Source organism: Euprymna scolopes, chromosome 30 (genome assembly GCF_053919585.1).
Source record: "Euprymna scolopes isolate OS-2025 chromosome 30, ASM5391958v1, whole genome shotgun sequence".
Classification (NCBI taxonomy): domain Eukaryota; kingdom Metazoa; phylum Mollusca; class Cephalopoda; order Sepiida; family Sepiolidae; genus Euprymna; species Euprymna scolopes.
Window position 1 is genome coordinate 74,845,760 of NC_136511.1, and position 72,089 is coordinate 74,917,848.

At 34.0% G+C, this 72,089-nt stretch overlaps 1 protein-coding gene across 1 annotated transcript; it reads right to left on the bottom strand.

The window, feature by feature from the left end:
- Positions 1–7,397: 7,397 nt before the first annotated feature.
- On the bottom strand, positions 7,398–46,291 carry LOC145254841 (uncharacterized). The gene is made up of 4 exons (XM_080113678.1): positions 44,577–46,291; positions 22,091–22,209; positions 14,962–15,099; positions 7,398–10,523 (listed from the first exon to the last, which is right to left on the bottom strand). Exons 2-4 carry the CDS (start codon positions 22,152–22,154, stop codon positions 10,288–10,290), a joined length of 438 nt encoding a protein of 145 aa, XP_079969804.1. The 5' UTR covers positions 22,155–22,209; positions 44,577–46,291; the 3' UTR covers positions 7,398–10,287.
- Positions 46,292–72,089: the final 25,798 nt, after the last annotated feature.

Sequence of the window (72,089 nt, forward strand, 5' to 3'; positions counted from 1 at the left end):
AAGAAACAGAGATGACTCAAAAGTACCAATTTTTCAAATCTGACCCATATAGGAACCGTTTTTCCGGATGAAAATCGATTAAAAATTTTCCACATGACTGAATACCTTATATACAAAATTTAAGTCGGTAGGTAAAAAAAATTCATTGTGTATATAGGTTGAGAAGTGACCTCACACGCATCTCACTTTTATAGATGTATAGATCGCAGTGTAATTATTTTAAATAATCATTTATATGCATTAATCTAGTTGTATAAAATAAAAGAGGATCATTTTCCCTCTGTGGACGTAGCGTAGGTTGACAACAACAGATGGCACAGAAAAATTTATTGTGTTTACACCATTAGTCATTATTTGCCTATAGAACGCATTTACACACATTATTTTGTAATATTAAAATATTACATTCATTCCGAGTAGCGCCATGTTCATCATCGTCATAACCTATGGAGATATTAGCTAGATGTTCATCCCCACTTCTACAAATCTTCTTACGCCCCCATTCAACACCGTGTGCAGTTATACTTTGGCCTATTTCCTGGATATTACCCGTCATTAACTGACTACACAAACGCATATTTTTACCACCTTCATCTACATAAATAATGATTTCTCCCGTCCATAAATCCTCCCCAGCTGATTGGCTGAAAAGTATACATTCTGCAATTCCCCTATTCGGTTATTCCACCACTAAACTAGCAGTTCGCAACAATAAAACACGCCGCCATTTCTGTACGTGCACAATATTCTGACGTTTCATTTATATAATTCAAGAAATTATTCCGCTTCAAAACTCTTATGCATTTTTTGTTTATTTGTGAAAATATAACACTCCAAAATAAACTAGATTATCTTTATCATAACACGTAACTTACATGTATCTTTTTCTTAATTGTGAGAACAGAATCCATTAACGCGTTACCACGCCATTAGGCGACCATACAAAATGAAACGATGGTTCCTGACGGAGCAAATACCAAATGCCCATGTTTTATTTTGGTTCTGAAAACCGACGTCCGTTATCAGCACAATTACCGTGTTCTATAACTCCTTTCACTTTTCTCAAGTTTTCTTTTTAAAATACAATACAAGAACTTAGTTTTATATAAAACTCTTAACTTGGAGGTTTATTTGTGACCAGATATTTTTCTTATTACAAAATATTGAATTACATTCATCTTTTGTTTGACGTTTACCACTAAACGAACATTTCGCATAAAGGTGACCACACAAAATGAAACTATGGTTCCTGACGAGACAAAAACTAAAAGCCTATGTTTTATTTGGGTTTAAAAATCGACGTTCGTTATCTGCATAAGTACAAAGTTCCAGTACTACTTGCCTTTTTCTCGATAATTGAGCTTTTTTTTTACAATAAAATACCAGAACCTTTATTTAAAACTCTAAACTTTGGGGTTTATTTTTAAACACATTTTACTGTAAGAATACAAGACATTTTTCTTATTACAAAATATTGAATTAGATTCATCACTTGTTTACCGATTACCACTTAACAAAAACTTCGCATAAAGGCGACTACACAAAATGAAACGATGGTTTCTGACGAGACAAAAATCAAAAGCCTATGTTTTATTTGCGTTTTTTAAAATGAAATACAGAAACTTACTTTTATTTCAAATTCTTAACTTTCAGGTTTATTTCTGAATACATTTTACTGCAATAATATCAGATACTTTTCTTATTCCAACTTATTTGCTTAGAGTCATCATTTGTTTATCATTTGTTCAATTGTGAACACTTTAAGTGCGGACTAAAACGAGTGATGCCCACATTGCGAAATACGCATTGACTACAAGGTTGTAAGCAGCGCGTTACGTTATTGCTCCGAAAACAATAAAAAAAAAATAATATTTAAACAAAATAACTTTGCGTTTTTCAATTGATTTTATTATATGTTTACATAGATACATCATATGTTTACTTGTGAAAACTTTCAGTGTAGACTTAAACGAAGGAGGCCTACATTGCGAAATAGTTTCTTTCTATGTCTTTCGAAATAATAACGTTATTATTGTTACACGGATCAATAAGTACCAGTCATTCTCATTGGTTCTGTTTAATTAATATATTATGCTGCAATATTTTAAGTTATAAATTCATTTATATTTTTACTAGAATATCTTGTCTTTTTCTCCTGAGTTTTAATAACTTTTCTAAGTTTAATCTTAACCATATAACTTTTCATGCTCATATTTTTCTATGTAATCCATGATTTTCCCAAGCTTTGCTTTATCATAACTTTTTCGTTCTGTGTTAAAAATCATCATTTATTTAATTGGTAGGCACGATGAATAGTGATTTATTTTTATGAAATATTTTTTTAAAAATATTATGTGAGAATATGTTTTTTTTTTTAGTATTTATATCAATATTTTACAAAGCAATAAATTTTATGTTTTCTATGAAGTTCAATTAATATTCCTATAAATCTCCATAAATAATGATTTTAAGGTAAAATCAACAGTAGAAGCAGCAAATACCATTCAAAGATATAAATATATATGCAAAAATTTAAAAAACAAGTGGAATTTTCAAATAAATATTTAGAACAAACAGAAAAAAATTAGTCTAAAGAATCCATTTTCTTAATTAAACCAGTTAAATATAAAAAAATTAAGTTCACAAGTATTTTTTATTTTAATGATTATTAAAATAACCTTTATCAGTTTAAATTTAGAATAATCGATCTAAAACCGCAGGAATTGTTACCTACACTGATGATTGCGTAAGCAGGAAACACTAGTGTATAGGTCTAAATTAATAATTATAATATAAATACATATGCGTATATAATTAAATTAAATAGTGTATATATATATATATATCAGGAATTGTTACATACACTGATAATTGCGTAAGCATGAAACACTAAAGTATGTACGTCTAAAATAATAATGATTATATAGATAAATAAATATATATATATATATATATAAAATTCATTAAAAACATATACATATATTTATTATTGACAGGAATTTTAAAACTACACTGATGATCGCGTAAGCATGAAGCACTAGGGTATGTAGGTCTAAATTAATAATCATTAGATAAATATGTATATTATTCAAACATCTCTATTTTATTGTTGTTAATTAACACAATCAAAATTCTGAAGTCTGAGCGTTTCATTATATTTATTTATAAATTATTTGTATATATAAAATATTTATTACAATAAAAGAATTAGAAATTAAAATTGTATCTTATTTATATTAATATATTAAATACCGTGTTTTTACGAAAAAAAACATTGAAAACTGGAGATAAAACGTCAGTGTGGAAAAAGTTGCTATGGTAACCAACATCCAATCAGAAGAAACTGTCTCTCACGTTCCATGCATATTTTGAGAACTTTTGAACACCAGTACTTTTTTTTTAATTCAATTTTCAGCCGAAACAAGGCACAGTGCCACTTTGAAGTAGGGGGATACTATCGGGGCCATAAGTTGCTGGGGTATTATGAAAGGAGATGAGTGGCAAAATGTCTGTTCACATTACACTTGAACTTCTGCATGTCAGTACAGTTAGGAAAGCAGAATCCCGGAAGCGAGTTCCAAAGGTTACCAGTTCTGGGGAAGAAACTATTGGAGTAGAAGATTTTCTTACACCTAGGGATCTCTACTGTAAAGGGATGGGATTTAGTTGCTTATCGGGTTTGTCGGTGGTGTTCACGTCGAGGGGGTACAAGTGATGGTAGTTCATCAGAGCATTCATCATTAAAGTACTTGTAGAACAGGCAGAGGGATGCAACATTTCGTCAATGAGACAGAGGCTGAAACCTAGATGGCAGTGCAGGACCTATCAGGTTGGCGACTCTTTTTTTTTTTTTTTTAACCCTGAGAGACAAGTAGCAGATGCACCAGCCCAAATGTGACAACAGTACTCTTTTATTATAACATGTGTTTTAATGAACGAACATTGAACATTTTTATTTCAAAGTATAGCTGAGAAGGTGATTACGAACTATAAAAATGGCTTGAAATTTGGTCGCAAAATGAGTAAGCTGTCAAGCTTTTAAGCGGTTCTAAATGAGTAAAACTAATACAACTATATATTCAAACACGATAATAATAGAGTGTTGATGTAAAAATATTTCATCAGCACTCTCTTATTTTCGTAAACATTTAAAGCTTCTAAGAACGTACAATTGATTAATGGATTTAATTAACATTTTAATTATAAATAATATAAAAATAATACCTTCCTTAACATTTTACCTGATAATTTTATTGACTGTATATTTTTATATTCACTTTTTTTTATTACATGGAAGTCACCACTTATCAAAGCCCGGAAGCCACTCGGAGATAATGGTTGTTGCGTCTACAGAAATCAATGGGATAGAATCGTAGTAATCGTTAGTATCGGAGATTTGATAAAGTGTCTTACTTAAGGGGGCTGTTTTTTCAGGAATTTGTTTAGATTGGACTTAAAGACATCACAGTTGTAGTCAGGTGGGAAATAGGCAGACGGAAGAGAGTTCCACTGGCGGGCACTTCTAAGAAAGAAGCTTTTTTCATGGAATCTACGTTTTGGTTTTGGCACAGTTAGAGAGTGGGAAAAATTATTGACAATGGTTTCAGCTAGACGGGTGTTTATCGTGAAAGATTGGCGCTCAGATGAGCACTTGCCATGGAAGTAACGATAAAACAAAGACATGCTTGCAACGTCTCTTCTGTGGGGGAGAGGCTGCAGGGAAGAGAAAAGGGCATCCCCACTAAGCCACGGAATTTATTTTGTACTCTGTCAAGGCAGGATAGGCTGTATTTTGCAGTTCCTGCCCAGATGTGGCAGCAGTACTCCATCCTTGGACGTACTTGGCTTTTATAGATATAGATTTGCATCAGCAGTGAGATATCTTCTGGAGCGGTAGAACGATCCTACAATTTTTCCAGCGACCTTGGCAACAGACTTGATGTACGTGTTCCATTTCAGGTCAGGAATAAAGGTCAATCCCAGAAGCTTATTAAAACATAGAGCCTCCCCTTTCAATTACATCAAAAAAAAAAAGAAAAAAAACGAACATATTTTAGTGTGGAGTTAGTCCCCTTTTCTTCTTGTTAAACTGATACTTTTACAAGCGGAGAAGGTTGGAGATTACATCAATTGAAACATTGTGGAGACAACATTTAGGTTGAGAAAAAATTTTCCGATTAATCCAAACAATACAAACAGGCATACCTCATCGTAAGAAAATTCAGAAATACAGGCTTTATGATAATGCAAGCAAAATTACTCGTCTACGTCAAATTTTGTAGATTATTTGTTAAATGTACTCTTGCGTTCTTGGCACGCACACGTTGTTCACTATAAAATAAAGAGTAAATCTACACATGTTAACATTGCAATAGAAAAATGCGAGCTTGAAAAGTAATACGGTTAAGCTTAAATATCGAAAAGAAAAGGACAAGCTATTTTAGTAAAAAGTATAATCAACTTATAACTTAAAATACTGCAGCATTAATAATTGATTATATAATGTTAAATTGAATTCTAAAAAAATTCTTAATGCTGCAATATTTTAAGTTATACATTTATTATATTTTTACTAGAATATCGTGTGCTTTTCTTTTCCGTGTTTAAGCTTAACCATATTACTTTTCATGGTCGCATTTTTCTATTGTAATCCATGATTTTTCCAGGCTTCTGGTAAATTCACCTGTGCTTTGTTTAATTTCAGTCTTGTTTTTTCCTCTACACACATATGTTAGTAGCAACACTAGTCGCTGGGGACGACGTGGTTGCTATGGAAACCAGTTATAAAAACGTCGCTCACCTCTTTAGGAATTTATACGATTTTGAACACCAGTAAATTCATCATAACTTTGTTTTACTGAACAAAATTTTTTTTTTACAATATATCTAAGAAGGTAATCGTTTCAATTGTAATAATTGTTTGAAATTTGGTCGAAAAATAAGTGAGCGTAGGAGCTGTAAAGCAGTTTTAAATGACTAAAACTGCCACTTAACAATATATTAAAACACTGTAGTGATTGAATGATAAAAATGGCGCGTGTTTTCTCAATGAAACGAAGCTTTTTACTTTCTTTTCATCTTAACACTGACCTTTTAAAATGACTTTTATAGTTTTTTCAGGTTTGCTGAAAACGAAGATCACATTTAAATTTGGCGCAGACAAGTATTTTTTCTGTATATTTAGACATTTTTTTCAATGTATTATTCAATAAATGTCAGTGGCGTTCGCCATTCTTCACGTAGGGAAGAAAGGGGTGTTTCGTAAAACGGATGCGTATTAGTACTTCTCAGTTGGGAAAAACATGGCCTTCTGTAAAAACATAATGGATTACATTGGATATTAATGGTCTTAATATCCAAAGAAACTTTTTCTGTGCCAAATTGAAATGTGATATTCGTTTTCAGCATACTCGAAAACCATTTAAAGTCGTCATTTTAAAGGTGAGTGTTGAGGTTGAATAAACTAAAAAAAAGTACCAAAATGATATAATTTTTCTTTGTTTGTGTACTCTTTTAAATAAAGACTACACCAGGCGTCTGTGTACTCTTTTAAATGAGGTCTATACCAGGCGTTTGTGTACTTTTTTTTAATAAAGACTACACCAGACGTTTGTGTACTCTTTTAAATAAGGACCACAACGGCGGTTGTGTACTCTTTTAAATAAAGACTACACCAGGCGTTTGTGTACTCTTTTAAATATAGACTGCAACAGGCGTTTGTGTACTCTTTTTAATAAGGACTACACCAGGCGTTTGTGTACTCTTTTAAATAAGGGCTACACCAGGCGTAGCGTGTGTCAAATGTACTAAGGATTGTTTACGTCGTATCAAGATTTGCTTACCATTCAATCTAAGGCTGTTTTGCATTCATAATTGCATTTGGTTGGACAAATCAAGCATAGACTGAAATTTATTAATACAAAATATGGTTCGATTGCAAAAAGAAATATGAATTTGATTAAAAATTCCATGGATAGTATTTTTCTTTGAGGGGGGGGGAGATCAACCTGTATAACATTTGTTTATCCACCTTTAAGTTAGACGAATGTTCAGGCGAGGATTTGAAAACCCAGCGCATAATTTGTAGTGTGCATTTTGCCCTATAAAAATGCCGGATCAGCTTCGTCAATATTCTCCGGTAGGGCTACCCCAGACGATTAGCAATAAACTAAACTCTTTTCATGTAGAAGATAAAACCTGAAAAAGTTGATTTCGTAGGACTGAACAGGACTATACAGAAGGACAGTTGGATTGAGTGCCAAGGACGTATCCTCGATTGGCTCGAACAGCAACTACTGAACCTGTAAAGTAAATATATATTTTTATTGAAAATTAATCTCTTTAACCAAATTTAATTTAGCCCCCCCCTCACACACACACACGAATAAAAGACAAAATTTATTTGAACTTTTGTTTTATACGTAAAAAAATATCTCGAAGCTTGCCATTTATGAATTGGATACGTGTACAGCTTTTGAACAGATAAAACTAATATTGCATTCAGCATTTTTCGGCTGTTGACCTAAACAGTCAGAGGATGGCAGATCGCTTATCCAATCAGAAGTCGAGAGAAGTCGACAACAAGTTTCCTTGTTAATTGTTTAAATCGTAAATTGGTGATTGTCAAGAATTTTCAACAGAGAAAAAAAATAAATGAATAAACGTGGTAAAATCAAACACAAATAACTGCTACCGAAGGCAATAAACGGAACTTAAGGTAAGGTAAGGTTAACCGTTCTCGTAAAAAAGAAAAAAAAATCATTTTCTTCGTGAAAAGATAAAATTATTTTTCATAAAAATAAATATGCAGTGAATGTTTTTCTTGCTCTAAATTATGTTACATTATGTTTTTTTTCTCTCCAGTTGTCACGCGCCGGATATAATTTGGATGCCAGTTCATTTTCAGGTTCTCATGTAGTTGTTTTCCCCTGTTTCTACTTTCCTTTTTTTCTAGCTCACATGTCCCTTTTCCGATTTTTTTTTTTTTTTTTGCAACAATGGACAGACATCAGTGGGCCTTTTTTTTGCAATGGACCGACATCAGTGGACCTTGTTTTTTTTTGTACCAATGCAGCCATTAACAATGCTTCCTAACGGTTTAATCTATTTTTAACTTATATAAATTACTAGACTACCCGTGACTCGTTGGGTCAGTATGTTATATTAGCTATGGAATTTATGTATGAGCGTGACCCTTGTGGCGCAAAGAAAATATTTTTTTTTTACATAACAGAAACATTTCTATGAAAGTATATTAAAATGAAAAAAGAATATAGATAGATTTCTATGAGTCGTTCTGTTTATTATAATTGATTATTTTTGAAAAACAATTACATTTACTGAATTATAAATGGTTGGCCATACTTATAGGTAAATGGGCACTGAACAAATACCATAATACTTATAGTTAAATTCAAATTTTGATATATCTGTTTTTCTTTTTTTACATCGTTCATTTCTGTATTACGTTTAAGTTATTTTAAACCCCACTCTTCCCATGTTAAATAATAATTTCGAAATGATAACGTTAATATTTACGCGTCCAAATTGTTATTTTTTTTTTTGCGTTTAAATTATCCAAATAAACAATTGTTAATACTGTTTTTTTTTACATCATTCATTTCTGTATTACGTTTAAGTTATTTTAAACCCCACTCTTCTCATGTTAAATAATAATTTCGAAATAATAACGTTAATATTTCAGTGCGCACGTCATGCGCGCATGCGCAACTGGACGTCGTAAACCGGAAAGTGGGTTACATACATCGTTACAAGATCATTTGAGTTATATCATTATATAGATTGCACAGTAAGAATAATTAAATTAGAATAAAATTCATTTTTCTCATTTCTAATTATTTAAGCAAGTAAAAATGTACTTTTTAATTGCTATATTAACTAAATTGACACCACCGAGACCAGAGTTAGACACACGGCCGGTTTTTAATATGGGGAAAAGCCTGCTCCCTAAAAAGGGGCACTCTGGATAGGAACAAAAATAAAAATCGTCTCAGTCATGAAGAATTTCTCCACCACTAACCGAGGACAGAAAAGGTGAAGTGTCGCATACGAACAGACACTACACTGTTCTCTCGATCCGAAGGCTTAGTTTATAATCTTATTCTAGCAAATTATCTAACAATTTAATAAACAAAAATATCGTAAAAACTAAATTTAATTTGAAAATACTATGAAAAAATATAACTTTTTAAATTTAGTAATTATATATAAAAAAAATAGAATTTTTATTTGATTAAATAATTCGAAATAAGAAAAACGAATGTTGCTTTAATTTAATAATTTTTACTGTGCGATAATTTATATCAGGTTAAAATAGGTTAACAAAACCTACATTGTAATTGTCTCCATTTTTTCCTTAGAGTTACCCCCATTTGCATTGGGTTAAAAAAAAAAACGCGTGAGTATCGATCCTCTGTTTCGTTAAACATTTTTTTCACTAATATTAACACTTAGTATTGGTCCTGGATATGAGCTTAAACTATACCCGATGATGAGGTCTCAGCTTGCGGGCTTTCGATAGTGTGGAACCACCCCTTAATTTTCATTGCTCCCAGGTCCACTCTAACCCGGAGTGGGAGTATCTGTTAGGGTCTCAACTATGGGTTGAATAGAAACCGACTTGAAAAAAAAAAATATATTCTATTAAAATTTTTTCTTCAAAATCACTGGATTCGGCATTAAATAACCTGAAAAGGGTTGATATGCCGCAAAACAAAAACGACCAACAACAATTAGTATAGATATCCAGAAAAATTGAGGCACAGGGAAGTCTTTAAAAACTATCTTAGTGACCCCTGAAGATTGAACCTTCTTCATGATCTACGAACTCACCCTCAAACCCACTGTTCGAATTCTTGTAATGAAGAGCCAGACCCTTTTCTTTAGTAGAGAAAAAGAAGCATGTTTTCAACATTCGAAGAAGGTCGCAGGTTGCAGCGACCGAGACGTTGTGCTAATAACACTCAAGATGCGAATAATAGTCAAATTAATCAACATAACACAGGCAAAACAGGTATTGTTAATGACCGTTTTAGTAAAAAAAAAAAAGTCTACTGATGTTGGCTCATGACTACGAATTCGGAATAGAGGCACATGAGCGAGAAAAAAACAAAAGTAAGAATCAGGGAGACAACAGCTACACGAGAACTCATATTATTTTAATATTTCGGCAGTTAAAGTAATTCTTCGTCGGAAAAGAATCAGTTTCGTCTGGTTCAAAAGCTGTACCAGTACCATGAATTTGTCGTGAGATTTTTGGTTTTGTTCTCAGAATATTATTAGGAGACACAGCATTAAGATGGTAAGAAACGTCCATTTTAAATCTGAATACGTCCCTGTCTGACCACTGGCTGGAAATTCTGGCGCCACTGCCGAATCTTGGTTGCAACCGTCTGTTGCGCACGTTGTGACGCAGACCCGGATGGAGACGTTTCTATCATTCATTTTGTTGATGCATCCCATGCCCATGTCCTTGCGACTACAGTCACGATACACGATGCGACCTGTTGATAAAAAAAGAAATAAATATAATTACGAGTGTCGTTTAAAAACTAAAGCCTCCTATTTTTTTGTTTTTAACTCAAAAGGTTGAAGAGCTACGAAGACGGGAAGGGTGATATTAAAACGACCGACCTTTATTTTTTAGTCCCAGAATTTATTTTTCTACATAATTACCACCATTCTCAATGCAATTTTGCGAGCGATGAACAATAGCTGCGCACGGGCTTCCAGAGTGCGCTTTTTCATATAGGGGTCTTTCCAACAGTAAAACCTCCTATTTTTTAAACTTAAAACGTTGGACATCTGCAAAGACGGGAGGTGTATCATTGAACGAGCGATCAAAGGGTAGCTCGCTTTAATGGTACAGCTTCAGACTGCTCCATTTTTTTTTTTTTTTTTTACATAGTCACCACAATACTCAATGTAGTTTTGTCAGTAATTCAATTACGAATCTCTATTTCTGACTCTCGTCAATGACGGAGGTTGGTTTCGAAGACTCTCACACTGTCAATATCTGCAACAGAGTGATGAAAATTTCTGGCCATAAATGCGCAAGATCAGTCATCACAAACAGAGTAATTTACAAAGTTTTTGAAAACCTCTCGTATAATAAATGAAAACACTCATATACAAAACTAGTGTTGAGACGATTAATCGGAATTGGGAATCGCACAATCGGAACGTCTTTTTTATGCATTTTTCCGATTCCCAAAACGATTTTCTTTTAATTGTCTTCTTGGTTTGTACTTTTTGTTGTTGTTGTTGTTGTTGTTGTTTAAAACTTGATTTTCCATTGTCAGCACTAATAATGAAATGATAAATATTCATATATATTTTAAGCTATCAAAAAAAGAAACTACAATCTATGGGTCATCCACACAAGAGTATGTGTTTTGTCTTCGACAATATATACACACATTATATGGGTTTATATAGTATTTCAAAAATTAATAATATAAAAGCAATTCTATAGCTAAAAATTTAGAGATTTAAGAAGGATCGAAATCAGAATCGGTAATTGTATCGGGATCAACTTTGGTAATTGCCCCATCACTAATATTTATTAACATTGTCGGCCACTATCGATTCGCAGAGCTCTAAACGTGAACTACTTGAAATATTAGTTTAAATGCATTCATAACTTTATTATAATCACAAAATAAAAGCTTTCTAATCTATTCATAGAGATATATACATATAATTAGTTTTGTAATTTCGTTCAAATTTATTTATCTTTTACTTGTGACCAAAAAGAAAGGAAAACAAAAAAGAAAGAAATTTGCCTTTTCATTTGCAATTAAGAAAAATATTTCCAAGATGTACTACTGACACATCTGGGGAGATGCTTATAAGAGTATCCTTTCCTGCATGATAGGATACAAAACTGTCGTCTATAATATAAATATCACCTGTCTGTTTAAATGTATGTATGAATGTATGTATGTATGTCTGCCTAAAACTTTCGACTGAGGCGACGGATTTTCACTGGATAGGTATTGTTTTAAAGCTCGACCCTACGGACGACAAATATTGAAAAATTGGCTAAAAACATTAATTCCTTCACCCTCAACTAGGCACTTTCCTACAAGGAGGGGTTGCTTTTTTCGCTGATATTTTTGGAAGTCATCGCCTCTTTTCGATCGACTAGCCTTAATTTAAGCTTTTGGCACTTCCGGTTTGGTGATGGACGCAACTTCAACGACGTCACTTTTTTTTTCACGTTCTTTTCCTCCTTCGCGGTACGGTTTCGGGCCTGCCTAGCTGCCTGTTACCTACTTTTTTTTGTTTTGTTTTTTTGCTCAACACGCGCCTCCAAACACCCGGGCAACGTCTGGCAACCAAACTAGTCATAATCTAATGGACAAGGGCTTTTTCGTCTTCCTAATTCCTCTCTCTCTCTCTCTCTCTCTCTCTCTCTCTCTCTCTCTCTCTCTCTCTCTCTATAGAAGAGACATTGCGAGTCTATCTCCGCTCGATCTTAAATTCCATGTCAGCATCTCAACTGGGTTTCAATCTATGATCCACCACTGCAAAACATAGGCAACAAATACTCGTCTTACTACAGCAACTACAAAAAGTTCTGTTACTTTCTATCTGTGCTTATAATTAAACTAAAATACTATGAGCAAATATTCTTTCCTAGAACTGTCAATACTATGAGACTGCTTTCAAGCTGACTATAACATGGTCGTTTTCAAGTTTAATGTAACTAACTTCTTATTGAGTCGTCCGCTTAAATAATTAAAAACTACCCAAGTTCCACGATTACCGACAATCACAACGTACACTCATCGTATACCCAACACTCCTATCTACTCTTATCCTCGAGTTACCTTTGGGCCTTGATAAGCAGTGAAAGTAGTATAAAAGATAGCAATTGGTTAAAAATCAAGTCGGTCCTTCTAGAGCACAAATGCTAAATACGTACCCAAAATATTAAACAATATTGCGGAAAAGATTTTTAATAGATATTAAAATCCAAACAATCATTAAATTAAAAAAAAAAACATAGTGCGATTAGTCCACCACGCAGAACTTCTCTCGTCACACCAGCGTTGAGGAAAATACAGCTCCACAATATGAACATCTAATAGATAGCTTGGGACGTATCTAAATTGTAGTGTTTTCATTTCTTAAAATTCTTTTTACGTATACGGTAAAAGAGACAAACATGTTCGTTAGAACTTTGTTTTATGGAGAGAATAGCTTATACATGAAAGAGGGATTATTATCTAATTATTAAACTAGTAGCGGGACCTGTTGAAATTCCACAGGAGACTCATTCATGTATAATATATCGATGTTGGCATACTGTAGATGTTCAGCGTAAATCGACTGATATTATTGTAACTTTTTTGTTGAAACTGCAAGAGTATTTATCTAAGCTAGCAGGGACACCTGGCGTAGATCGTTAGTAAAGTACGCGTAAATATGATATTGTAATTCTTGCAGATTTCGTATATACTATTATATAGTTAATGTTCTATCGATTTGTATACATTATAAATCTGCGATTTAAATATATATATATACATATATATATATATATATATATATATATATATATATATCCATATGACTTCAGTGTATCAGCTTGAATCGAAATCGAAACCAAAACTTATGAAAAAAAAATATGCATATATATATATTATCTTTGCACCAACCTAATATCAAGAACTCTTATATATATATATATATATATATATATATATATATATATAAATATATATATATATATATATATAAATATATATATATATATATATATATAAATATATATATATATATATATATATATATATATATATATAACAACATTATTTTTACACTAACCTAAAAAAATTATTTTCAAAAAAATAGATTACTGGAGTGCCATCAACTATAATCGAAACCGAAACCAAAACTTATGACGAATTCTTCGTAAAATTATTTATAAAAAATAGATAACTTAAGTGCCATCAGCTATAATCGAAACTGAAACCAAAACTTATCAAAAATTCTTGGTAACATTATTTATTACAAGAAATAGAATTCCATAACAATTAAATGACAATCACTCTGATGTAAGCATGACACGCAGAAAATAAATAACACACACGCTATCCTATTAATATATAGATCCTTTTAAAGGAAATGGATGAGCACATAGAACATAGATATCAGATGGGAATTTCGCTTTTGGTGGTTATCATAGTTTTCTTTTTAGCTATTGCAGTATTATTCTCGGTTTGCTTCGTGCAACGTTCCATTAGCAACTTCTCGAAACTTTCGTTTTCTTGTCAAGCTCAATGTTTGACGTGTCTTTTTCCCCCGTTTTACTCCGGTCATTTAACCTTGTACCTAACCTTCAGGTCATCCTTCTTGTTATCTTTCGTGGCGAACTAGTTTATTTCATAAACTTCGTGTCACTTCAGCTATACATAGTTCGGCCTTGATCAAGATTAACATAAACGGATTTGATCGCTATTCGACATAGGACCATCTATTATGTAACATACATTTTCAATCGTAACACTAATTTCGAACCAGATTAATTTAATTCAAAAGCGGACCATAATTTGTTCGTTTTATTTCCTTAATTTCAATTCGATTCAATATATTGGCCTGGACATACTATGGAATATGGTATTCACTAACGGAGTCGAATAAATATCCCAGTCAGTAGATACGATTTCGACGATGTTGAGTTTTTGCAACGATATGACATCGTCTACCCATTTAGTACGCTTGGTATTCCTAAATAGTCACACCCTTGCTGTACTGAAAAGAGTCAACGTACTTTCCTTTGCTGATCCAATGCGGAACAGGGCATTAATGTGACTATGATGAACTTTTAAAATGGAAAATTCTTTATTTTCCAAAATTTGGTTTAAATTCAATCATTTTTCTTTTTCAATATTTCCTCTTCGTTATCTTTCTGATCACGAACGTTTTACTTACCGATATCGAGTTTGCCGATGTAACGGACGCAGTAGAGAGCTTCCGGATTCAGCGTCATACATGCAGTTGGTTTGACCATACCGCTTACGCAGAGAGGGTTATTCAAGGAACTGCACTGCACACAGCGGATGCCCCACCCTGACAGTGAAAAAGGAAATAAAAAAAAAATGTGATCGATCAAACGATATCATGACAAAAAACAAAACAAACGCCATTTATTTATTAAAAGAAGTTAGAACACCAAGTTATCTATACATCTATAAAAGTGAGAATGCGTGTGTATGTGAGGACACTTCTCAACCTATATACTCAACGAATCTTTGGTCTACAGACTTGAATTTTGGTATATAAGGTGTTCAGATATCTGAAAAACGTTTTTATCGGTTTTCATCCGAAAAAAAAGGAATGCTAAGGGGGTCAAAATTGGGGGGGGAATAGTACATGGGTCATCGCTTTTATATCTGTGTGTCAACTGCTTCATGAATTCACATGCGCGATTGTGAAACATCACAGCTTCCTTATGTTAAGAATAAGTAGGTTTGAAAACACTTTTTAAAAATCGTAGCAAGCTTAACTAATTGTTATCGTACTTGACTCATTGTGTATAGGTTTGGGTTTTAATCTCATGTCGAGTAATTTTTTTTATTTACAACAAGTGAACTGTTTATAAATAAATAATACTCGCATGCACACGTCTAAGTTCTTTTCACTTTTAACTTTATTTTTTAAAAAGAATTTAACGTTACATTTGATACCTATGGTATTTCTGTTTATAATAAATTAGAAATTTGCATTAAGTAAAATATAATATTTATGCGTATTTTACGACTGGGCAATGCCGGGCAGCTTGCTAGTGTTATATGAATTTCATTTTAATACATGAACCAAATCAGTTATGTCGTTTTATTACGATGTGATCAATCGCTTCTATTAAATAAAAAGGGCGCCAACCACGAAAAGCATATCGAGTGCGAACCTTACTTAACAATACTTGTCAACAAATATGAACGGATATTTTGCTTGCATTCGAAGAGAAAGAAAAAGAAGTATAGGCGCTTCTGCACTATTGGGACGAGATTTTGTAGTCGATAAATGGAGTTTTCAGATAAAAATCAGTGGTTACAACTGATTTTTTTTGTCATTTCTAATAAGTTACAATGGTAGTTTCCAAATAATGCAGTCGGAATGACCTAAATATTACTGAATTATTAAATAAAAAAATTAACCGTGGTAGCAGGTAAAAATTGCCGCCATCTTGTTTAAATCTAAACGGAAATTACCTCCATTTTAAACTCTTCTGTGTATTACGATCGGTTTTATCAAATTCTATTTTTATTTTCTTTAATAAATAATTTTCTACCTTGTCGATTTTCGTAATTTTGGGATATAAATAATCATTTTAAAAATACGAGGAATACGTGGATACCATAGTTTTCATGTGACGTTTAGTATTACGATTTCCGAAATTTCGTCCCAATAGTGTAGAAGCGCCGAAGTCTGTTTTGAAAAGGCACATGGAACCGAAAGTTCCAGAAAGTCTTTTTTTAAGTAAATGATTTAATATAAAATAAAATATAAATTAAAATAAAACTAATAATTAATAATAATTAATAATAATTAATAATTAAAATAAAACTTATGTTGTGTTCTAACTTCTTGAAATGACTTTACAAAATAATGTTCTCCATAATGCGATGAATCACGTGATTTAATGATAATAATGAAGCTGGTTAAATTACGCATAACAGAAATCGGGAATCTGAAAAAAAAAATGATAGAAGAAGAATTGCAGGACGATGTTTTTGTATTAATGAGATTAGAGTTAATAATTCGCATCATTTGGATTATTTGAGCTACTGTTGTCATTTTGCGTGGGCGAGCGACACTCAAAATGCAATTACGAATTACTTAAAACTCCTCCCGGCCATGGCTGAAGAAACAAGATTAAACGAAGAGTTTCATTCGAGATTCTTAACAGATTTCTGTGGTCGACAGAAAAATTCCCGAGTTCAACAAGAAAGAGCTGAAAGAAGGTTGGAAGTTACATCGACCAAAACGTCGTAAAAATAACATTCAGCAGTACAACAGTTATCTGAATGAAGCTAATAATGCGATAAATTACGTAGATTTATACAATGTGGGATTATTCATACCCCTGCTCTCTTCTTGGGTGTTCTCACAACGTTTCGTCCGATGTAATCTCTGCCCGTCTTACTCGGCAATCTACACGAAATTTAAAACTGATTATTACTTAACACATATTTTCCATTGCAGGTAATTTACTAAGTAATAATTTAATAAGTAATAATTAGGGCTAGGACAACAGCATATTCTTTTCATTGTCTTGACTCTCGCGTGTGTATCCGTTGATATCTTATATGCTTTTATATAGAGTGATGTGCTTCTCGGTTGATGAACTGTGTCTAACTGTGTCGGATATATACTCGAGAGTCAAAACAATGAAAAGAATATTCTGTTGCTATAGCCCTCGTAATAATCAATTCTAAGTAATAATCTACTTAATGTTAAAAATTCAATAATCAGTAAACGCGACCATAGAATACAATAAAATACTAAAACCACGAAACTAGAACAATCTACCACAGTTAATTAAGTAAAAAGGTTCAGTTTGAAAAACAATACGAATTCTCGAATCTAACCAGAAAAGGCTCGGAGGTTGCATCAGCTAATACGTTGCGAGAATAATATTTAAGATGAAAATAATACTCGGCAAAAAAATCTAAATAATACAAATGATCAATCCTCATATATAAAATAAGCACTATTTTTTTAACAAGAGAATATCCGCCTTTCAAGGCTCAAAGGTCACCTGAAAATAAGGGTTCATTAGTGCCAGGTGGTCGGTGGGAGAACTCTATAATGATCGTTAGTGGTGCAAATTGGGGACAACTTTATCATTTCATAGAACGGTCCAACAAGAATTTATTTACATTGGTCTTGAAAGCTACCATGTTGTAGAAAGCTGGGAAGCAGTACCGAGGCATAGAGTCCTACAGACGGGAAGCGCTAGGAAAGAAACTTTGATCATGGAACCTACCTTTAGCTTTAGGCGCAGATAAAAAGTAATGGAAATTGTGTATAGTTGTTGTACCTAGACGAGCATTTGTCTTTATTTTCAATACTCGTGAACTAGTGCTCGCGTCCTCGGCAATGGCCAATGTATGAGACGACGATACGGTCACAACAATAATAAAAGACGAAGGTAAAAAACAAGGTTAACACCGTTGAGGTTGATGATTGTTGAGAAGAGTGGCATAGTTGCACACTTACATGAAGTGGCTTTATGTTGTGCCTGTAGTGTTTTCCATAATTCTTTTTAAATAAAGCTGGAATGAAAATACTTGTTAGATCACTGAAAAGAACCGACATTGAGCCTAGGCAGTAATAAATGGGTGAATATTTGGGAATACCATGTAGAGTATGCGCGACAATAACGAGAGCTCCCTGCTAAGACCCTAACCCAAACTCCCAACTTCATAACGTCGTTAAAATCTTCCCACTTACTAGCTTTACATATGTAACTGGGGGTACCGCCTGTGAATTTGATATTCTCTAGAAATTGGCTGCCTCCGGCAAGTGTACATGATAGAACTGCCAGCGGTAAAATGTCTATCCTCTCTGCGGGATCGTTGCTCTTTAAGATTCAGGAAAAGTTCAATGAACTTGCCGGTACAGATTATTCTAAAAGTAAATCCTCTGTTTTTAACTAAAAAAGTTGAAGAGATACAAAGGCGGAAATGGTACTGTAAAAACGAGCGACCTTTAGTTCTCCAGAATATATTTTTATCTATATAGCTACTACTATTCTCAGTGAACTTTTGCCAGGAATTCATGACACATCTCTTCTTTTTACGCACGTCCATGACAGGCTTGCTTTCTCAGAGTATCACACTATCACATGGAATGTGCAATCTCTCTGATCTATTCGGACGGAATAAAAATACGAGGCATTATATATGAAAAGCTACTTCCTGTATTTCCAACGGTTTTAAAGGTTCTCGTGTTCTGAGCTTTCAATTCTTTTCTTATATCAATAGCTCCAGACAAGGTGAGAAGCCCCTTAATGTAAAGAGGTTAACAAGAACGCAAGATGATTATCGCAAGACAGGAGATGACTATTTATCCGGTTGCTTAAAAGACTAAGGCTATAAGACGGGGATAAGCAGTTTACATGAAGTGAGCTCCGCAAGCTTGCAGCTTCCTGAAAGGAACTACTGGAATACAAAGCTGTATCACAATTATCCACCAAAACCGCGAATTGATTAAAAGCACAAATTAACGAGCAGGACGAGCCAGAGAATTCTGGATTGTCTCTCGTTGGAGTGGCCCGGGCAGATGTACATAAATAATGCTTCTAGTTGTAATAATCACGGAGGATGTTTAATTAATTTTTTTCCAAGGTAGTCACCCGAAATTAAATCGAGAATAAGGGTTCATGAATGTACAGTATTCGTGTAGTAAACCTTAATGGTGTAGATTTGTAGAATTTGGATTATTTAAAAGGGCGGCTAAACAAAAATTGGAGTTGACGGCTACCATATTGTAATCGGCCGTGAAGCAGGCCAATGGAACAGTGTTCTACATGCAGGCAGTTCTAGGAAATAAACTTTGTTCATGGAATCTGCATTTTCAGCTAAGCACAGAGAGTGTGGAAAATTTTTGATACTGGTTGTAACTTGCCAAGTGTTTTTATTTAAAACTTTGGCAAAGCGGGACTATAGATTGGAACTCAGACGAGCACTTGTCATAACAATAAAGATAGCGAAGAGAGACGTTCGCAACATCTCTTCTGTGGGAATAAGGTTGCAGACAAGGGAGAAGGGCGTCGCCTACTAGATTTCGAAGCCGTTTTTGAACTCTATCAAGGCAAGATAGGGCGCGCCGAGATGTCCCTGCCAAGATGCGGCAACAGTATTCTATTTTAGGATGTATTTGGCTCTTATTAAAATAGAAAATTACATTGGCAGTGATATACCTACTGGAACGGTACAATGATCTAAGTATTTTTCCATCGATCTTGGCAAAAGATTTGTAATGAAGACAATTATGAACGACCTGATGAATGGCGTAAACAAAACTTGGTAACTATGAGGAGTTTATTTGTTAACATTAGGTCTGAAGACGGCTATATTGTAATCTGTCTGGAAACAGTTCAATGGTAATGCGTTCCACACATGTTGATTCCTTTACAAATAAATGTTCATTGAAATTTCGTTTGCTATTAAGAACACTAAAAATGAAAAAATGATTTTGCAATTGTCGTATAGGGACAGGTTATTGCCATGGATGTCGGCCATGAACTTACAGGGATTGAAGCTCAGTCGAAAATTTTCCATGAAAGTAACGATATAACGACAATCAAGATCTACTAGATTATAAGCTATGTACACTGTCAAAGCAAGAAAAAAAGTGCTCGGAGCCGCATCCCCCAAAATATCACTAGTACTCCATTTTAGGTCTTATCTGATATTTATGTAGATATAGCATATTTTTTAATTTACTTGCAGGACACAGATTAATGGCAGGTAAAGCCGCTGCTTTTCCTACTTTGTCCGTTTGCTTCCTGAACACTTTTCTTTTCTTTTCTTTTCCTTTCTTACAGTTATTCTTAGATAAAAGTTGCAAAGACGAATTACAAAGCTTTATTGTCTACAACGTCTGCAAAAATAAGTTACACGGCCAGATTGTAACGAAAAGATTATTTATTGCTTATTAACCAACCAGGACGTTCCCTGGGAAATTTATCAAAACAAGCCCAACAGACTGCTTACTTGGATAAACAGAACGGCATTGCGGACAGAATACCAGCATCGGGGGCAACTGAGTAAACAACACAAAAGTTAGGTGCGTGATAACCAACTTCAACTCCGACCGATATGGTCCCATTGAAATAGTTAAACACATAAACTGCTACTTCAAAACCGCAACGCAAAAGTTTTCAAATAAAATGTGCGCACACAGACACTCACACACACATACACACAAACACAAAGACACACACGCACGTTGGAAGTTATACAACAACAAACATACAGATAAAATTAGGCACAGATAGCGAGTGTGGAAAATTGTTGATAGTGGTTGTAGCTAGTCGAGTGTTTTATATGAAAGTTTGGCAAAGAGGTTGCCTACTTAAAAGTAGCCCGACATCTCTCTAATCTTTCTCAACTACTGACACCACTAGACAAAATGCAATTCTAACCAACTGACACCACTAGAAAAATGCAAGATGGCGCTACATGCCAGACGTCTCACAGATCACTGACATGAGTTCCTGACACGTTTACGAAAGAGAGAACAATAAGCAAAGGGTTATGGCTACCCCGTGCCCCGGACTTGTCATCATGTGATTTTTATCTTTGGGGGACTTCAAAAAGTTTATGCAAATAATCCTCAAAATCTAGACCAACTAAAATCCCTTATTTTGAATCAAACAGATACCATAATACTTAGTTGCCCGCACCTTATCATATAAAAGGTCTACACAAAATTTTAACCTCATCGGCCCAGTAGATTCTGAGAAACTTTTTAAGTAAATGCGGTACTGTTGTAATTAAGCCCTTAATAATCTCTAACTGCGCATCGAACATATACCAGATTACTTAGTTCGATGCACGTTATCAAAACACAGGTCTATACAAAATTCTAACCAGATCAGCAAAGTAGATTCCGAGAAAAAGTAGAACGGGCAGCAAGCCAGACTTAGAGCAATATAGATAATTAACCTTAGTGTTTGTCTAGTGTTGGTTATTAAAACAATTGATTCCACAACCACTCCCTATCTGTGCCTAAATGTAAACGCAGATTCCATGAACAAAGCTTCTTTCTCAGAACTGCCCGCCTTTGGAACACTGTTCCGCTGGCATGCTTCCTGGTTTAATACAACATGGTAGCCTTCACATCTAATGTAAACAAGTTTCTGTTTAGTCGTCCTAATAAATAATCAAATTCTACCCAATAAATGATTATACTACATCACCACCTTACATTCATTAACCTTCATCCTCGAGTGGCTTTCAGACCTCGATAAATGGTGACTTCAAAGTAAAAAGTAAAACATTAAGCCGGCCTTGTGTCACATCTTAGACGGCGGTGTATAGAAACTTACCTGTTGGAAGAAACGAATAAATAAGATGGGCTGCCATCAGCCACGGCCTTAAAAAGAACCACATGATGAATACGGCGAAGGATAATGGGTGCGGAGAGCAAAATTGAAGATTCTTGCTCCTAAAAATGGAAAGAAATATAAGAAAAACTCAAAGAAGTAGAAAAAACATGGAAAAACAATTTGAAAAAAATTATATATTAAATTGATAAATACAGTTTATCACCCCCTTTCTCTCTCATTACATCTTGTTTAAACCCCAGGTCTTTATTTTATACTTACGCTTCATCTCCCCCCTCTCTCCCTCTCTCTGTCTCATTTCATATCTTTCTTCTCCCTCTCTTTCTTCCCTCCCTTTTTATCGCTAACCTTTATTGCACTCTCTTTCTCTCTCCTTTCTCACCTCCTCTCGTTTTCTCTTTTATAAATAATCAAATAGTCAAATGTTATTAAAAGGCACGAAATAAAAACAGTTTGGATAAGTCCTTTATTAAGATGAATGAATATTACATCCAACTCGGAGTTTGGTATGAAAATAAAGAGGAGATTAGAGATAGACCAATAGATAGATAGACGGATATATGAATAAATAGACGGATAGATAAATAGAGAGAGAGAGAGGGAGAGAGGGGGGAGTTATGATGCTTTACAAATTCACGTTTTTTTCTTATGAACAATTTGACCAGAGCTCAATGGACAAATAAACGGATCACGTGTTCATCTAGTATCATTATATATTTAAAGTTAGTTATATCTAAAAATAGACTACCTGTGACCCGTTGGGTCAGCATATGTTATATCAAGCTATGGGAAAGTTACTATACAGAATTAATGTGTAAATGTTATAGTGGCGACGGAAAGTAAATATTTGAAAAAAATCGCAAATTGATCAAGTATTTTTTTTATATAAAGGATATTATAATGAATATATATATATATATATATATATATATATATATATATATATATATATATATATATATATATTATATCCTCTCCTTTCTGTTATAATGAGATAAAACATGTAATTACCGGAGATTTAAAGATAGTAAATAATTCTAAATTAAGAAAACTCTTAGTAAAGGTCCGAATTATATAGAGGGCCGAAGTTACACTAAATGCGTTAAAGAAATAACTAAAGCACTAGAAGGTTTTATTATGTCCATGGTAAAGAACTATAAATTAGCACAGTCTACGTTTGATGCATGGAAAAATATTATACTTGAATGCGTAAATGAAAAGGTTAAACGTATAAAAAAATTTAAACACCCTAGAAAAACCAATCCTCTTTTTAAAAATTCAGAAATACTGGAGGAACTTAAAATATTCAAGACATGTTTGTAATAGTTCCTATTGATAAAGCGGCAAACAATATAGCTTTTATATGTAAAACATATTATATACAACGTTTATTGATAGAAGTAGGAATTAAAGGTAACGTTTCAGATACCTATAAAGTAATTAATAGTAATTTAGATAGCATTATTGTGAATAATAGTATAATTAGTGAAAAAGTAAGATTAAACTTAGAAGAAAAAAAAAACTTCCATGTATGTATTGGATACCTAAAATTCACAAAAATCCAATTAGCGCTAGGTTTATTGTAGGTTCAAAGACGTGCATTACTAAACCTTTAAGTAAAGCTATGTCTAAAATATTTAAATTAATTATAAATCAAATAAATAATTTCTACCAGAAAAGAAAGTTCAATAGTAATATTAATCTATTTTGGGTAGTAAATAATTCACAACAAGTGAAAGAAAAATGAGATGAAATAAACTCCAAAATAAAAGCAAAATCTATAGCTACTTATGATTTTAGTACGCTTTATATTACAATTTCGCACGAAAAACTTATAAAAGAATTAAATGATACTGTGGATTTAGCTTTTGAAGGTGGAAAAGGTAAATTTTTAGACTTTTCTCAAGCTTTTCTAAAGCTTTCTGGTGTAAACATAACAATAGCAAAACGAGTGTTTCTAAAGGTATTTAAAATACTTATAAGTCATCTTATTAAAGAATGTTATTTACAAATAGGAAATAAAATATTACTCCAAACAATAGGTATCCCAATGGGATTGGATCCTGCACCATTTTTGGAAAATCTGTATGTAATCACAGATAAAAAATGATATATCTATAATACATAATTTTCATGGATGTAGGAGATTTATAGATGACCTTATATGTACAAACGATAAGGATGAATTCGAAAAAAAAACCCATCTTATATGTATCCAAAGGAGTTAGAATTGAATTGTGAACATAGATGACAACAGGCTATATTTCTGAATTTAGATATAAAAATTGAAGAGGGGATTTTTCTTTATAAAATATTTGATAAAATAAACTCTTCCCCTTTTCAAATAGTTTGTATGCCGCATAAAGATAGTACCTGCCCTGTTTTTATGTTTGATGGAACCATTATGTCAGAGTTTTGGAGAATAGTTCGCGTTACTTTCAAATTAATAGATTTTATACCACCAGTTTCTAGCTTAGTAATAAGGATAATAAAACAAGGTGGGGATAAAACTAAAATATTTAAACAGTTAAATAAAGCTTTTTTTCGTTATCCTAGTGCTTTTGAATCGTTTAAAATTAACCAGAATATATTAATAAAGAAAATCATACACTTTATTAGTAATGTATAAAATGTATTTATAAAAAAATGTATATATTCATAAATATTTTAACCTTTATATATATTTAATTTTCAATGAATAAGAATGCAAATATACAAAATACTAATCATAGTGGGGGTGATAAGTAGTCAAATGGATTAATCCTAATCTTATAAATACAAGAATATTTCCAAATTCAAAAAAAAATTGAATTTGGAAACAGATGAATCTCACAAGTAAGATATTAATTTTTATAACATGAATAGATACGATAAAGTAATTAAGAAAAGAAAACTAGATCTAATATTTGTAACATGTCTTCTTCATGAGATTAAGGAAGGTAGTGTTTGATGAACACTGCTGGGGAACCATGATGTAATATACTGTTTTGTTTTTAAATCACCGAAACAGTGTTTCATGATAAACAACTAATGATTCCTTAAAAAATAAATTATTATTGGTACTATAGCGAATTCGAGAGAGCAAGTTTATGGTAGTGATTGCAGGTGGTGAAATACCTTACAGATTAAATAGTTTTCTAACGAATGATAATTTTTTTTGTATAGCTTTAAAGGTTAAAAACTTTTAAGACTATATATATATATATATATATATATATATATATATATATATATAAATAAGAGAAATTTTCTGTCTGCGTGTCTGTGTATGTACATTTCCCTACAAAACTACCCTGTTAATTTTCAGTCTACAAACTCGAGATTTCACATAAGGGGAACTGAGATTTTGGAAAATCTTTTTAATCTGTTATCGGACAGAAATCTTGCTGTCAAGGGGTCAAAGTTCAACGATGTGACTTATGAAAACTCTACCAAACTCCTCCGCCAATTTTTGGTCTAAACATATAAAATGTTAAATGTAGATTACTTGGATATGGATAAAACTTTAAAATTTTATTTGCGCCCAAAACAATAAATGTTAAGGGGTCAAAAATGGGGTCAACGAAAAAAAAAGAAAATTGACTTCTGCGATCTCTACCAATTACTCAGCCACTTTTCGGTGTAAACATTTGAAGTTTTACATAAAGTGTATACAGACATAGGAAAAGCTTTTTAATCAGTTTTGTGCCGAAATTTTGGCTGCCAAGGGGTTAAAAGGTAAAAGATTTATCCTTACGCCCTCTAGAAAACTATTCGGCCAATTTTGGGTCTAAACATTTGAAATTTTGTATAAAGAGTATTCAGGCATGCAGCAAGCTTTTTAATCAGTGTTTAGGGTAAAATTTGGCTCTCAAGAGCACAAAATTGAAAGAGATGGGCTTTGCAGACTCTACTAAACCCCTCCGCCTATTTTTGGTCTAAATACTTGAAATTTAAGATGAAAGTGACTTTGACATGACTCAAACTTTTTAATATATATATATATATATATATATATATATATATATACATACAGATATGTTCAAAAGTCAAAACTAATGAAGACAACGAGGTTGTTAAATAGTGCTCAATAAAAAGAGCGGAATATTTCTTTTATAAGGGGTAAACAGTTACATATGGTCGCTACAAATAGCCATCTGTTTCAGTCAAAGAGACTTCATCAGGCGACCTGGAACCTCACGACGCAAAAGAAAAAAAACAACTTTTTTTTTTGTTTTTTTTTCCATTTGCGTCGTGAGGTTCCAGGTCGCCTGATGAAGTCTCCTTGACTGAAACAGATGGCTATTTGTAGCGACCATATGTAACTGTTTACCCCTAATAAAAAAATATATATATACATACACATGAAGTAATAAGTACATAGGACTCGACCAAAGCCGGGCTTAACTGCTAGTATATATATATATATATATATATATATATATATATATATATATATATATATATGTTTGTTTATTATACAAACATGATTGGTTACATATATGTATACATGTTTCAGTGGAATCCACATTCTAGTATAACACTTTATCAGACCAAAAAAGAATGGATTCTTTTTTAGTCTGATGAAAAATTGGGATCCAACTGAAAAATATATGCACATATATAACCAACAATGTTTATATAATAAACACACTGAAATTCGCAAAACGGAAAGACGGTTTAATCGTCACAAGCAAGCAAACACGCAGATCTAAGCTGTATATGCACACACACACACACACACACACACACACACACACACTTGATATTTGATAGTCTCTTTTATGTAAGGCTATGTTCATAGCAAGTGTTTGACTAAACTACAACATTTGGTAACTCACTATAATGCATCTATGCAAGAACTCGTCTAGTTACAGCTACAACAAGACACTTTCGTTTCTCTCTTTTCCCAAAATCAAACGAAACTTCCACAAACAGGTGTGTCTACAAGTCTAGTGTAAACAAAAACTTGAACCTTCCCCAGAGACAATACGCTCCTCTTAAATAATATTATCAATCTTCCCATTGTTTCCGATCCCTTTTTAAGCGACTGACGATCATTTTAACCTTTTTTTTTGCTTGGAAGAGTATGGCTCGCTAATAGCTCTTGGAAGCCAAGAAACAGACGCTAGGCCTGTCAGATAAAGCGCTGCACTTCTCGACTGTAAAATACTGCGAAGTTGCACGGACCGATTAAACTTATGCTGCAATGTTGACGTCGAGCTCAACAAGGCATGCAGAACAATTACTTGCAAGCTAAAATCAACCACCCTGCCATCTGTCTATAGGATGTCCGGAATCGCTCCGCCACAGATCCGTCGATGGGGAAGACAGAGAGTGTCAAGCAGAGCAACGGCAATCGCCACCCCCTATTTATATATCAAGAAGTGCCGCAGCGATTACCATCTTGAAAAAGATTTGCCCTATGACAGGCCTCAAACGAACAATGCCATTGACCCCCCCCCCCGCTTGCGTTGATGACATACATCCGTCAAAGACAACAACAAGGCTTTTCGGCACCGAAAGAAGACCTCCCAGCAAATTCTGAACTCCCCAGAAAGAGTGGGTAACACTCAACAGGGTCTGAGCGAAGGCTGCCAAAACATGGAACAATCTGCGAAAGTGAGGCTATATAGAGGACGCCCGGTGTCCCTGTGGTGCTAACGTGCACACTACTGCACAAATCTTCAGAGTGTCCCCTAAGCGAAGCATGCTCCGATGTGGAGTGATATCTCGGACATCGATCTCAAGATGGAGTGAAAAACTCTAATGATGATTTTAACCTTTATCCTTGAGTGAACCCTGGCCTTAATAAATAGTGATTTAGTAAGAAAAAATGTGAACTAGCACCGAAGGATAGCATTATAATAGTATTTTATCAATAAAAAGCTAATAAAATCACAAGATAGGATACTCACTCCTAAGAGTGTCGCCACTTGATTGAGAACAGCACATCCGCCCAGGGGAGATGTTGTAGACGGTTATACTGAAGTTCTTGCTAAAGTTATTTTCAGAGATAAAATTCTTTTGCCGAGAATTTCGCCATTCTCTAGTGTAAAACGTTTTGTATAGACAAATGCCCACTCGTCTTGTCCTAGCCAGGTTCAACGTCGCTTAATTTCAATGTTCTAAGGTGATCTAATGAATGAACATGATTATGTTGTATTTTATCGATCATCAAAGAAATATTAAAATATTGAATTAATGAATTCTTCTTTGTCATTTGTAAATGGAAATCGCATCAGACAAGGCATGACGTCACTTGATATAAAGAACTAAAAACACTACTTCAAGAGCGAAAATCTGTCAATGATAAGTGTTAGATTGCTTCTGACTCAGATAAAAGCAATTTCCCCTACCTTTTCAGAAACATGACTTTTGGAATGTGAACACTAAAAGAAAAAATAAAGGAAGCACTTCATATTAATTTTTAAAAGATCATCTTAACGTATGTACTTTTTTTCTTATGATCTTAAAAACAAAAACAGATTTCACAACATGTATACAGCCTTGAAAAATATTTTCGCTTCTAAATTATGTACAAAGGTATTGGCGTTTTTATTAATGATGACCAATATGTATTTATTTGTATACCGGAAAGGGTGGGGAAACCCAAATATGGCGGTCGTAAAATGCGCTTAATATATTTTAATTCATGCAGATTTTTTTATGTATTATTACAAGGCCAACTCTCTATTTGTGTATATATATATATGTAGGTATATATGTATATATATATATGTATATATGTATATATATGTATATATATGTAGGATATGTATATATATGTATGTATATATGTATATATATGTATATGTATATATATGTATGTATATATGTATATGTATGTATATATATGTATGTATATATATAGAAATATGTATATATATAGAAATATGTATACGTATACAAGCATATATACGTATATATACATACACACATACATACATACACACATACATAGATACATACATACATACATACACACACACGTATATATATATATATATATATATATATATATATATATATATATATATATATATGCAATTTACCACCTGTATAAGAGCCAAGTACGACCTAGGATGGAATACTTTTTCCACATCTGGACAGAAGTTGCTCGAAGCACCTATCCTATCTTGACAAAGTTAAAAACAAATTTCGTAATCTAGTCGGTGATGCCCTTTTCTCTTGTCTGCAACCTCTTTTTAGCAGATGGAGAAGTTGCGAGTCTGTCCCTGCTCTATCGTTATTTTCATAGCAAGTGTTCGACCAAAGTTTAATCTCTGCCCTCCCCCCCTGCCAATCTTTCACAAAGAACACTTTTCTAACCCAAACCCCTATCAATAAACTCCCGATCAGTGCCTTAACCTAAACGTGGATTCCATGAACAAAGCTTCTTCCTTAGAACTGCTCGCCTGTGGAACTTTGTTCCGTTAGTCTCCTTTCCAGCTGACTAGAATATTGTCTTCAAGTCCAACATAAACACGTTCTCATTCAACCGTCCTCGTATATAATCTAATTATACCAAATTACCACTACAATCGATTATTACGCAACTGTTCTAATGACTACAATATACATGTTAACCCTTTTCATGGAGCGGCGATCAGTCCTTAACATGTGGTAACCCCTTTATATATATATATATATATATATATATATATATATATATATATATATATATATATATATATATATATAGTAGTGATTTCAAAAGTTTTGAAGAAATGACTTAGCTGCCATCGGCAAACATCGAAAGCAAAACATTTAGCGCTCCAACCGCGTTTTATAACGTTTGAACTAACCCAACATATCCATACGATAGTTATAAAATTAAATCAGTTTTAGCTATGATTAGTTTACGCATGTACAAACTAATAGAAATATCGATAAGTTGAAACGAACATTCTGCATTCCAACTTGCCTACTTTTGTACGCATTATTCATTCACCCAAACAAAGATTTTACTATTTATAAACTCTTCTTAGTATATAATTACTAGTTTCCTGTCAACTGCATTGTTGTATGACTCGTAGGTTAAAGAGTTCATCGGTTAAATCTTTACACACAGACAGGCACACATGATACATCTACTGCTTTATATATATATATATATATATATATATATATATATATATATATAATAGAAGATAATAAATGCATGTAATTTCCGTCCGCAAAAGTTAATAAATCGAAAACGTCCCCTTTTCTCAAACTTTAAAGTGGCGAGAGGAAGCGTGAAAGAAAATAGCAAGTCAGACAACTGCCATTTTAAATGGATTCGGATTAAAAAATAAAAAAAACCTTCAAGCTACAAAAAATAAACGTCCGTGTTCTGTTTCCTTCTTTGGGTTATGGTTGGATGATGAGAATTTTTCTATGAAAAATTAAATTACACAATTCAATGATTTTATATACGTATTAGCATGAATACTGGTAAAGCATAATGTATTTTCGTCATTTTTGACGGGAGATTGAGACCTGTCCTGCGCAGGGCAGCAAAGTCACTTAGTGTGGCAGGGCCCGTAAATCGATTTGGTTGGTCTTAATTTCGCAACTGGGTTGATATGTTGTCGCTTCGTCGATCTGCCTATGCTGGAAGCAAGAAATCTCATGCGCAAAACAAACAACACAACTCAGCTCTTCGTTTTCACTGATTAATTTCCAAAAAAAAGGAAAGAATTACATACAATAGATAAATGAATGGTACAATACGTCTGACATTCTGCGTCTATTATTAGATACCTACTCTTTTCGATTTTGCGGCGTGGTTTAAATGCGGGAGCAGAGAGGGTGTGGCGACTCTTTACAAGTTAAAATACAGTGTCAGACTCACGTTTTCGGCTCTGTTCTCCGTTAATATACTCAGGGAAGGGGTGAGCCGAGGTTGTTCCCTTGAACAATCAAACTTAACAGCGTTATCCCAGGGAAATCCCTCTTCCCTCCACGAATGCACCGGTGGAATTGCAGGCGGTTTTCTCATGGCCCCTGGAGTCATGTCGATAACCTCGGTCGGGGTAACTGTACTCAAAGACTAAACTTCTCTCCTCTAACCTTGAGTTATCATTCGTTTGCACCGACAACGAAATCATGTTTTCGTTAGAAAGTGACAATGGTTTGTCGCTTTTCATAAAACAATGAAATTTACAAATCCAATCTTTCTTTCAGCTGGGTCTTTTGCCGTCACCCGGGTGTTACATGATAAGGGCTGTCCCCTGTTCATGTAAGTATAAAAATAGAGAGATTAGTTAAAATGGAAATAAGAGAAAGCAGAAATCGAACCCTGGACATAAGTTTTAAAGAACAATAGGTTTAAATGGAATGTCCAGTAAATTGTTAATTCGGATGAAATAAATAATAAATAAACTATTCAATTGTTAAAAGAATGTGGATAATAAAATATGAGTTAAATAAATTAGATATGTAGGTTAAATTCCTTTGTGGAAACAACACAAGGAAAATAGGTTATTGAGAAATCAATGTCGAAAACGTGCAAAGTCGCGCATGTTGAAACACGTGAATTTTGCTCACGTGGCCGGGATGCATGGATTTCTCAATATAGCAAGTGGGAGTTAGTTGGTCGGAGAGAGTCAGAGACAGTCAGTGAGAAAACTCAGAGACAGGCGGACGTCTGAAGCGAGACCTTACTTCAGAAACTAAAATGTGAAACTTTGAGTTCTTAATGAGGAAGTCGACCGGTCGTCAGAAAATAAATTCATCATGTGTTTGTGATAAAGCTCATCTTTGTGTTTGTGATTTCTACAAAAAGGTAAATTGTATTGTTATTATATGTCTGTGTTATAAAATGTCATTACAACAACATCTCTCTCTCTCTAAGATACAACATCATATGTAATAAGACAAGAACTCTCACTAAGACTCATATGATTACTAATAAGAACTCTCACAAGAAAAAGCATCACTTATAATAGTCTCTCTCTAAGACTCTTTAATGAAGCAACTATATAACACCGGGCACACCAATGATAATCAACAAATAAAAAAAAATCATATCTGCCCGACATTTTCCAGTGCTTCATGAGTCTCAGTCTCCCCCCCCCCAGTGGGGGGGATCCTGGGACAGTCATGTAACAGATGTATAGTAGTGATTTATAATCTTTTCCAACCGACTTTTTTTTATCCAGCCAGATAATACACAAGCTCGTTTGCTTTCGAATACCCAACCTAAACTAAATCATTTTAGCGTTATTTGAGACAGCAAAGTGACGTATCAATTCTTGACTGGACAAAAAACTGGAATCAACAGTTTCTCTCAACCAATTAAATAATTTCAGGGTGCACTATAGAAACACGAAAGGCACCTTTCTCGCCTTATTGTCTGCCCTTCGTTCAAATGCAAATTCGTATGTCTCAAACAAGCCTAGCTATTTTGAGGGTAAATGGCTCAGCAAGCAATACACACATAACGAGAGATTTTCAAGGAAAACTAAACAGCACCAATATATACATACTGTTAATCGAACACAAGTTTCTATGTGAATTCTTTTATAAACAAAACAGGCGCGGTAATATACGCGCATATTTATATGCGTATTATATTAATACACGTAAAACTATGTGACGCCAGCCGAAATAAATACACTTACGTTTTTCACTGGCGCCTTTTTACCTACATTTTTAGAACTGTTGTTGTTGATCTCCGGGTCTTTACGGCAAGGGGTCTCATCCTGTATCCGTATTTATTAAATAAGGAAACCGTTGTTTTCCTTCCATTTTCGTATATTAATAACAGTAAATGAATAGATTCTTCTCGTTTTCGTAATTCGCCAAAGTTTTTTTTAAATTATTATAAAGCCCTACTAGATTATAAATAAGAGGGTGTTTGTGTGATGACACGGTCGTGAAAAGAGATTAATCTACAAACCGACATTTGACTCCTTCGAGAATCACCCACGCATTTCTTTCAATCGATTTCATTCTCTTTTTTTTTCATTTAGTCGCATCTGTTAGATGCGGCGCAACATTTTTATCTCAGTCGTCCGGTCTACCATGCTAACCTTGTTTGAGGAATGTCGTCACGCTATAGTAAGTATTTTATTCAATCACTACCAGGGATACCCAGCATCACTCGAAACCTAAAAGAAAGAAAAAAAAAAGAAGTAAAATGTGTTTGCAATATCTTAAACGTTTAACTCTTGATCTTTAAACCTTTCTCCCTCCCTGTTTCCTCCTCTCTTCCCTCCTCCTTTCTAAATCGCATAACCCACTCCCCTTTCTTTTTTAAATAATAATAACAACAATAACAATAATAATAATCAGAAGAAAAGAAAAAGAAGAAGAAAGAAAAGGAAAAAAGAATGCATTTAATTTATTTAGTGCCTCATGTTTACTGTTCCAGTATAACACCGAACAGAAACAAATGGCCAACATTAATTCCTAATTTCTTGTCCTCGCAGCCATGTCACAACACTATGAAAATAATTGATGTCGATAAAGACAATAGTCCAAAGAGATTTAATGGATATCACTTACGAAAATAATACTGTAAGTTTACAATTATTGATCCCGGGTCACCGTTTCTCCCCTTAAGTGAACAGGCAATTCAGTCTCGATCTTTCTCAACAAGGGAATAGAAACACAGCAGAATGCACCAGATATGGAACAGTTAAGTGTCTCATCATCTGTTTATTAGGACCACACGCTGAGGTTGTGATAACCCTATACCGATTGCAGGTCACTGCACCATGTGTGGTACAATAACTTGCACCGTCTTCACGGTGCAAAGTGTATGATAGCACAGAATAATAATAATAATAATAATAATAATAATAATAAACTGCCTCTTCACACTCTAATAAAGAAATGGTAAGTCGGCCGAAGAGAAGGGACAAAACCTATCCCGAACCCATGTTGGGTAACGGAGTAGCTTTTCTACCTCCGTAGAAGTACTTTATTTTTTTCGATATATATATATATATATATATATATATATATATATATATATATATATATATAGTGGAAATAGTAATTAATAAAAACTGAAGAAAGTGCTCAATACTGTTGTAGAACAAATATGCGTTTTATTTTTTATTACCGTATCTTTCTGTAAGGTTAGATTATTGTTTCAGTTACCCGGCCGTTTTTTTTGGCCGTCTGTAGCTTCCTCAGACTTTTACAGAAACTGTAAACTTTCTGTAAAAGTCTGAGGAAGCTACAGACGGCCAAAAAAAACGGCCGGGTAACTGAAACAATAATCTAACCTTACAGAAAGATACGGTAATAAAAAATAAAACGTATATATATATATAGTATTACTAACTAGCTCTACCTACGTATTGAACACTTTTGAAGTAAATACTTAAAGTTTACGCATAAATCTATACTTTCGTATATTAAATTTATGTGAATAAATGAAGTAGTTATATATATATATATATATATATATATATATATATAGTAAGTTAAAAAATATATATATGGCAATTAAGCTACATAGAATATTCCACGTTTCATCCACACTAGGATTCGTCAGGCTTATGCGAAGACTTGGCGTAGTCTCGCGTTTTTATATATGCATATTCTTTTGAACTTTTAGTTAGCCAATCAGCTTCCTAGTTTCCACCGATCCCTTCCTAATCAGCCAATGGGCAGGCACTTACGGAACAAAGGCCCAGTTATATATATATATATATATATATATATATATATATATATATATATATATATATATATATTATAATAGAAAAATGCGAGCATGAAAAGTAATATGGTTACGCTTAAACATGAAAAAGTAAAGAACTAGTTGTTAAAACTGGAAAAGAAAAGGACAAGATATTCTAGTAAAAATATAATTGATTTATAACTTAAAACATTGCAGCATTAAGAATTGATTATATAATGTCATAAATTGAATGGAAAAAAAAAAACTTTTAATGTTCGCATTTCTCTATTGTAATCCATGATTTTCTCAGGCTTCCAGTAAATTCACTTGTTCTTTGTTCAATTTCAATCTTATTTTTTGTCCCCAAATACATAATATTCACATATGTAAAAACAATATACGCCACTCATCTGCTTTCAATAAAATCCCCTAATTTCATTCTGTCTGCTTCAAGTGTTACTTCTCTTGTTAAAATTAACATTCTCTAGGATTGAAATTCTCTTTTCTTGGATGCAATTGGATGTTATCGCTATTTATAATGCATAAAAGACTTTATTTCTTATTCCCGCCTTCACCCTGTTAAACCCTGCAATTTCTGACGATATTACCTACTTTCTACCGCAGGAAGATGTGATACACCGTCCGTTTGCGTTTCAAATCTCGGCTTGAAATACACATCACATCTAAGCAATCTGAATACATTCGTTTTAGTTTCCCTTCTTGTTTCTTTACCATCATGCAAAAATTTAATATGATTTTGAGAATTAAATTTAAATGTGACTTGGAAAAATTAGCATAGACTGACTCAACTTTGTTATAATATAAGATAGATATACTCAGAGATATACACCGCTGTTATGACCTTGTTTCAGAAAAAAAATAACAGGAACATACAAAAGTGAGGGCTGTTCATCTAGCTGACTAACAGTCTCCGTTGGTCCACTGCATATCATTTCCCGCCTTACAGCTTTGTCTTCCGATATTTATTGTGTATGGATTAGTTTACTCGTAGGAAACACAGGTAGTCGGCCACAATAACCACTGACTCTTACTGATATATATATATATATATATATATATATATATATATATATATATATATATACTAGCAAAAGTACCCGTCGTTGACTGGTTTCAAAAACAGCCTGCAGAAAATGGACTCTGATTTATGAAAGTATGATAGGTTATGACAAGGAAGGGTGTAAATTTGGGTTGAATTTGGGGGTATCAAAACCAAAGCAAAATATGATGAAAGTAAAAATAAAATAGATAAACCCCATAATTTATTATACCATATCTGTACACACTGAAAGACTTATCAAAATATTCTGTGGATCTATATTAGAAAAAACTTTGTTAAACTTTGTGACATATTTCCATTCTATGGAGCTCAGATGAGAACGAACACCCCATACGAACGAACACCCCATAGTTTTATTATATCATATTTCTTCAAACTGAAACATAATTATCAAAGTATAATTATGCAAATAGATATGAAAAGTCTTTATTAAAGTTTGTGCCTATTTCCATTCTATGGAGGCCAGGCGCGAAAGCAGACCCTACAATTTTATTATACCATCCCTATTAAAGTTAAAACATCCTTATCAAAGTATTCTTATGTACATATATATAAAAAAACACTAGTAAACCTTTTTTTTTATTTTTTTATTTCTATACTTTGTGGAGCAGGCGCGAACGCAGACCCCACAATTTTAATGAACCACCGTTCTGCCAGATCAAACTTACTCATTCCTGTGTCTCAATACATGTGTGTATGCATATGTATATGATTATATATATATATATATATATATATATATATATATATATACATATGCATATATATACATATATATATACATATATATATGAATATGTATATGTTTATATATGTGTATATGTGTATGTATATGTTTATATATATATATATATATAAACATATACATACACATATACACATATATAAACATATACATATTCAATAACCCTTATCACAGCCTCTTTCATCTTCCCAATTGCCCCATAATGACAGCCTTTAAGGTTTTCGTTGAGCTCACGGAATAACCAAAAGTCACAGGAAGCAAGGTCTGGACTATACAGAAGGTGCGGAACTGTCTTGATGCGCATGACAACTTTCTTTCTAATCTTCTCTGAGCAGCCTCTGGACAAACTTCGCGCAAATATTCCGCATCTTAAGTTCATCATGAAAAATTGGTGAACAGTTCTCACATTGACATCAAACTCTGCACTTATTCTCTCCAAAGACACACGAAATTCTTTATTTGACCAATCAACTATAGGGTTCTGATTTCCTTACTCCTCCCACACTTCTCATCATCACTCGCAGACTCCCTGCCTTCATTTAATCTCTTATGCCACTCCAAAACTGATGCCCAATTCAAGTAAGATGGTCCAAAAGCAGTCTGAAGCATTCCATAGGTGTCTGTGATATTTTTCCAAATTAAAAGCAGAATTTTATTGCATATCGTTCTTCTAAAGTATCCACATGTCCAGATTGCATTTTTGATATTCACCAGCTGTTACAACAAAGATTTAGTAAGGTGTATTCCAATTTCTGCTGTAGCTGTTAATCTGAACTTGGAATAAGAAAAATTGGTCAGTCATTACATAAGATGTATAGCAATAAGCTACAGAATATTTAAGAATCTAAACTAATTTTAAATGCCTGTACAAAAAAGTGTGAAAACTTATGTAAGGCACCTCGTATATCGTTTTCATAATTTGGTCCTATTCAGTCCAATATAAAGTCCTTGTGCTTTATTTACAAGTATTAGGTCGAAAATTTCATCTTAATTATGGAAAACTATGTTTTTCATAATCTTCATTTACAACAGTAGCACTTTTATATTGAGTTAATTTTTGGAATTATTTTGGAGATGAGTAAATTTGATTTTTTTTTTATTTATTTATTTGGACTATTATCCTCATCTTCTAGTTGTTGTTTTCTACGACGTTTCGGCCAATTATTCCTCTGACCTTCGTCAGTAAAGGTTTGGCTGAAACGTCATAGAAAACAACAACTAGAAGGTGAGAATAATAGTCCAAATAATTAAATTAAAAAAATTAATTTATTCATCTCCAAAATAATTCTGGTCCTGGATATGACTTTAAACTATATCCAATGGTAAGGCCCCAGCTTGCGGGCTTTAGGGAGTGTGGAGCCACCCTTTAATTGCCATTGCCCCCAGGTCCATTTGACTCGGAGTGGTAGTACCTGTTAGGGTCCCAACTATGGGTTAAATAGAAACTGACTTGAAAACAACAAATATATTCTATTAAAAAATTTTTTCTTCCGAATCTTTGGATTCGGCATTAAATAACCTGAAAAAGGTTGATATGCCGTAAAACAAAAACAACCAACCAAAATAATTCCAAAAATTAATTCAATATAATCATCGGCACGGGCCCGACAATCGGAAGATTGTGGATTTATAAGATCAAAAAATCCAACCTAGATTGCCCTTGGCGGCCGTGGCGTAGTGGATAGCGATGCAGAAATATCCAAGATTCCCAATGAGTATTGCCTAGAGGTAGCGGTTTCAATCCCACCCAAAGTCGGTCAGAGGATTAGTTGACCAAATCGTAGTAAGATAACAACAACTACTGAAAGCAGTAATTGCTGTGGATGTAGTTGGAGGATTCGACATTCATATCCCATTGCGGTTTACCTGACGAACGCCAGAGGAATAATTGGCCGGAACGTCGTAGAAAACAGCACCTTTTACCTTCTATAACTTGATTCCATCAGTCAACTAGCTTATAAATGCTTCGCTTGTAAGATTCTTTACGTTTTATTGTGAAAGCTGAATCTAACCATGTTCAATATTCTCTCGTGAGGTTAATCCGAGATCATCTAAATGGCTTTTTAATCCTTGTAATAAGTGATTACACGTAAGAGCTAAGAAGAATATGCAGGACGGGGCAACATTTCTTAACTAAATTCTCCTAGGATACCAGTGTGAGGACGGGCATTATCATGATGGAAGACAAATTCCTTTCTATTGACTAAATAACGTCGTTTTCGGGTCAACATGAGTGGGAATATTATAGAGAATTATGAAGGATACTTAAACAATCTGAAAGAAACACTAATAATGGTGATATGTTTAATTAATAACAATATGCATAAAATACGAGAAGCGTTCCATAAGTAATGCTTCCTATTTTTATTCCACTTGAATTGATTAGAAAGGGGATTGTAAATTGTTTTGTTATGATGACTAAAATTGTGCATCCATGAACTGAGCTTCGTAGTTCTATTGCAGATATTGATGTGCGAAACTCTATGAAAGCAAATGCTGTCAACGGCGTGATTCAAAAGCAGAGACGCGGCATTGAATTCCTGGTGAAAAGGTATTGAGAATGGTGGGGACAATGTAGAAAAAAAAAATTCTGAAGCACATTTTTGAACGGTTTTGAAACACAGCAGAATGCACCAGATATGGAACAGTGAAGTGTCTCATCATCTGTTTATTAGGACCACACGCTGAGGTTGTGATAACCCTATACCGATTGCAGGTCACAGCGCCATGTGTGGTACAATAACTTGCACAGTCTTCACGATTTAAAAAAAAAAGAAGCTTTTTGAACGTTTTTGGAACGCCCTTCCTAAATTATAATGATTTAAAATATCCCTTTTACAAAATGACGCAAACTTTTGCACCGATCTGATACTCCGATGGAATCTGTATTGACGAACATGCTGCATTTGTGTACCCTGGACGTAAATACTTTTGATCAATTCAATAATCAACTAAATCATATCCCTTTACCAACTATATCACTAGATGGCAAGGATCGTTCATTTTTTTTTTTTTTTTTTTTACTCATGTTCACCCCTTACAAAGCATATCGCCACTTGGACGTAAGGGGCTACTATTTGGAGCCATTTCTAGGAAAGATTAACAAGTTATTTGTTTATGTTACATTTAAACTTCTGCATATCAGTACAGCCAGGGAAGCAGGCAGAAGGAAGAGAATTCCAAAATCTAGTTTTTTCGAGGGGAGTAACTATTAGAATAGAAAGATTTCTGTCATTTAGGGACATCAACAGTGAAGGGGTGAGATCTTATTGCCAAGTGGGTTTGTTGGTGTTATGTGCGTCGAGGGGGTACAAGTGAAAATAGTTCATCAGAACACATTCCATTAAAATATTTATAAAACATGCACAGTGATGCAACATTGCGGCGATGAGACAGGGTCTGGAGCTTAGTTGATAAAGTGGGACTGATTAAATTGACAACTCTTTTTTTTAACCCTATCTAAGAGAGAGAGACTAGTGGCAGATGCACCAGCCCATATGTGGCAACAATACTTCATGCATGGGCAAATGGTGGCCTTGTAGAGGTACAGGATACTCTCAAGTGTGAGTAGTTTTCTAGCTCGATAGAGGGAACCCACCTTCTTTGCAGCAGCTACCCTAATAGCAGCTTTTCTCGAATTGCTTGTTTTTAGAATTTTGTTTCGGTTCTTTGCTGTCTCTACTTATTAATATATATAAATTGAAATGTAATGTGAATAAACATCTCGCTGTATAACTGCATGCTTAAGATGATTCTTTCACTCCGGCCAAAAATTCACAATAGCTGATAATAGCCTCACTGGTAATGTGTCTTGTTTGGTTAGTATTTAGTTCCTGCCCACCGTAGAAAGATGTGACACAAAGTCAGAAGGCGGAGAGAGTCATGCCAGCACCACATAAAGCAGCACTCTAGATTTAGAAAAGTGCCTGTGTAGCCCCGTCGGCATTTTCCGGTCTGTACGACTCAGGCATTAAACAATAAACTTTTCTCTGTCCCAAAGAATGAAGGCACACACACACATTTATATATATATATATATATATATATATATATATATATATATATGTATGTATGTATATACACACACACACACACACATTCGGTCGAAAATTGTTTCTTTAAGGAAACCTTTTCAAAAGGCGTTTTGTATACATACACATCACCAAATAATAAAGAGAGAAAATAATTTAACATATACACTTTTTGTATTGATTTTCTATACTTACACGCGTACGCACACACACTATTTACATAAAAGGAACATTGTGTGAGAGGATGTGTGTGTGTGTGTGTGTGTGTGTGTGTGTGAGTGAGAGAGAGAGAGAGAGAGGGAGATCCTTATGCACTCGAAGCAATTTTTATGAAATATTACACGAACTTGGTCGATTTTTATGAAATATTACACGAACTTGGTCGATTTTTATGAAATGTTACACGAACTTTCACCCGAACGTTCTTTATATACCTGGCAGTGTTCATAAATATGTTTGTATCGGATTGTCTTCAATAAGTATCGATAATCCATCATCGAATTAGCGGTAAAGAGGAACAAGCTATTTTTTTTAAGCAAATTTACAACTTAAATAGCCTAACATAACAAGCGCATTTGAAACGGTTTATTACCACACAAGCCGAAAAGCTCGACATATAAAATCAACATTAGGTTCTTTGATATGACAGAAGCGCGTTCGAAATTAATGTTTCTTTTTTAAGCACACGTAAACCATGATACTCTATTTTTTTTCATTTCAAGTCATTATAAATATAAAAATAATTGTATGAAATCAACAGAAGTTCTCTACAGTGCAATGTAGACTACAATGTATTATGAACAGAACCCCTGCATGGAGGCATGTGAAGCTCCCTTCCGGTGCACCGTAATGGGTCCCCAACTAGAGCAGACAGTCAATCGATTTGATTGAAGAATGGGCGACTCCACCCGTTACAGTGACAATACACATATGGAAGTGTGAAATATTCGTTGATCATCATTCAATCCCGGGCAACGTCGGGTCTCCCTGCTAGTATATATATATATATATATATATATATATATATATATATATATATATATATATATATATGAAGCTGAATATCTGTGTGTGTGTGTGTGTCAGGTCACGAATAGGCTCCTATATGGTTGACTATTTTAAAAAACTGATTACATATAATGATAGAAGATGTATCGAGACACAAGAATGGGTATGTTTGATCTAGCAGAACAGTGGTTCATTAAAATTGTGCGGTCTGCGTTCGCGCCTGGTCCACAAAGTATGGAAATAAAAAATTTAAAAATTAAAAAAAAACGTTTACAAGTGTTTTTGATATAGATGTACATAATAATACTTTGATAAGTATATTTTAACTTAAATAGGGATGGTATAATAAAATTATGGGGTCTGCGTTCGCGCCTGGCCTCTATAGAATGGAAATAGGCACACACTTTAATAAAGACTTTTTCATATCTATCTGCGTAAGTATACTTTGATAATTATGTTTCAGTTTAAAGAAATATGGTATGATAAAATTATGGGGTGTTGGTTCGCGCCTGATCTCCATAGAATGGAAATATGTCACAAAGTTTAACAAGGTTTTTTAATATTGATCCACAGAATATTGTGATAAGTGTTTCAGTGTGAACAGATATGGTATAATAAATTATGAGGTTTATCTATTTTATTTATGTATGTATTTATGTATGTATATATATATATATATATATATATATATATATATCTGTGCAAATATATTTTATTTCCTTATAATATATACTAATCCTTATTTAAGAAGCTCAATGTAATTACATAGCAATATAGTGAATAAATAGGAAAAGTCTATATTCGAAAGTTCATTATGTTGACCATCTTATAATTTATTTCTTTAATTTAATTCACATTTACAATTCTTTTTACAATGTTTTAATTAAATTCAAAATGGCATAATGGAAACATATTTTAAGGTATTTACAGCTTCTCTCCCAATTTTCGGATTTTATTTTATTTTGACGGATTGATTGTTGCTAGTTCTTCTGCTGAGTTAACGCAAAATCGATTCACTAATTCATATAATAATTAAGTGATTGATTTTCCGCTACGAAACAGATATTATCAATAATTGTAAATGTCAACTGAATTAAAGGAATAAATTATAAGGTGGTCAACATCATGAACTTTGGAATATATCCTTTTGTGATTTTTTTCACTATATATATATATATATATATATATATATATATATATATACATATGCAAATTATGTTTCTCTTTCTAGTGAAATAATTATATAAATATACACATATTGCGTATATATCTATATATATATATATATATATATGTATATATATATATATATATACACAATATATGTATATATAGAGAGATAGATAGATAGATAGATAGATAGATAGTAGAGATTTAGAAGGCTGTCACAATGCGAGGAGTGAAATATAGCCGTTGTTGGTAAGAGAAGACGAGAACAAGTGGCGATTTACAAATCAATAAGTACATACATATATTTTATATATAAGTACATACATATATATATATATATGTATATATATATATATATATATATATATATATATATATATATATATATATATGATTATTTCACTAGAAAGATAAACACTATTTTCGTAAATAAAGCGCCCGTTGTAAATATTCATTAAAAATAAATATTTCCTTTTATTATTATTTAAGATAGGAAGCTTCATTTAGTTTCTAATTTTATTTTAAATATTTGTCTCGTTCAGACACCTCTTCTCATCTTGGATGAAATTCCTACAATAGATTGGTCGATATAACTAGCGTCCTCCTTCCAATATGTCATCTATTACCTCAAAATCGAAAATCTATACAGAATTCCGAACGGAACCCTTAATTCAATTCAACGAATCAGGCTGGTCTCGTTTCGTTAGAAATGCCCTGGACCAAGTCTCATGTAGTCCGTAATTTTATTCTTATACAGATTTCCGAGTTCCACATAAAGAGTACGGAGTTCGACAAGCCCACACGAAGAAAGGCCGGTGATTACATTATAAGAATAACATCCAAGATAAGGACGGTGTAATCTAAATAATATATAATATAGATTTTCAATCCTCATCTAAAAAGTTCCGAAACAAAATCCATAATGGTTCTTTGCTTTTATTGATTCATAAAAATGGGAATGTATTTGTTTTGAAGTTAATAAAAAATTATCATCGTTCATCGAATTTTACCGGAAATGATTAATAAAGGTAATAAAGGTATAAAATAAAATTATAAAAAATGAAGGTATAAAAATTGTTTTGTCTTACCTTTTCAGTTTGTTTTGATAGCAGAAAACTTTAAATACCGCATATATATATATATATATATATATATATATATATATATATATATATATATATATATATATATATATAAGTTATAAAATATATATGACAATTAAGCTACACAGAATATTCCGATATTCCGTGTTTCATCCACGAATGATGAATCCTAGCGTGGATGAAACGCGGAATATTCTGTGTAGCTTAACTGCCATATATATTTTATAACTTACTACCTAACTTTACTTACGTATTGAGCACTGTTAAAGTAAATACTTAAAGTTTACGCATAAATTTATACTTTTGTATATTATTTTATATGATTAAATAAAGTATATATATATATATATATATATATATATATATATATATATATATATTAGCAGGGGGGGAGATATAGCACATGACTGAATGAAGATTAACAACTTTACCACCATTCCACACTTTTACTGTCACTGAAATCGGCGAAATCGCCCGCTCTAGTCGGGAACCCATCGCGGTGTTCCGAGTAAAATCTTAACATTCCTCTAAACGCTGAATCTAAATAATATAAATTTTTAATCCTCATCTAAAAAATTCTGAAACAAAATCCAGAATGGTTCTTTGTTTTTATTTATTCATACATATGTGAATGTATTTTTATTTGCAGTTTATAAAAAATTATCATCGTTAATCGAATTTTACCGGAAATGAATTATAAATGGGCAAAAAATTGTTTTTGCTTACCTTTTCAGGTTGTTTTGATAACAGAAAACTTTAAATAAAATATTGATACTGTTTTTTTTCTTTGTTTTTTTTTCTTGTCGTCGTTGTTGCCGTTTGAATTTTGTTTTAAAAAAAGTTCCGTAATTTTATTAACGTTGTGAAGAGTGATTTGCTCCACAAAATTATTTGAATCAATTTTGATAAAGTTTGAAACTGAATTAATATTTAATCAAACACTTTACCGGACGATTTCAATTGCGCAAGGTCTAACTGTTTTTAATAAACAAAACACGTTAAAACTATACAGTCTGACTAGTCTCGTTTCAGAATATCAAAAATAACAATATCGATTCTTTAAGTTGGACGCTAGATTCATATATAATTCGGTTGCAAACTGGACTGTAATTTGCCGTTTTTCGATGTTTTTAAATAATCAAGCATAAAATAACTAGAAATAATATTTTTTTATGAAAATTGTATTTGTAGACAATTGTCACATCGGATCGTCCGCCATTGTTAAAGTATTCGCGAAAAATTGTGAAATAAGCAACTTCCAATTGTTTAACACCGTTGTTTGTTGTTTACAAGGAACATACTTTTTTTCTTCTTTTCTTAGAAAAATGTTGCAATACTATTGTTGATATTAGTTAGTAATGATAGTTCAATTTAATTTTTTTAAGTTAATATTACATAATTGTTGTAGTTAGTGTTTTTTACTCGAAATGAAAGCGATGTTTGCTTGTTAGTTGAATGTTAACAAATTACTTTTTCAGGCGATTACGATTTTTATCAAATATATATAAATATATATATATATATATATTTATATAAATCTTCTGTTGACGGAATTGAACTGTTCATCTATTTAGGATGCAATTCTTTGCGGTTTACAGGCGATCAAAAGAAACAAAACAACAAAAGTAGAAATTAAAACCCGACGGAGCAAACAATATTCAAAATTTTATGGATAACCATATAATTAGGATCACAAGTTCGGACATTTTTATCACAAAAGATTATTTAAAAAAATTACATGTTTTTTATCTTTTTTGTTTTCCTAATCTGAAGGACCTGTAGCGCAAAGGATAACATTTCCAAGTTTTATCAGTTTCGGTTATTAGTCGTCCAAACGTTGAAGGCCCAATAGTCAGTGCAAGCAACACTCAGAATACAATCATGAATTGCTTATGATTTCATCCCAGTCGTGGCTGACGAAACAAGAGCAAGTAACCCTCGAGAATTAAATAAAGAGTTACTTTTGTAATTCCGTGGAGATTCCAAAGTTCGGTATAAAGATTCCCGAGTACGACCATGCATTAAAGAATGTCGGAGGTTATATCGGCCGAAACATTGTGGGAATAACATCCAAGATATTAGAGAGTGATCCGAATAATTCCAATAATACAGAATCTCTGTTTTGGTCCTTCTTCTTGATAAGCATCGGAACGTTTGAGGTTGAAAGTCGCTGTTCTCACTAAGTAAGATTACAGGAAGCAAATACACGGGATCTTGTTCAAAGCGTAAAGGAGAGGCATGGAGTGTGGCTGGATTGGTTAGAAGGGTGTGGTAGCCTATGATGGGTGGGGACCAGAGGGTGGGACTCAGGAAGGAAACGGTTGCTTATCACAAAGAAGGGAACAGGGAACTTAATTGACTGAGCAGCAGAATGATGATGAAAAAAAAATCATCTTGTGGCGGGGGAGTGCGTCCTGCGCCGCCACCGCCACGTGTGTGGCTCACTTACATGTGTGAGTGCGCTCGTGTATGTCTGCGTGCGTGTAAGACTTGCACATATACGAAAGGATCGGGGGGGTGCAGTTTATTATATATTGTATTCTCGACGCACAACGATAATAGTGTGAACACACTTTTGTATGTAAAACGAAGAACGGCACGAGCTACATCCGAGCACCCCACACTGAGGTGGACCCAAGCATGCTGAAGTGCCCCGCCGCTATGGTTTTCGCAGCGTTCTGAAAGCATACTTAGCTTTTTTTTTCTCCATTTGTCAGTTTTTTTTGTTTTTTTTGTTTTTATAGAGCCGCTTAATCAGTAACCTATGAAAAATAACTAATGGGACCTGTGGAAGTTCCACAGGTGACTCATTCATATGCAATATATTGATGTTGGCATTCTGTAAATATTCAGCGTAAATGGAAACGATCTGATTTTATTGTAGCTGCTTTGTTAAAATTGTAAAAGTATTTATCTAAGCTATAGCACGAACACCCTACAAAACCCGATCGGAAGGTACGCTAAAATATGATATTTTAATTCTTGCAGATTTCGTAATTATTATTTAAGAGTTAATGTTCTATCGATTTTTATGTATTATAATGATGCAATTTCTGAGTTCTTTCAGCCATAATCGAAATCGAAACAAAAACTAATGAAGAATTCTTGATAAAATGATTTATACATAAAAATAGATGACTTATCATCATCTATAATCGAAACCGAAACTAAAACTTATAGAAATTTTTAGTAAAATTATTTCTGTCAAGAAATTGAAGTACATAACAATTAAACGACCCGGATGTAAGCGTGACACAGAAAATAACACACTCGCTATCGTATTAATATATAGATTATTCTTGTCTGTTTTCACCTTTTTAAGACATAATTTATACCCAACTTCTAATTTCTTAAGAAATCGACTTGCAGTTAAATGTAAAACGTTTAATTTATTCATCTATTTCTAATGAGTTTTTTGTTTCTCTTTGTGAAAATATTTATAGGGTCATTTTTTTAACAGCATATTCCTAAAAATTTTACAGCGAATTTTCTTGAATCTGTTTCAAAGTTATAGTTTACCAAACGTTTACTCTCTTCAGAAATCGATTTGATATTAAATAAAATAAAAACCCACATATAACGTTTTCGATTATCATACTGACATATTTTAAAAGTTAGACCCAAATAACATGCCAACTTTCGGATCAAACTTTAAACCCGGAAAGTAGATTTCCACGTTAGTTGCAATACACTACTTCGCTACATTTTTTAAAATGTATTGTCCTGTGCATGTATTATGCATTTAAAAAAAAAATACTATCAAAGGTAATTATTATTATGCTTTGAATTTTATATAAGGATAGTTATATTTTAAAGTAAATGCATTAAAATTATATTCAAATTAAGCAGTATTTTTCCCGGCATTATACTTAGCTCAGAATTGCTCGTCGCGTATTGGAGTGAAACATGAAACAGTGGACTCCTTTGGGAATAACACAATAAATCAAACTGTATATAAAAGTAAAATTTTGCACGTTTTATCTACATAATCTCAGACACGTGACGATACCTATTCTGGCTGAAAACATTCATAAAATTACTTATATTGGCAAACCTAGAAAGCTACTTACGTCTTAAAGCTTCCTGTACCTCTACTAGGACACCATTCGCCGATGTATGGAGTACTGTTGTCACATTTGGGCTGGTGCGTTTGCTACTTGTCTCTCACTCCTTGAAAGGGTTTAAAAGAGAGTCGTCAACCTTATAGGTCCTGAACTGTAATCTAAGTTTCACCCTCTGTCCCATCGACGAAATATTGCATCCCTTTGCCTGTTCTACAAGTATTTTAATAGTGAATGCTCTAACAAACTACAAGCACTTGTACCCCCTCGACGTAAATACGCCGACAAAGCCGACAAGCAGCTAAACCTCACCCCTACACAGTAGCTATCCCTAGGTGTAAGAAAACCCTTTACTCCAATAGTATCTTCCCCAGAACTTCTAGACTACGGAACTCCCTTCCGGGATCTTGCTTTCCCAACTGTACTGACATGCAGAAGTGTACTGTGAACAGAGACTTTGCTATTCATCTCCCTTAATACCCCTGCAACTTATATCCCCGATAGTAGTCTCCTACTTCAAAGTGGCACTGTACCTTTTTGGGGGTGGAAAATGAATAATACAAAAATACAATTATGAGAAACTAGTGGGACCTGTAGAAATGCCACAGCGGACACTTTCACATGTAATTTATTGATGTAGGCATTCTGTAGATGTTCAGGGTAAATGGATACGCCGTGATATATATGTAGCTCTTTTTTAACACTGCAAAAAATACACTTAAATATGATATTTTATTCATGCAGATGTTGTATATATATTATTATAGAGTTAATTTTCTATCGATTCTTATATATTATAAAATTGTGATTTCAAAATTAAAACTATATGTCTATCTGACTTCAGTGCATCAGCTTGAATCGAAACCGAAATTAAAACTTATGAGGAAATAATATATATATATATATATATATATATATATATATATATATATATATACATAACTTAAGTTCCAATAGTTTAAATCGAAACCGAAACCAACATTTATGAAGAATTCTTGATGAAATTATTTATAAAAGATATAGATGACGTGAGTGCCATCAGCTATAATCGAAACAGAAACCAAACTTATGGAGAATTCTTGGGAAAATTATTTATTAAAAGAAAGTGAAAGATCACCTATATATGTAAAAGCGAAATGTATGTATGTATGTTTGCATGTGAGTTTGTATATCTCGCAAAAACTTTGGACACAGATCACGGATTTTCACAAGATTGGTATCATTTTTAATCTCTATCCCTCACCCGACAAATATCGAAAAATTAGCCAAAATCATTAATTCCTTCATTCTAAAATGATCAGTTTTCTACAGGGAGGGGGTCAGCAAAAACCGTCCTCTCATGACAAGATCGCTTCTACGCATGCGCAAATGACATCAGAACATGATTTAGTTTAAATATTAAAAAAAAACGACCTAATTGTTTCAATGTTGTCTTAGCTCTGTTCATTAGAGCGAACACCTCATTATCTAAAGGTTTTGGGTTTGAATCGTGGTGTGAGTGTCTTTTTTTAAAGATTTAATATTGAATCAGGGTTATTTAAGCCATTTTTTACGTTCTATGTTTTTTGTTGTTGTTATTTTTCAGCTTTTTTTTAAAGAAGTTTTAACGTTCGTTATTCTGTTTTTTTTTCCATCACATCCTCGTTTTCTTTTTCTTTTTTTTGTTTTTCCGATTTTTACATTTAACATCGTTCGTTTGCCTTACGTTAGATTTGTTTGTGCTTTTCTCGATTTTTTAAAGTTTTAACATTTATTGTATAGAAAATATTTAATAATTTACTATTTAATATTTAAAAATATTTACTTCGCTTAATCTTATGTTTTGATTAACACCGCCCCCATGCCCGAGCACACACACCTCTAAACACCCGGGAAAGCCGGGTACCCCCTGCTAGTCTATAAATATAAAAGTGAAAATGTATGTATGTTTGTATGTGTGTTCGCTTTTTCTGTATGTCTAGAAAATGCTTTTTTCAGAGAAGCGATCGGTCGGTTCACAACTTTTTAAAACTTTTTATATCACATATAAATCATAATATCTCACAGTTAACAACGAAGCTCGCCTGTCTATTTAATTTTCTCGATTTCGGGAAGATAAATATTCAACATTTGTCGCTCGCCGCATGTGGGTTAGTCTTTTTCCTATAACATCTTGGGGGGGGGAGCAGCGTTCAGCAGTAAATGCAATACTATCCCGCAGTCAAACTTGACTTCATTAACTCATTAAAACGGGCACCTGCCAAATCCAAATAATTAAATAAATTCAAACGTGTTTCCCTTAGCATCTCGCGGTGGGGCAATCGTTAACGTCGCACTTTTTTTTCCACACTTTAATTTATAACTTAGTCTCAACGGTTCGGGTTCGATCCTCATACTTACCTAACAAAACATATTTTTACCCCCAAGAAAAGCAGACGTTGACGTTCGTTTAAGCACCTGTCTTTTTAAGCGTTGAATTTCAACCATTCTCATTTCTCTGCCCTCTTAGGGTCGCGGTAACATGTCCCACTTGCTTTTCCGCCTTCGCCTGAAGGCTTCGTGTTCGAGCATACCTGCTTATCAAAGCTTTTATTTTCTTTTACACCTCTAAACACCCGGGCAACGCCAGGCACCCTCGCTAGTCTATATAAAAGGCAAGATGTGTGTGTGTGTGCGCGTGTGTGTGTGTGTGTGCTTGTATGTCTCGCAAAAACTTTCAACAGATGCAATGGTATCTCACCAAAGCGGTATCGTTTTAAAATCGACCTTTCGGATAACCAATATCGAAATATTGGCCCAAAACACTAATTGTTTAACCCTCATCTAACCGGTTTTCTACACGGTTGTTTTTTGTTTGTTTTTTTTGCGTCGCCATTTTTTTTGCAATCATCGTATCGTCGTATCGGTTTGATTGACTTTGCTTAATCTCAACGTTGCGAACTTCCGGTCGGACGATGGAGCATCGGAAACGCGTCAGATTTTCTTACATTTTCTCTTCCGCCTATCGCGTCAGGGGTTCGAGCCTGCCTGCCTACTACCAGTTTTTTAACACCTCTCTCCACATGAGACTGTTGTTTTGATTTATCCCCCGCCCTTTTTTAACACCTCCGCCTTCTTTTTTTCTTTTTTCACACACCTAATAATTATTTTAGTTTAGATCATAAAGAATTCCATCAAAAAATAAAATTTAATAACAATTATTAATTGGAAAAAATATATATTACACCTATCATTTTAATTAAGTGGAATGCTTATTGAGATGAGCATTATTTATTAATTTATTCATTGCGGACTATTATCCTCGTCTTTTAGTTGTTGTTTCACGACGTTACGGCCAACTATTCCTCCGGCCTTCGTCAGGTGGTAACCACGACGGAATAGGAAATCTGAATCTTCTAACTGCATTCGCAGCAATTACTGCCTTCTGTAGCTGTTGTTGTCTCACCCTGTTTTGGCTAATTAATTATCTGGCCAGCTTTGGGTAGGATTGAAACCGCTATCTTCAGATAATGCTTGCCTGAAACCCTAGAGATTCAACGTCTCTATCCACTAAGCAACGGTTCCAGGTGAGCATTTATATGAGTAATGATATTACGTATATTTACCAACATAATATGCTGTACAAGATGAGAAGAGAGCATTGCCGAACAGCTTCACACGTTCCTTTTTATTTTCCCCTTGAAGAAGAGATACTATTCTCGAATTTAGGGACATTAACACCTACCATCTTGTACGGCACATTAAGTTGGCAAATATAATTATAAATTATTGAAAAATCCTTCTAATATTGTCATTATTCTTTTGTATGCTTAGTCGTGTCAACGATGTTTCTTACGAACCGCATTGATATAGCCTTCAAGCACAACGTCTTCTATTTAACTATTTACTTTGGTTTGTTTTATTTTACTTCCGCCAAAGTGTTCAGAAATCAAGGGACACTCTTACTTTTGTCTATATATAAGATGCATAGATATTCAAATAAGCCACAAAAGTTCTCCTTTACTTCTAAAACACTAAGTTAGTAAAGAAGTTAAGAACATAATTTTGCAAGAGACCATTGAAATATTTTATATCATATATTTCCTTTGGTATTTTGGTCTTACTGGATTCCAGAAAAAAATTTATCTAGTTTAGTTGGCAGAAGACATTATGCATTTGTATGTCCCGAAAAAAATATGTATTTAGTAGCTTACCGATCTTCTTTACAATAATTGAATAATGCAATCTAGTAAATCGCCTTAATTAACGATTGTTCTTAGCTGTGGCTAGTAATACGCTTAAGATTTAGGCTTTCAGCATATCTTTCGATGTTTTTACCAGTCAGTATTTATGACTTACACCAGCCAATCATATTCTTCTTCTGAGGAATCCGGATGTACTTACATTCATTAAATCACTTACCAACTTTGCCAACCATTAAAGTTGCGTGACACTTGAATTAGTGTGTTTTTATGATGATAGAATCACTTATATTTGCACAAGATCTGATATAAATCATAAACATTACTTTTAGGCTAATTTAACGATATATTGATCAGGGTACTCAAAAATGCGTTGAAAATAATATTTCTCACAGATGTAGCAACATGAAACAGATAAAATTATGCATTATAAATTAAATTAGATTAAAAAATAAATTATACATTAAAAGCTAAATGGTAGTATTATAGACACATGCCAGGATAGGTCGTAAAAACAGGAAACCAAACATGATACGTGACAAATAAAAAGAAAGGCATGTGTTTGGCGGCTCCCTTTTTGGAAATCTACCTCCGTTCGTCCCTCAAGGAGGCGGTAAAGATGAAGTTAAGATAATTTATAACAGAATAAACCATGAAAATCGTGATACTTCGGGTAAAGATGTTGTTGACGTTTTACTGGTTTTTAATAGTAGGTAATCGCTTATAAAGGCTCAAGAGTCACTCGATGATAAAGTTAATGAGTGCCGAGTAAATTGTGAGACACCACCGTGATAATCGGTAATGCTCAAACTTCGGCAACAGTTTGATTATTTAAAAAAAAAAAAAACGGCCTAAAATGTACTTATTTACATTAAATTTGCAAAAGACGATGTTATACTAAGCTGGAAAGCAACCCGTCGTATTGTGCACCACAAACAAACAGTTTTAAAAAAAGCATTTCCTGTGGAATTTTCGTTTAGTTTTAGACACTGATAAATAATAAGGAAAATTATATACAGTTGTTCTAGCTAGACAAGTACTTGTTGTAAATATTATTGCACCTATGAGAAGAGAGGAAGAAACAGAAACTCCTGTTTTTATATCACCACTACGATTAAATTTTTACTAGACCTCACCTTTCAATGAACCAACTAGTTACATGACAACGAGACGATCAGCTGTTTCTGTCATCGAAGGAAACGGTGAACAACCCGTGGGAATCGAAGAATTGCTCTTGCTGTGTTACACTAATCGATGCCTCGTTTAGTCTCGAAAGACAAAAGATAACCCTGCGCATGTAATTGTGAGGCAAGGGTTGCGCAATCTACAACCACAGCACTCCTGAATCGGCACTGTTTGACTCCAGTGGCAAGGAGAAGTTCAGGACGATTGGAAACAATACCGAAATAAGCGGAGAGCACATACAGCACCGGAAGTACCAAATGTTCACCCATTTTTTACTGATCAGGCTCAACGTTGCTTAACTTCAGTAATCCAGCGATTATGTTGCTATACTAATGCGCATATAAATAGTAAGAAGCTCCCTATTTATCCTAAGTTATGTGTTAAATAGTGCTAGTGACCTTTCTTACTGACATACTTAAAAAAGCAGTACTCCATAGACGCACTTTCTAAGACACTGTATGATCAAAAACAACAACAAAAAAACAACGCTTTAATGACATAAATATGATAAAAAACAAATAGTTGCTTCAAATATATTGCGGCTTTCAAGACTCGAACCTGGGCTGCATGCACCGAAAACAGATGTTCCTCCTACCAAACTATATACACCAAGTATTGAAAAGTAAGAAACGCATAACAAACGTACAGTAACTTTTATTACTGTTACGGTCACAACTTATCTCTTGAAGTTAAGGGTTAATGCGAAATATGAGGAACACTATAAGAGTACTAATATGAAACAATGGTATGAATTGAATTGATTACTTATTGAGCGGTCTATAGCAAGAGATTTTTAACGTTAGACTTGAAGACGAAAAAGTTTTACTAAACAGGAAAGCCGTCCCACCGTATTGTGTTTCACATGTGAGAAGGCCCTGCAAAGAAGCTCTGTTTATGGAAATTCCGCCTTGCGCAGCAGCGCACTTGGAAGGAGCGAAGTAAGTAAAATGAGTTCTGGCTGTGATTGTCTTACAAAAAATGAACTTGAGTCAATAATATTCTATGCTAACGTAAAATCATAATTAGAATTTCTCATACACGAACACTGTCCTTAATAATGAACGGCCTCACTACTTACCTGAAACGTCAACAATTCAACTTAAACCGTTTTCAAATCGTAGGGAATGCTTTGTGAATCTTTGAAGCATGTCATCATATAACAGTTTCACACTTTATTACGCAGTCCTTTGGATTATTATTGTATTCTGCTAGATTTTTCAAGCTGTACCACATAAATAATATATTACAAATTAAACATGTTCAAAGATATGTTATTACTAGGGCTGTGACACAGCATATTATTTTTATTCTTTTTGACTCTCGAATAGATATACGACACAGTTAGACACAGTTAATCAACCGAGAACCACATAAGTCCATATAAAAACATATATGATATTAACGGATATATACTCGAAAGTCAAAACAGTGAAAAAGAGTATTTTCTTGTTATAGCTTTAATTATTACTATACAAATGTCTAAACTGTATTTGTCAAGTCGGCCATGTGATTTGTTTGAAAACTCTTTAAGCCTATTCATCTTAGATGAGACGTCCAATGTAAATCACTCAATGATTTATTAACTACTAGCCTAGCATCTAAGACTGTTATCATATTGCAGTAGGCCGAAATATATAGGTAAGTACATTATTGTTTAAACTTTTTTTGGCCTATTAATATTATATTTATTTAGAACTAGCATTTCAGCCGGCGTTGCCCAAGTGTTTGGAGGTGTATATTGAGCAAAAAAAAAAGTCAATTTTTCTTAACGTTGACCCCTATTATGCCCCCTTAACATTTAGTGTTTTGGGCTCCAATCAAGTTATTAAGTTAGATCCATGTCCAAGGAACCTGTATATAAAATTTCAAATGTTTAGACCCAAAATTGGCGGAGGAGTTTGGCAGAGTGCTCCAAGGTCAAATTGTTGAACTTTGACCACTTAACAGCAAAATTTCTGGCTGAAAATAGATTACAAAGATTTTTCCCAAATCCCACTACCCTGTAAATCAAATTCCGAGTCTGTAGACTCAAAAGTGACAGAGTTATTGCGTAGGGAAATGTACACAGACACACAAACAGACACAGACACATACACACGTTCACTTTTATAGATATATAGATTAGCATTATTATAATTAATAATGCATTTAGCAATCATCAAACTTACCAACTTTCTATATATTTATACATTTACTTTCAATATTATATCCTTGTAAATATCTTGTTAATGACTCATTGGACTAACGAATTAAAAATTTTAAATAAAAATCTCGTAGCAATTAGGTTATCCAGTTCTCAAAAAACAAAAAAAAAAATGGTGGCGCCAAGATAATGTTGTTCTTAACGTGTCTTTGAAACATATAATCACACAACACTTTCCCACATTTTACGTTGTTCTTTGCTTTATTGTTGTATTCTGCAAAATCTTTCCAGCTGCACCGCTTAACCAGTAGAGGGCAGACATGGCAGTGTCGCAACTTATGGTCTTCCTCTCTACATTCACAGACAGTGACAGAAAAAATATAAAGCAACGTGATCAAATCGAGGAAGTATCACGTTAGATGTCACGATGACGCTTTATTCGAGAAAGTACCCGGAAATAAATGTCATTGTGTCAACGGAAAAAAATGAGTCGAGTTATTCTTTTTCAGGTTTCCTTTGCGACAGAGTGTACAGCGTGTTGGGTCCGTATATTTTAACACGTGTGTAAATGTACGTAATATTAATAAATCTTAGTCGACTTTAATCCAATTCTCCCCATTCTATCCATTGTCTCCAATCGTCCTATTGTGTTGTTTAGCGTTTTTATTGGTAATAATTAAAAATTTATCCTCAGGTGGGCTTTGGTCTTGATAAAAGTAACATAAGTATAAAAAAGATGCAGGAACCTTTATGTCAAAATCGGAAATCTATAATGAAATACGAACCTCTTTATGATGTATATCTAACCTTATTTCGAGAATAAATGAATCCTACCAGATACTATGGATAGAGTTACGGCAAAGTGTTGAGGTAGTTAATTAGTGACAGCCATACCCACGGCATCGGACGCAGACTTACGGTAACATGCTACTTCTGTAAATACACTCTTGTAAATATACTACCACGTTGTTTGAATTATTATCGGACGTTCAATGTGACAACACAATATTAAGTATTTTTTAAATGGTATTTTTAGTTGGTATAGTCTGTACTGGACATTTAAACTTCGACCCTTAAGAGAATCTCATTGAAAACAGGTTGTTATTCCGAGCGAGTAATTGTAGCACTGTTCCACGTGGGATCTATCTGCGTAGGTTTAATTCGGTTCGCAATTCTGTATAGATTCACGAGTTCAACATAAAGATTTCCGAGTTCGACAAAATGCACATAGAGGAGACCGGGGGTTACATCAGCGGAAACGTTATGAATACAAAAGGCAAGATAAGAATTGTACCTTGAATAACTCAAATAATACTCATCCATAAAAGTTCGATACAGAATCATTTTTGATTAGTAAAGTGTCTTCAATAACTTTCCAGACATTTTTTGTGCAGGCATTTAAAATTGTCTTAGACTCTTGAAAATTCAGTGTGTTATTGCTATACATCTTATGAGATGACTGACCAATTTTTATGATTTCAAATTCAGATGAAATCCTACAGCAGAAATTAGAATACACCCTATTAAAGTCTGATTGTCACAGCTGGCGAATTTCAAAAATACAATCAGGACGTGAGGACATTTTAGAAGAATGATATGCAATAAAATTCTGTTTTAAACTTGGAATAAATGACACAGAAATGTATGCAGTGCTTTAGACTGCTTTTGGACCACCTTGAATGAATCGAGCATCAGTTTTTGAATGGCATAAGAGATTCAAGGAAGGTAGGGAATCTTTGAGAGATGATGAGAAGTGTTGACGGAGTAAGGAAGTCAAGATCTTGCAGTTGATTCGCCAAATAAATAATTTTATATATAAAGACCTTCGTGTGCTAATAGAGAGAATAATTGCACAGTTTGATGTCCGTTTGGAACTGTACACACAATTATTTGTATGGAACTAAAGATTCAGAAGATTTGCACTAAGTTTGTTCCAAGGGTGCAGTCCACAACTCCATCTTTCTCACAAACTATTTAACCAATATAAGCATCAAGACAGTTCCTCACCCTCCATATAGTCCACACCTTGCTCCCTGTGACTTTTTCTTATTCTCTAAGCTCAAGGAAAACCTTAGAGGCTGTCGTTATGAGACAATTTAGGAGATGAAAGAAGCTGTAACGAGGGTCTGACACACACAAGAGGACTTCCATGGGGTCTTCCAGAAGTTTGTGGAACAGTACAACAAGTGCTATGCAGCTGGGATAGATTATTTCGAAGGGGACTAGAGTTCCATGCGTGTATTATCCGTAAAGATGGCTATACAAAGAAAAGTCTTGTAATTTATTGAAAGTACATCGTATATCGCTTTTACGCGTCAACATTTTTTAGATGAGGATTGAGTATTCGTATTATTTTGATTCTGTGGATTACTGATCTCATCTGGAGGTTTATTTCCACGAACTTTTGGCCGATGTAACCTTGGGCTTTCTTTAGGTATATCCATTCGAACTTGGAAATATTTCTGTCGAACTAGAGAATCTTTTCTGCACGGAATTTCGAACCAAACTCTTTTTTTTTTTTTATTTAATTTAATAGATGTAGTTTGCTCTGGTTTCGTCAGCTTCACGGACCTGTGTCGTTGTTGAATTTGCTTTGTAAACCTCAGTTGTAAGTCGCTCTCTTCCGGGGGTTGCATGTCCAATACCAAATGCGGGCGACCCTCAAAATACAATTGCGAATTACTTAGGACTTCATGGCTGATGGAACGAGAGAAAGATTTAATAAAGGGTTCCGTTAGAAATTCCGTGCAGATTCCCAATTCCGACACAAAGATCCCCAAGTTCGCCAGAAAGATTTTTGAGTTCGATACACAGTTTGATGTCAGTGTGGGAACTGTACATACAGTTATTCGTGAGGAACTGAGGATGTAGAAGATTTTCGCGAAGTCTGTCCAAGGTGTGGCTGAAGATTCTACATCTGAAGAAGGTCGGAGGTTACATCGAACGAAACATTGTAAAAATAACATTCAAGACGAACACAGTAGTACTAAGAATCCAAATGATATATGCCATCGTTAATTTCAATGATGGTTTGTCAACACGCTCGAACTACGAGACCACCCACAATAGACGAGTGTATAACCCACTCAAAAAAAAAATCGTATGTTGCTTGTTTTTGTTTTTATCAGCAAAAAAAAAAAAAAATAACGTTCGAGTGTGTAAAAGTGTTCGTGTGTTTCCGCATCTTAGGTTATGTATATTTATATGTGTTTATCATACGCGTAGAAGAGGAACACGGCTGTACGTAAGCATCTTTGGTTGGATTGCTGCATAAGAAGCCTAAAAAAAAATACATATATATATTGCCTCCTCATCCTTCTTTGATGAATGTCTCTTTTGCCGCCGCCGCCACTTAAAAGCGGCAGCGCCGTCCGATGATTTTTAAAATGAGAGACACAACATGTGATAGTTGTCTTGTTTTTTTTTTGTTTGTTTCTTTTTCTTTTCAAAAAAAAAAATCACCTTCTGTTCAAAGTCACTACAATCAAACCATTTTACCATTTTGATTGCTCGTCTTATTTTTAGTTACATGCAAAAAAAGATAAAGCGATTTTAAAGATGGCCGCCTTGATAACGCTAAATAAAAAAAGAAAAGAAATTTAAAATTAAAAAGAAAAATTCGGTGAGGTGGAGCGGGGGTATAGGGATGAGTGGATCTATAAGGAGGGCGTAGGAGCCGGCGAACAAGGAGTTTTTTTTTTCCTGACACGCTTGTTTGTCCCGATGAAAAATGAGCTCATGAAGGGCCCCGACCCGTCACGACCATCCATTTACTTTCACGGAATCGTGCCTTTCAAAATGAAAAACAAACAAAGTTATCCACAAATAAGAAAGTTTAAGTGGTATATACGTGAGTGTTGTACATATATATTTGTGTGTGTGTTTGTGTGTGTATGTATGTGTGTGTACGTCATTGAGTAAAAGAAATAATGAATGAATGACTTGTTTACAAAAAAAAAAAAACGGAAATTCATTTTGCGACTTCGTAAACAAATTATTTTTTTAAATATGAATTTGTAACAAGTTCGTTAAGTCCTTAGCGTTAATCGGCTAATATTAAAAAAAAAAAAAATCAATAATGTGTAAATTAGGCAGACGCTAAGGCACACAAAAACACTCACACGCATAAACACACACACACACACACACACAAACACACACAAACACACAAATACACACACATACACACACATATACATATATCTATATATATATATATATATATATATATATATATATATATATATATATATATATATATATATATTAAAGGGAAGTGTTGTTTGAACAAAACTGCTGGGGATCATGATATAAAATAACGTTTTGTTGTGATAACCCCGAAATAGTTTTGCATGGTAAACAACTAAAATAATATTAGGAAAACTGTGAATTCTTCGAAGCAGTCTAATATAGTGACTGTAAGAGATTAATTTACTTACAAACAAAATAAGTTTTTCAACGACGGATTTTAATTTCTTATATACATATAGTTTAAAATTGAAACACTTACACGACTATATATATATGTGTGTGTGTGTGTGTGTGTGTGTGTGTGTGTGTGTGTGTATTATTTTGATTGTTCAGCCATTGTTATTCTCACAACTTTTCGGTCGATGTAACCTCCGACCTTTTTCAGACATATTTGACGATTGTTCTTAATGGTGAATTGTGTAAAGATTTTTTTTTCCGACCAACTATTGTAGGTAAAATTCAAATTCGAATTACTGCTGTGTTTATGACAGTTTTCTTTATCATTTGAATCGTTCGACCAACTGTTCCCATTTTTGGCGTTATTCTCACAACATTTTGACTTATGTAACCTTCGACTTTTATTCAAGTTTTATCTTGACAATGGTTCTTATGCGTGAATGGTGAAAATTAAGTTTCAAAATGAGTTTATGAAATCGAGAAAGGATTCAGTTATTTCCATTTTGGTATCATTGGAGTACGGCACAATCACATTGACACACCGGTTCTCGCCAGATCACCGAAATTAAGCAACATTGAGCCTGATTAGTACCATATGGGTGGCCATTTAGGAAGGCTAGGCACTGTATGTACCTTCTGTGAAGGTTGGACGTGGGGCCAGCAACCTCACCCCCCCCCAAAAAAAAATAACTCCTTGTTACAAAAGCTTCTACAAAGTTGTGGATGGCCTATGCCCCTCCAGGGGCTTAACGCGATGGATGGGTGGATTCATTGGAGTCAGGGCCTGATCTTTTAGAGATGAGATGAGTAACATGAACTTTGCAAACCTAAATTCACTATCTGAAAGAAGTACATTTGTCATTTAATTTTAAAACGTGGTTCCTTCGCTTAAAAGCGCCATGTATAAATCCCATAATAAAGTAAATATAATGTTTTCATTTTTTACATTGACCGAAATAGCTTTCATAAGAATACGTAAATAAAACAATAATCTGTATGATAATTATACTAGTCGCTATTCTACAGATAATTGTTTCCAATCAAATTCATCGCTTTTAATATTTAATCCGGATAAATATTTATTCTTAATCATATGTAAAGTACGGGGAGAAACTTTCACCATATAACTAACATCTACTCTCACTGGTGCTCATAGAACTAGGACCAAATACTTAGTAAGAAACTTATATTTTGACTAACCAGGTAAAGATAGGAAAACTTAAGACATTACTAAAGTAAATACAATTGGTGTTTGATCTCTTCATGTCAGACTGCAAATCCAGAGTTTAACTTAATTAATTAAAGCACTGAAACTGCAGACATACTGAAAGAAATGTATAATCAGCCTTACTATCACGGAAGGAAAATTTCATATGTTTAAAAATGACATAAATTGATCAAATAGTTTGTTGTGATAAAGGAAATCATATTTAACGAAAAAACAAGATGTGACATCTTGATCTGCTATATTTAATAAAAGAAGGGATGCAACTCAATGCGAACTATTGAAGAAATCAAAATCAGCTTTTTTAACAATGGACTATAAACTGCTAAAAATTGTAAAATTTTCATAGTTAAAAAGTACTTGAATAATTTACGTGATTTTTAGAATATAACATTTTCGTACTTTTTTTTTTTTAATCACGTTGAACGCTGGATTTTCGCTGGATTTTCGCCGTCAGCTTTATTTATAAGTACTACCTTTGTTCTCAAGCAATTATAAATATAATAATTTCGATTTCGAGCGACTAGTTAAAATATAGTTATAAAGCATTGCTTTATGCAGACGTGGTAAAGACCATGTATATATATATATATATATATATATATATATATGTGTGTGTGTGTGTTTGTATATGTATGTGTGTGTGTTTGTATATATATGTGTGTTTGTTTGTATATATATGTGTGTTTGTATATATATGTGTGTGTATATATATGTATGTGTGTATATATATATGTATATATATGCATATATATACATACATTTATGTATATATGCACATATATATATATACATATATATATATATATATATATATATATATATATGCGTGTGTGTGTGTATGCGGCGTTAAGTAAAAGAGAATAAATGAATAACTTGTTTACAAAAAGAAAACAAAAAGAAAACGGAAATTCATTTTGTAACTTTCATTTCGTAAACAAATTATTTTTTTTAAATACTACCTCCGGTCGGAAATAATTGGTGCAGAATTAAAACTGCCCGCGTTTTAGATTTTGTCACGCACCATTTCAATGTTTTAGGGGGTAACTGGTTGTACTTTAGAGCGTGCTTAATTGAAAAAGAACAGTTTCCGTTCTAATAGTCATTTAGAGTGTTATCTATGCACATTACTTTGTTGACTGTTATATAATCTATTTTTAAAAATACCCGCAGTGACTATATAAATAGGGAAAATGTAGTTAATGCTAATGTGGAAGGTAAAAACAGAAGTGATAAGAGAGCATTAACAAATTCAAGACGAACAGTAGTTCTGCAAGCGTTGCTACAAAGATCTAAAGGGCGCATCCTAGAACGAGGTGCAATCAAAGATGTTGCCACAAAATTCGGTATAGGAAGAAATACTGTAGGCAGAATTTGATAACGAGAACTAGACAGTTCGTCCGATATATCGATGCCAATGGATTCTTTGAGCCGTAAGTGTCTCTGTGGCCCCAAAAATAAAGGACTATAGTTAACAGTTGGCAAAAATAACCACCATTCCCTTGAGAAAAAGAACCACTTTGAGGTCTACTGCTCAAGCATGTGGAACATTTAAGCCAACGTTGATTGCAAGGATGAAAGATGGCGAAATTCGGGCACATTCAAATGCTGTAAAACCGCTTCTCACGATAGAAAACATGAAATGTCGCGTTGATTTTTGCCGTTTGCAGTTGGATTTAAATCGAGGAACTTTTAGAAAAATGTTTGATGTCATACATATTGATGAGAAATGGTTTTACATGACGCAAAATGCAAGGAAATTTTATTTAGACAAAGACCAACATGACCCTTTAAGAACCACTAAAAGCGTTTTATTACAAAGGTAATGTTTCTTGCTGTCGTGGCTCGACCCCGTTGGGATCCACATTGCAAATGTTACTTTGACGGGAAGATTGGAATTTGGCCATTTGTCAAACAAGAGACGGCTACACATAACAGCAGAAACAGGCCTAGTGGAACAATGGTAACTAAAGTCATGGATACAATCACGAAAATTCAGATTCGTGGATTCCTTGTTGAAAAGGTCCTTGTTTCCACACAAAATAAATGCCCAAGTGGAGCCATTGTACAACGAATCATAATTCAACAAGACAATGCTAAGCCATACGTACATCCAACGGACCCGGTGTTCAAACAAGAATCGGAGAGATTAGGGCCGAACATTGAACTGGTTAACCAGCCTGCAAAGTCCGGATCTGAAGGTGCTTGACCTAGGTTACTTCAATATAATCCAATCCATTCAACACCAAAAGGCTCCAAAAAAATATTGATGAATTAATTGAAGCAGTTGAAACCGGCTTTCAAGAATTAGAAAAATCAAAGTTAAACAACATTTTCCTGACATTGCAGGAGACAATGGAACACATAATTTTGGCTCATGGTGGCAACAATTACAGGCTTCAGCATATGTCAAAAAGACAGATAGAAAAAAAAAGGAAAACTTCCCACTTCAATTTTGATATCAGAAGAATTGAAAAGTAAATTAACGCAATTGAATAAATAGTTAGATCTTTTAGCTTTTTGCATTATTTTTTTTTTTTGTATATTTATTTAATCATACATTGTAAGAATGTACGTACACTCAATTGTCAATTTAATTGAGTATAATTATTTGGTTAACCTGTATTTCCTTTCAAAAGTACTGCCTTATAAAACTTGAAAATTTTATGCACCAAGTATTTCCGACCAAACTGAATATTTTTGTGCACCAACTATTTCCGACCGGAGGTAGTATAAATTTGAAACAAATTCGTTTTAGTTCTTGGCATTAATCGGCTAATATAAAAGAAGAAATGTTTAAATTAGGCGGAGGCGGGAAACCAAGGCACACAAAAACAAAAACACGACAACAGTATACACACGCTCAAACACACAGACGCACACTCACACACGTGCATATATATATATATATATATATATATATATATATATATATATATATATGTGTGTGTATGTATATTAAAGGGGTCCTGATATAGAATAATGTTTTGTTGTGATAACCCCGAAATGTCACTATTGTTCGATTGAGCATTTCTGTTTACTTACCTGCCCACAAGGACAAAGTTAGACGCAAGGTCTGTTATCATGTTGGGAAACACTAGCTCCCCGAAAAGGTCTACCATTGGATTAGAGCAAAAATAACAATCGCTTTACTCTAGAAAAACCGAATACAGAATAAAGTGTAACCTCAGATTTAGATACTACACTTTGTCCCTTGCTTAGCTTTATCTATATAAATAAAACAAACTATGCATATGAGTTTTTGTCTGCGTATGTCCGAAAATATTTAACCGATAAACACTTAAACGTTTGGTCACCGAACATTGAAATAAATAGGGAATAGTAATTATACAATAAGGACGTTTTTAATGAGTAAAACCAGTGTTTGGGTGGATGAATAACGCATACAGAAATATATCGGTAAGTGGAAATTCAAAATATTTGTTTTAACTTGGCGATATATTTCTATTTCTTTTGCGCATGCGCAAATTCATTCATAGCGTGAAATTGTTTAATTTTTAATCTTTCTTACTCATATGTCGAAAGCCCAAAGTGTAGGGAGTGCAGCTGGAGTGATAAATGTTTTGGTTTTGATTATAGCTGATAGCACATAAATCATATTCTTTTTAACTTTTTGAAATCACTACTATATATAATTATTTTTTTGTTGGTAACAAATAAAAATACCAGGTCTATCATGTACAAAATTAACTTTTTGTTGGCAACATCGAATGGAAATAACATGTGACGAGTTGACGAGACGAAGGAGATTTTTATGAACATATAAAATCATAAAATTCCTATCCTATTAACGAAACGGCTGTAATGAAGAAGTCTAAGATGAAATAAACAAAATTTATAAAAACGAAAAAATGTAAGTCTTTAAATTTTAACAAAATTTTGTACTATATATATATATATATATATATATATATATATATATATATATATATTAAATTAGTAAAAGAAGAGGGGAACAAGAGGTCAACTGTGTCTTTGTCCTTTAAGTGCCTGCCTATGGGCTGATTAGGATTGGCACAGTGGCAACTAAAAAGCTAATTGGCTTACAAAAAAAACTTAATAGCATGTACGTATCTATAAACGCGCGACAACCACAATTTTCGCATAAGCCTAACGAATTCTCACGAGAATGAAATGCGAAATATTCTTTGTAGCTTAATTTCAATATATATTTTCATAACTTACTACCTAGCTCTACCTATGTATTGAGCACAGTTGAAGTAAATACTGAAAAATTTACGCATTAAATTATATCTTCGTATATTCATTTATGTGATTAAATGTAGTAATCATATATACACACACACGCGCACACACACACACACACATATATATATATATATATATATATATATATAAGTTACTGATAGAATTCAGATGAAAATCCTGATAGATATTACTTGAAGCAATACTTTCAAGGAGATCCTAGCCAAAAAGGAAAAGCTCAATATTTAAGAATAGAGCAATATATAAGTTTCGTGGTTCAATTTTCGAAATATCAAGATTGAGCAGTACGCTTTCACTATATGAGAATATAACTTTCTCCCATGGGCCTATTTTCTGCCCACCCGGATTTGTAACCCCGAATGACATTGGACTCCTTCCGATAATGGACTACGCAGGTTGTATCAACTTCTCTTTTCGTATAATTTTCTCCATGTAATTGCCCACAAACACTCAAAAACTATTTTTAATAATTGTGCTGAAAAACAAAATAGCGTCGATTCGCAGCTGAACAGTTGGCTAACTGCATTTCATTTCCTCTGATGATATGTGCCATTGTTGAAAATCTATGGATTAAGGAAATAAAAATAACCCCTTCTATATATTCCTTTGTCAAGCAATAAATTCTTAAATCGAATATATGCCTCTATATGTTTTCATTTTCAGAATTTAAAATTGAACCACGAAACTTATATATATATACATACATATATATATATATATATATATATATAATTATTTTTTTACTATAATAATTAAATACCTACAGACACTAGTGTTTCATCCTTTCGGGATTCTTCAGTGCAGGGTGTCACGATTACTACCAGTCGAACGATTCGAACCCCGCGACACGAGACATCCCTGGCTCGATTAGCGGAGGCCGTATCCATTCGGCTACCATTAATCATGTGAAATAGCGTTGAATTTTAAACATTTTAATTTAAATGTTCATTACGTCAGACAGACAGTGATCAAATCGTTATACGATGATCTACGCATAAGAGCTAAATTGACCGACTTTTAATTCAACAGAAAGTGCTCAACGATAAGAAACGTATTTCTTAAAGGGGCTGTCATAATTATTTTTTTACTATTACACGGAAATTACATAATCGTCGATGCAATAATTTATTTCAACCTTATGGTATTTTCAAGCATCTAAACTAGACAATTACATTTTTGATAACATATATATATATATATATATATATATATATATGAGAGAGAGAGAGAGAGAGAGAGAGATAGATAGATAGATAGAATATTCAATGGAGAATTAGCTCTGTTATAATAAATATGAAATCGGTATGAATTTAAATATATGTTAGTATATTTATGACATGCTTCCAAATGTATTGCCTTTTGTAACCAAATGGTTACTACGTTTGCTTATTATACAAATGATTTATGGTTCGATTTCATCCAAATTAATTACTTTATTTTTCTGAGCACTTGGGAGGCTTCAGCGTGAATACTACCATGACCATTACAGGTGAATAAACAATTCCTTCTATGTACAGGTACCTAGATGTCGTCAAGCTTTTATGATAATATTTCTTCCTCTCGAACTGCTAGACTACAGAATTCTATTAGTATTTCCTACATCCCTGATCTGATTGTACTAACACGCAAAAGTTTAAATGTAAAGCAAGCAAATATTTTGCAGTAACGTTACCCAACCTGTTGTAGGCTCAGCCGCAAAGTAGACAAAGAATAGGAAAGAACTTCAACTCGCTTTTTCCCGTTGTAACAACGACATTTATTTCCTCATTCGTACGCCACGCGTGACTTCTCGTTACGGCTGTGACGTCACCCACATTTTTCACGTGCTCTTGAACGTCATCGACGTTTTTAACGTGATTGTCTTCTCTAATGTGCTCTTTCTGTTTTTTTTAGTCTTTTTCTTTACCGGTGACGTCATTTTCCATGCATTTGCATAGGAGCATCTGTTCTCTTTTACATAGCTACTTAACTCATAACATAAAGCCATAAGGGCAAATTAACAAGTAGTCACCCTTTACGTCCGAGTGACAACATGCTTTGTCTGGGTTTTATAAAGAAAACTTTTGTTTTTCAAAATACCTATTGATGCAATATCGGTAATGTCCTGGGAGATATGATTACAGGAATTTGAAAGGTTCTACTTATTAAAGACACTGCCGATAAGAACTTAATAATCAAATCGAGCCACATTATTCTAGTAACCAATCAGAAACCAGAATTTCTCCATAAAAATATTGAACCTTTCAGCATTCCTGCAACTAGTTTTTTCGTGTCCAGACGAGAAAGAACTGTTGCTCTTTGCCTGCAAAACTTTAAAGTCCGAGACGTATACAGAACAGTTACCCACTGAAAACACTTGATGTTCGGGACTTGTACTGAATAGCTACCCACTGAGAACTCTTCATGTTCAGGACTTGTACAGGACAGCTATCCACCGGAAACGTTTTTGTAATTAAACATGACTTTCAATCCAAAAACCTACCCTTTTTTTAAGATAAGTAAAGAGTTACATGATTTACAAATGATTTGAACAAAATGTGTAATTTAAAAAAATAAATAAAAATACAAAACACACCAAGATCCCTCCCTACCACCGCCACCCAATATATCCTTTAAATATCGGCATAAAAGCAGACTGACTGGCTGGCATTCGTGCTCTTTAAGCTATCACTCCCAAGCTAAGTCGAACTCTACGGTCCCAAAAGCTAAGAAACTTTTTTGTTCGTAACTTTTGCAGCCTATTAATCTAAAAACACTAACATGTTTAGTTTTTTATTTTTCATTTTTTCTCTTTTTCCTTATCACAGGTTTGACTTTAATCCTGAATATTTGTCTTGTTTTCTTATCTTTCTCCTAAATCTTTTTGTCAAAAATACTATTATTAACCAATACTTTTTCTTATATTTAAAACGAGAACCAAAAAAGTCTCCCATGAAATAGAACATTTCCCAAATTATATTTGCATATCATCTGAACTCAAAAACATGCGGCTTTTTTTTTCTCCTAGAGTATGCATTACTTCTAGCTAAAGTTAATACATAACCCTAAAGGTATTACTTCTTAACCAGGTTTTTAAACAAGTTAAAAATAACCAGACTTTTTCAATTTGTATAAAAGTTCCATTATAGCATATTTATTATGGGGTGGAGCTGGAACGGTTTAACATCCCAGCTCGACCTAGATAAAGGCAAAAGTATCCATGCATTAACATGGGAGGGGAGACTATCTTCAAGTACTACCCTAAGCTGGGAATGGGGCAATGGACTTATACTAAGTCCTTCTAACCTTTTTTTATTTTATTTTATTTTATTTATTTATTTATTTATTTATTTATCCCCCCCAATGGAGAGTAGATAATGCATGTGGATGTGTTATCGGCAGCTCCAGTAACTCTCCCTTCTTCTTTTTTATCCTTCAGTCTTCATTTCTAATGAATGATTTTTTCTGACAAAGGGTGAAGAAAAAGCTGCTTTCCAGGTCGGTAGTACTTTGTAAAGAGTAGCCTGAGATGTCGGAAAATTTCTGTTTATATGTCTATTCTTGTGGTCATATCACTAGTAAGGGCGCTGGAGGTAAACGTTTCATCTGGGCTGACGTTACCCGCCTGATAGTCAGGGACGCGAACCTTGGATTAACAACGAGGCTATCCTATCAGCAGGTGCAAAGTACCGGGGCTGCTGTATTGCCATTTGGTGAATGGATTCTGGACTATACAGTAGTTTCTGGTAGGGCCTCTCGATGCCATACTAGTGGGTAATTCTTACTGCTTTCCCTTAGTATGTGCCACAAAAAAAAAATTCTTGTTCTCTCTTATTTTCCCTCTCTGTCCTGCTCCAACCAAGTCTACCGACCTGTTCCACACACCCCAAAACCTCAACCATCAGGACAAATCCCCGAAAAAGAAACACGAATAAACCTAGAACCCCATCCTCCAACGTTGACCCCTACTACCAGGTCTCCTTCTCCAATATCAGGGATCTACGTTCCAACCTTCCAGAGGTTGAAACACAATTACAGGAGACGAAACCGGACATATTCTTTCGAAGTGAAACTGGCATAGGGCCAGCCACATCTCTAGACGAATTCATAATTAAAGGATACTCCAACTGAACATCTAAATCTGACCCCCAAGATCGCCATGGGCATGTAATATGTAACCTACATAAAAGATGGCTTTCCATGTGGTAAGGATATAATAAGGCTTTCCATTTGGTAAGGATATAATAAGGCCCTAATTTACCTTATATGTGCTTCCGGGTTGCACTAGCTTACACCACTGCATTTATATTTGCCCTCTATGCCCCCCACAACAGTGGGGTTGCTATCTTTAAGAGCATATCTGACAAAATTGACCACATCCTGTCTGCTAATCCTTCGCCTAACATTCACATTTGCGGTGACTTAAATGTCCATAATGTGGAATGGCTGACCCACTCAAATAAAATCGATGACGAGGGGAGGTTTTGTCATGATTTTGCCATTGCGTATAGTCAGATTGTCCACGAACCCACCCGTGTGCCCGATACACCCGGTCAATATGCAAGCCTTCTAGACCTTTTCCTAAAATCTTCCCCTGAGCTCTGTTCATGTTCCGTTCTATCTCCTCTGACCACTCCGTTGTATCAGTTTAGATAAAATTGAATGTAATAAGTTCTCAGACGTACCTCTCCACCGTACTGTATATCGATACTCTATGGCTGACTGGGATAGCTTCCGTACATTCATATCTGACCAACCTCTGCATTCTATGTTTAAAAAGGATATGTCCTCTATAGTATTAGACCTGACCGAATGGTTAATTGTAGGCATAGACCAATTCATACCATTCAAAAAATTCCAACAAAATCCTAACAGCCAGCCATGGTTCTCCCCTGAATATGCTGCTGCCATCGCGCACAGAAATCACTTTTTCCATAGCTACCAATGTAATAGATGTACAGAGACTAAAGATGCTTCCAGGACTGCCAGCAACCACTGTAAAAGAGTAATAAAACTTGAAAAAGAGCTATATGCTCAGTCTGTTAAATCCAAAGTAGCTGAGCAGTTGCTTGGTTCCCACCAGTTCTGGCAAAAAGCAAACAGGATCTTGAACAGAAGCGTGCGGTCTATCCCAGCTATCATCAATGGACATGAGGTCATCTCCTCAGCATCAGACAAGGCCAGACTATTTTCCAAGAACTTTGCAGCTAATTCTACCCTATGCGACAATGAACATCAGCTCCCTGTATTTCCTCCTATAACAGACAACACGCTATGCAACATACAAATATCTATGCGTGAGGTCGCCAAGCTAATCAAGAACCTTGATTCCGGTAAAGCAACTGGCCCTGACGGCATTCAGTTATAGTGCTGAAAAAACTCCAACCAGAACTTGCCCCCATAATTATAAAACTGTTTAAGCGTTGCCTTAAGGAGAAGTGCTTTCCAACACCCTGGAAAACCTCATCAGTATGCCCTGTATTTAAGAATTCAGGTGAAAAGTCATCTCCCTCTCAGTACAGACCAATAAGTTTCCTGTGTGTCATGAGTAAGTTGTTGGAATCCATATTACATAAAGAAGTAGTCTACCACCTAAACAGAAACAACCTTCTTAGTGACATGCAATATGGTTTCCGCTCTGCAAGATCTACAGCAGATGTGCTAACGGTTATATCACATAGGATTAGTGAATCTCTTGACAAAGGTTTCCTTTCCAGGGCAATTGTTCTTGACATATCAAAGGCCTTCGATAAGGTATGGCGTAAGGGCCTACTTCACAAGATTTCCAGCTACGGTATTACTGGAAATGTTTTCTCAATCATTAAATCATTTCTCTCTGATAGGCTCATAAGAGTAGTGGTTGATGGGCAGAAATCAGAGGCACACAGTATTAATGCTGGAGTCCCCCAGGGGTCCATTCTGGGCTCAACTCTCTTCCTGATCTACATCAATGATCTCCCAAAACACATACTGAAATCATTCGTTGACATCTACGCTGATGACACGACCATCTATGGCAACACATCAAAGGCCGTGACAAAGCTCTCTTTGATTCTCTCTCCTCTGATCTTGAGCGTGTGGTACAATAGGGAAAGAGGTGGCTGGTAACTTTTAATGCATCCAAAACCGAGCTTATATCTTTACATCATCAACGCTCTTATCCTCATCTGGCATCAATTGAAATGGATGGCGCTCGTCTTGGGGGGGGGGCTCAATGTTTTGACAAGCTTCTGGGTTTGACCTTTACTTCTGATCTGAAATGGAACACGTACATCAAATCTGTTGCCAGGGACGCTGGGAAAATGGTGGGATCCTTCTGACGCTCCAGAAGATATCTCACTACTGATGCAATTCTCTATCTGTATAAAAGCCAAGTACGTCCAAGGATAGAGTACTGCTGCCACATCTGGGCAAGAGCTGCTAAAAACAGCCTATCCTGCCTTGAGAGAGTACAAAATAGACTTCGTGGTTTAGTGGGAGATGCCCTTTTCTCTTCCCTGCAACCTGTCTTCCACAGAAGAGACGTTGCGAGCCGTCTTTGTTTTATCGTTATTTCCATGGCAGGTGCTCGTCTGAACTCCAATCCCTCGTCCCCTCTCGCCAATCTTTCACGAGAAACACCCATCTTGCTGAAACTACTGTCAATAATTTTCTCCACTCTTTATCTGTGCCTAAATCCAAACAGATTCCATGAGCAAAGCTTCTTTCTTAGAACTGCACGCCAGTGGAACTCTCTGCCGCTTGCCTGTTCCCCACCTGACTACAACTTGGACGTCTTCAAGTCCAACATAAACAAACTCCTGACAAACC

What these genes read in the sequence shown, in the direction of transcription:
- LOC145254841 (XM_080113678.1), bottom strand. Translation starts at nt 22,154, where the DNA reads ATGTGGTTCTTTTTAAGGCCGTGGCTGATGGCAGCCCATCTTATTTAT. An exon ending in TTATTCGTTTCTTCCAACAG is followed by an intron (nt 15,100 to 22,090) that starts GTAAGTTTCTAT and finishes TTTCACTGTCAG; the next exon opens with GGTGGGGCATCCGCTGTGTG. An exon ending in CATCGGCAAACTCGATATCG is followed by an intron (nt 10,524 to 14,961) that starts GTAAGTAAAACG and finishes TTTTATCAACAG; the next exon opens with GTCGCATCGTGTATCGTGAC.